The 72,089-nt window shown below is 38.9% G+C and overlaps 1 protein-coding gene across 1 annotated transcript; it reads left to right on the forward strand.

The window, feature by feature from the left end:
- Nucleotides 1-14,359: 14,359 nt before the first annotated feature.
- On the forward strand, nucleotides 14,360-42,987 carry mylipa (myosin regulatory light chain interacting protein a). Its single transcript, XM_083766058.1, has 7 exons — nucleotides 14,360-14,625; nucleotides 16,220-16,410; nucleotides 32,960-33,145; nucleotides 36,122-36,319; nucleotides 37,633-37,797; nucleotides 38,909-39,320; nucleotides 41,035-42,987. The coding sequence occupies exons 1-7, from the start codon at nucleotides 14,539-14,541 to the stop codon at nucleotides 41,251-41,253; spliced, it is 1,458 nt and encodes a 485-aa protein (XP_083622184.1). The 5' UTR covers nucleotides 14,360-14,538; the 3' UTR covers nucleotides 41,254-42,987.
- Nucleotides 42,988-72,089: the final 29,102 nt, after the last annotated feature.

A 72,089-nucleotide genomic window follows, 5' to 3' on the forward strand; every position in this document is an offset into this window, starting at 1 on the left:
ATGCTGTCCAACCAGTGTTGATTTCGTCGACTAAAACTAAGACGAAAAATGTTCGTCGGCTACCTTTTTACACTGACGAAAACTAGACTAAAATGTTAGGAAGGGACTACTGGACAAGAGATCCAGTATATGTCATTTTACAATTAGTTGCATGCTGAAAATAGCCGATCTACAAGCTCACAGCGCGTCGCGAGCAAGTAGATCGGCTATTTTCAGCAAATAAAACAAAAACTATCATAACGACGGCCCCGGTCTACTAAATCAACTGTAGATTTAGTTGAGTAAAACTAGACTAAACACTAAGACATTCCAGGTGACTAAAATGTGACTAAAAGTAAATTAAAACTATTCAAATGACTATGACTTAAAATAACATCAAAATGTGCTGCCAAAAACAACACTGCTGTCCAACAACATGTTCCACAGCTACAGTGATTCTGACTGTGTCAAAATAAAGAGACAGAGCTCCAGGAGGTGTTGTTGTTCCATATACGGTAGAATAGAACGTTCCCAAGCCTAAAGCGTCTCCTGCATGCAAAGTTATGTTTTGTATGCAAACAACTGCAGTGTGGAGACAAATTGCCTCAAGGACATAATGCACCTCTTATCACAATAAGATTGGTCTTTGCTGAAACCTATTTTAATCCGATAATCAAACATGACTCTTCCCGATACGTGGAAAAACACCACCAGCTTATGAAAAATAAGTTTGAATTATGATATTCCAGCGCCAACAGAGTGAGCTCTCGAATATGGAAGGCCAAAGCACTAACATATCGTTGGACGATTAGTAGGCCTAGTGTCACACGACGACACATTTTCTACGTAAAATATATCTTTCCATACTCGAAACACAGAACACAAGTTCTCCCAATATAGAACGACAGGAAACGTTAGTTTCCCCTCCAAAGGAATATACATGCTGTATGGTTTCGCCATCAATGTGGCTCCTTGCATACTAATTCATAGAGATGACGTTCTTTCTAATTTTTTAATAAATTACTATTGCTTGAGGCATGACAGATATACTCGTTTCATACGTGACCCACCAGGACCTGAGATGTCAGTGAATATCATTAACGAGTCTCTGCCTTGACCGCCACTCTTCCCTTCACGTCGTAGCGTGGACTCATCGGACGCATAATTTGCCTAATGAGGACATCGTTAGCGATGATGGGATGAAACACCTGGCCGACTGTGTGTGGATGGAAGTGTTTTCTTCAATTCCCCCCCCCACCCCCCCCCCCCCCCAATTTGTGTCTGTCACCTGTCGGTGTCTTAAACTCCCAGCTTGTCACCGCTCAACATTATAGTCTTCTTTATGGTTGCTGACTGCCTCTCCCCCTCATGCTCGTTTTCTTCCCCCAGAGCTCCTCATTACGGTGATGAGAAGAATCTGCCAGCGGTATTCCCTGCCAAGTGCTCCACGCCTCTCTGTCACGTGGCCGCTCATCAGTGCAAAACACGTCGCCGCATCCAGCTCTCGCCCAGGAAATCATGGCCACACGTCCGCTGCATACTGTAGGTTTTTACTCTCTTGTCTTGTCACACATTCTTCTTCATTGTCTCAGTGGAGTTAACGTCAACCAGAGTCCTCATCAAACCATACTGTAAATGAGCGTTCTGGTAGGGTGCATACAGCGATGTGTAGTAAAATAAATTTTTTGTCCTAATCCTGTGTGTGTGTGCTTACTTGAATTATACGATACTTGTGTTTGTTGACCAAATGGTATAGAAAACTTTAAGAAATAGTCAATGGTAATGTTCCTGTTCTTCACAGAGGAAATTGTTGTTTTATGGTTAAAATGGACGTGTGTCAGCTCATCAGTGCAAAACACGTCCTCTCGCCCAGGAAATCATGGCCACCCGTCCGCTGCATATACTGTAGGTACCACAGGGCACCACAGTTCCCCCAATGATGGAGTGCTTTGTTTCCGTTCTGCAGTGCAGGTTTTTTACTCTCTTGTCTTTTTGTCACACAGCCAGATGGATACAGTACAAACGGATATACAGTATAGAATAGAGTTGTTCCGGTTACTTGGGCCGATACCACCCTCAAGTACTCGTACTCGGAACCGGCCTCGATACTCTGACCCGAGTACCAAAACATCCAATTGACACTATAGGCTGAACGAATGCAACAGGATGTCTGACCCAACACTGCAGCAAATCGCCAAAAACAGCCGATCGGCAAGCAGAAATGACAACTGACAAGTGTAGATCGGAGATCCATCTGCATCTATAAGAAAAAGCGGGTCAAATAAGTGGTTACTCAACAAAAATAAACTACTCGTATTGGTACTCTGTATCGGTGAGTACTAAAAAATAAGTAGGCCTACTTGTACTTGTAAAAATGGGACAACTCTAGTATAGAAGCAGGAAGTGTGATAAGTGAACGAAGGAAGTCGGTCAAGGAGAGTGTTGATTGTGTGAGAGTGACTGCTGCACAAGGTCTAGGGGGAAAAGGGGGAAGTGAACCTGATTAACATGACATGGTACAGTTAGAATGCAGAAAACGTTAGATAGTGGTTCAGTACTGTGTGCTGAGGCACACAGTACTGGCATGCCTGTGAGATAAGATTTTGTGACAACCACACATTATTATTGCAATATTATATATACAACTATACAGATATTTATTAATTATCTGTTCATTTACTATATCAAACCTTTGTGCGCATCATCATTTAACAATACAGAGGAGATGGGGACAGGGACAACAGGCGGGTACAACGGGTATTCTGACGATGGGGTATGGGTGGGTATTGCATAACTGGGAGTGGGACAAACATGCATTCCAACTTTCATTGTTCCCGAATTGCATGGTTCCCGGGTAAAGTATGAAATAGGGCTTACGCCTTAAACATTTTATTTCACATTATTAAATAAAAGTAAACATTTAAAGAGTGATAACACGTTATATAGGCTATTTTAGCATGAATATATATTATAAATACATGTGTGCCTTGAGATTTTGACTTGCCCTTTGGTGTGCCATGGGCACAGAAGGTTTGGAAACCACCGGCATTGACAGAGACAGGGACGCACATACAGTAGACATCAAGAGTCCAGACCACGAATGCAGCATTTACTACATGGTGAAAGAAATGCAATATGCTCCTCCTCTCCTTTCCATGCCATGCTGGAAGGCAGCATTCAGGAGAATATTGGATATATCAAGAGTGCATTGCTGCGGCCCGAAAATAGCAGACCTACAAGCTCGCGACACGTTGTGAGCTTGTAGATCTGCTATTTTCGCTATTTTAGGCCAAAGAGTGCTCTCTTATGGGATTTCAGCCCCCTGCCTCTCTAACACTCTGACTGCATGTGCCTGGACAGAGACAACTGTATCTGCTTACTGCCTAAATTGACATTTGAGGGAGCGCTGCTGTGAAGCATGCTGTTTTTTTGTGCTTTAGCCTTTCAAGCATTACATCATTGATGGATAACTATACAGTATATAGTTATACAAATAATGTTCCTGGTGCTTGCCTTTGACAAACACACATCTGTCGTGGATTAAGCATGTGTGTATGCAATATACATACAGATAATTTATTATGTCTATGCATGATTCTTCGGTTTAGAGAGACATAAATTATCATATTGCTCACGTACAACTATGATTAAGACTAATTGCATATTCCCACAATGTCAAACTAAATGCTGACAATATGGCCCTGGCTACAAAAGAGGTTTAATTATTTGACAGTTAGAAAATTACTTTCCTCTCGGTTCTCTTTGTCTTATAATGGAAGGTTATTTGACTGGAACTGGACTATTATAAATTCCCCCTGTGTTAATAATCCGGTATAGATTTGGTTTCTGAATTCAGGGATTTTTTTGTAGCACAGACGGAATATTTCATTATTTCCACCATTCTCATCATCCTCATTAACATAGGCTTGAGGCAGAACAGACTGTATATGAGACAATTTAATTAATGGAGTTTTGACTGCTAGTCCTTCACATAGTGGGAAAAACTGCAACGCGGTTTGGACTGTGCTCAATGCTTCCTGAAAGTCTGTGCGTCACAATATTACAGATTTGTATACTACATTTTTGCACATGGTATGTTTTTTTTGCAGCATTTACTCAATGCACTTTTCTATACAGTATCTAGCAGTGTTGTTTTTGGCAGCAATTTCTTTTTAGTCTGTCATAGTCTTTTGAATAGTTTTCCTTTAGTTTTTGTCACATTTTAGTCACCAGGAATGTCTTGGTGTTTCAATATATATTTAGTCTTAGTTTTGTCAGCATAGCTTAGTTTTCATTTAGTTTCCATGTAGTTTTCATCAGTGAAAAAAGGTAGTCGACGAACATTTTTCATCTTGGTTTTATTCGACGAAATCAACACTGGTATGTAGGTTACTACTGTAGATCCTCATAAATATAACAGCACAGTAATTGTATTCATAACAGCATGACATTATCTTGGCTTTCCCTAGTGTCCCACATAAAGGAATCAGCCATTCAGCCGAGAATGAAACATACTCTGTGAGACCTACAAAGATGAAACGTACTCTGTGAGACCTACAGTACAAAGGCATGAGCAGAAAAATAACAATAGATGTGTTGTTTTTTAACCCATTTAGGCCTGACGTCGAAATTAAAAGAAAATCTTCTAAATTCTGACAGTTTTCTGAAATACCTATGTTCCTATGTCAGAGGTGCTCAATATTTCATGTCAAGGATCCCAAACATTATATGTAATTGGCCGCCGACCCCCATCTGAAAATAATGTTGTTTCAGGAACCCCTCAGAAGCAAAGATATGAGTTAAAAACGTTCGCTCTGAAAGAATATATTCAAAGATTTGTGCCGCATTTTCACGATTTAAAAAAGAATAGCAGACCTACAAGCTCGTAGAGCGGTACTCTGTGCCGTCCTATGAGCTTGTAGATCTGCTATTTTTCAATAGCTAAAGCATAACATAATGCTTAAAACACCAAAATGGGTTCCCGCCCCAAATTTCTAATCGGTTAACCACAGTTATGGCCCTTTGCAGATGTCATGTGCTGACACACAAGAAATAACCATTCACAGCCATAATAATTCAAAACGATAAAAAATGAAAACAATCTCTGAAGAAACCCCACTGAGACTGGATGAGCCTAATACTGATACACAGCCCTCGCCACAAAAAAAGTATCCATTATACCCAAAAAGGTATCCATTTGCCTCAAACCTCTAACTAAACTAAAAACTAGTCCGTTCATGTTTCGCTTACAGAAAGCCAAATGCCACGTGCCAGCTCATTGTGTCTCTCTGACAGCCTCCATGATGCCCTGTAGCGCAGATCTCCCCTCTCCTCCCCCATGTCGACCAGCTCCACCCTCAGGAACGTGTCTCTCTCCAGACTCATCGCAGCCGACTGTGACTCAGGGGCTGGTTTGGCTCTTGAGGAATATGACATGATCCCTCCTCGACCGGCCGGGGGCGGACCGCTACACGCTCTCCTCCTGCTCACTTCCTCTTCCTTCTTTCCCACCAATTGTGCGTCTCTGCCGGTATCCGAGGTGGACGTACTCGAAGGGCTCCCATTGGCCGAATCCGAGCTGGAGGACTGCCTGGATTCCGAGTGGCGGAGGTCTACCAGGTGTGTGACTCTCATGTCTCTCTGCTGCCGGTAGAGGGATGGACAAGCGGATGGCCATCGGACGGGGAGACATCTGGTCATTGACAGCCACAGCTCCTGAGGCCTGAAGATGCCCAGTAGCCTAGTTGGAGAACGACTCGTCTCACAAGAGGAGTCTTGTTTCTTCAAATGTACACAATATTCGGTCGCCGGCTGCTGTAGAGCGTCCACTCTGCTGGAGTCCTCCTCGGTCTCCTGGTCTCTCTCGTCTCCGTTGCTGCACCTCTGCCTTTCTTTCTCTGCCTCTTCTTCCACTTCTGAATCCAACTCGGCCGCCGCTGTCTCTTTCTCTGACGAGCGTCCGTCTAGCGAGCGTCCGTCTTTAGGATCCCTGTCCTTTATTAACGCTGACCGCTGCTTCTCTCCAAAGCAGAAGGATCTGCTCCCCCTCTGACCTTTCCTCATCGTTGGAACGTGGCAAGCTCTTCCGGTTACTACTTTTGATCTGTGTGCTCCCACACCCTTCCCCTCCAAACACACACGCTGGAGTGAATATAAGGACTGTTTTTAATCAGGGCTATACTATCAAAATAACTAAGAGCACAGCCAGCTCTGCTAGCCTAGCCTTATGACATAACCTCCGCGTCAAGTCAGAAGCTCTGGAAATGTAGATTGGGGGCAGTGATAACACTGCAATGACACGCGCCAATTCACACACAGTGACACACACACACACACACAACACACAACACACACACCAGACATAGGCACAAACACATAAGACAGTCCTGCATCATGGCGATGCGTTCACGCTCCAGTCAGTTGAGTCAGTATGTGATTTGCCTTAGAGGGAAATTATGTCACACCGCATGATATCATACCTACTGTAGCCCCGACTGCAAATGGTTCAGCTGGATTTAACCACTATATTTCTGTGCTGACCGGAGTCCCCCCAGGCATATCCATCTATACTAGGGACCCTCCTTTTTCCCTCAAATGTCTATGCCAAATATAACAGATCTGTAAGCTTAAACTTGTTGTGAGCTTGTAAATAAGGACGCCAGGGTTCTAGTTTGATCAGAAAATAGCTGCAGGCTATAGGAACCCCCAGATGGAACCATTAAATCATGTTTCTATTTGAGTCCAACGGCCGGAACATTTTTATTCCCAATTGAATTATTATAATAATCATTATCTTCTTCATTGTCTCAGTGGAGTTAACGTCAACCAGAGTCATCATCACACCATAAATGAGCGTTCTGGTAGGGTGCATACAGCGATGTGTAGTAAAAATCTAAATTTTGTCCTAATCCTGTGTGTGTGCTTACTTGAATTACTACTTGTGTTGGCCAAATGGTATAGTAAACTTTGAGAAATAGTCAATGGTAATGTTCCTGTTCTTCACAGAGGAAATTGTTGTTTTATGGTTAAAAGGGACTTTAAAGGTCTCCACACACCGGGCGCGAACCAGATGCGAATTCAGATTTTTTGCGGCGTCTCCATCGGTTTTACGAAATACGCGGCCGGTGTGCAATCACCTTAAGAGTTGGGCTTAGTAAAAGATTCAAGTTGCTTTATACTTGTTTGGATTTGTAGTGAGCTTGTAGATTTACTGTTCAGTGGCTTGAGTGTTGGGGTTAAAATTATTGTTCTGAAATGTTGATGTCCGCACAAGTATAGTAATACCAATGTGTGTGTGTCAGTGTTGTTTTTGGCAGTACATTTTTATTTTGGTTTTAGTCACATTTTAGTCACCTGGAATGTTTAGTTTAGTTTAGTTTAAACTAGAACTGCACTCTGTCGATTGCATACTTGCTTGTTGCACACTAGTAGGCCATAAATGGCCAATTAGTGCGCAAGCAGAGCGCGCAAGTACTTTCGACGGCTGTAAACTGTCAAATCTCAGTATCTCTGTGAAGGAACGTTTGAAATGTCTAATTATTAGGTGTAACTATTTGCTACCTACCTACTTTATGCATGTAAACACATAGTATTATTAAGTATGGTTCAAGTTTCTATCTATATAAGAAATACAGTTTTATCAATTTAGAAATATTCTGGATCCCTTTTTAGTATAGATATGTGATGAAAAAAAGGTATATAAAAGGTATAAAGGTATAAAATATTTTATCACGTATACAGTATAATTATTTTATTATTTATTGTAAATTGTCAATTGTTTTAAATGTATTTCATCTTGGACTATAGTGATATTAATACTAAATCATGATCAGAGTAATATGTGTCTCTAACTTCAATTTCTGTAATAATACTTTCACATTTGTTAAAATATACATGATCTAAAATAATTCCGTAATCTGTAGTTGGATTTGTATTTAATTGTTTAAAGCCTAATCTTGACATGAAGGTCTTTATACTTCTACCTTTCTCACTATATTGGTCTTCATTGAAATCATAATTGCAGAATTGAGCCTGATACGGCAGTGGTGCCAGATTACATACATGTATACACAGGAGCATTACCTTTAATCCTCCCAACACTAAAACATATCGTCATTACGTCACCATCTGGCATTGGGTCCTTTATGTATATGTAATTTGTAAGTTGATTAGCGGTATACTGTGGTTACTTTGCGCCAAAAACCGTCCCAGCCAACCCGCCACTTTTGATGCGTATGCAAATAAAACAGCAAATTGTTCCTGATTTGCTGGGACCAGATTACATACATGACCATATTTCTTACGTCATCATTGAGAGCTAGTCATACATATACTATATATATGTCATTTGTAAGTTGATTAACGGTATACTGTGGTTACTTTGCGCCAAGAACCGTCCCAGCCAACCCGCCACTTTTGATGCGTATGCAAATAAATCAGCAAATTGTGCCTGATTTGCTGGGACCAGATTACATACATGACCATATTTCTCACGTCGTCATTGAGAGCTAGTCATACATATTCTATATATATGTAATTTGTAAGTTCATTAGCGGTATACTGTGGTTACTTTGCGCCAAAAACCGTCCCAGCCAACCCGCCACTTTTGATGCGTATGCAAATAAAACAGCAAATTGTGCCTGATTTGCTGGGACCAGGTTACATACATGTATACACAGGAACATTACCTTTAATCCTACCAACACTAAAACATATCGTCATTACGTCACAATCGAAGACCAATTACACTCTGGCATTGGGTCCTTTAATCCACATATTTCTTACGTCATCATTGAGAGCTAGTTATACATATACACACCATGTACTCTGGTCCCAGCAAATCAGGCACAATTTGCTATTTTACCGGGCGAAACTATTACTTGCGCGCTCTGCTTACGCAAGTAACAACCCTGGTGTGCACCGCGTGTGCAGGTACGTATGCGTGCAGGTGCGTGTGTGTGCAACGTGCATGTGTGTTCCATCCCTGTCATTGGTGTAATCTCTGCAACAGATCAAGGCATTGCAGTAGCTGCAGATGACCTGTAATGATAACATAGCGTATCTTTATCTGTAAATGTACCAGCTTGCCTCATCATTATGAGGAAATGTACCCATGATATAATCATGTTATCATGTGTCTGCTCTCAAGTTAACACTAGATTAGGAGAACTATATCAGTCACCAGAACCAGGAACATGTGTTTTACATTAGTCTAACATGGTTAAAATGGCGTTCAATGGGCTTATAGGCCTACAGGAAGGGGCGTGCCTGATCAAAATGAATCAGTATCAAATATCTACATATTGAATCAAACAATTCTCTGATGTATTGTGCACACAAAAGCCCAAGTAGACATTAAAATGAGCACAGAAGTGTTTTTAAGGGTATTAAACTACCCCTTTAAGTGACATTCTGAATGCCAGCCATGTGTACACTGTACAGGCGCCTGTCACAGCTTTGCATGTTAATATATATGAAAACACAAAGAGGCTTATGTGTTGAGTCTGCAGAAAACAATGGCCTCCCATCAGTCATGACTCACCAAGACGCACCAAAGTGATACAAGCCTTTGTTAACGTAGAAGTGCAAAACAATATTTAATTTTATTTAGGGGCTAATGGAAGTTGAATTGAGCATTATAGCATAGAGGGTATACGTGTGACATCATCATCAAACCCAGAGGTTATCCAGGAACGCCTACTGAGTGGCAAAAAACTACTTTCTGGCCTTGACAGCCCAGACAACCACACAGAAAAGTTTATTTGATTGCTTTAAACGACGATAAACATTAAAACTCACTTTGTCACTCATTTTGCCACTCGATTTGCCATTCACTTTGTACCCTCTATAGCAAACTGTAGGTTTGTGTAGGCATTTTATATACGTTTTCCATAATCATTATCAGTTGTGTGTAGCTATTGATGTATTCTATATTGTGTGTTTATTTATTCATGTTACATGAATGTTGTCCTCTTATGATTATGTTTTAGGCTTGTGTTCATGTGGAATAAATATAAATACATATTTCAGGGGACTGTGTATGTTGCTGCAAGTGTGTGCCTGCCCTAATGCACTGTAATGCAGGCAGCAGCATGGGACCCAATACACAATTATCTTGTGGGACAATCAATTGTGGGCTGCAGCTATCTTATCTTATGTTATCTTAGATAACCACAGGGCATTGCATTGGCGACTGTTGGAGGAACGGTGATGGAAAAAGTGTACAATGGTTTGTTAGTAACACAATAATGGATCCACCATTAAAAATGCACATGGAAAGCAAAAAGAAGCACAGAATGGCATGTCGGATATCTTTCCCGTTATCACGGCTATTTCGGGACCGTATTCTCGTAAATAATTCACCTGGGTCCTGCGCCAGGACGTAGACCATATTAAACTGGATTGTTCAGATGTCAAAGGAGTTGAAACGAATGCCAAATGGGGGCATCTCGATTATAACCAAATGGTTCGCCCGATGCACCAACGGCCCTAGATATAGTTTGGGTCAGGACAGGTAACCTAACATAACCACTGTAGCAGACTTTTCGGATTTATATTTTTGAGTGGTGCAACCACTCCTATAGACAGCTATGTGTGTCCCTGGGTCCTTGTGTCCCTGTGTCCGAGCACGAAAATAGCTCGAGGTCGCATGCACGCATCCACCTTGGTGACGGCATACTGCTGGGCAAGTGCTGCATGGGGGGGTCAGATCAACATATGGAATGAATTATATACTGGCCATATATGGAGCGTGTCTTGAGTCTACAGGGTTTGATGCGGTAAGATCAACATAAGGAATGTCGGAACAGGAAGGACAGGTGGGGAAGAATCAGCATATGGAATATCAGAACAGGTCAGCTCCATATGGAGATCTAAGGGTTTGAGGTTTGATGTAGAGTTGCTGTCCGGCTCCATATGCAGATCTAGGTGATGATCCAGTCTTCAGTGTCGTGATCTTCATTGGCCATATTTGATGTGACGTGTCACGAGGCATGATGTCACGAGGCGTGACCATATATGGAGTCGTGATGTCATGAGGCGTGACCATATTGGAGGCGAGATGTCACGAGGCGTATATATGCAGGTTTTCTTAGTAAATTATTATTGTATACTAATAATACCATGTCTTTGTACCATATTGTGCCGAATATAAGACTATAATATAAGAATATAATACAGGCTGCTCCCTTCTTGCCTCCGCCAGGGGCCACTAGTAACAGATATAAATTGTCCTCTATCCAGGCCTTAAATGCTGATATGAGGAGTAGAGGAGGTAACTTTTCTTGTATGTTTTAATCAGAGGCGTATCTACATAAAGGCAAGGGCAGGTGGCCTGTCCAAAATCCATACAATGAGGAAAAAAAGAGGACAAAAACAAGACATGAGAACTATTAGTGGACAGCTGATTGGCCGTCGTGGTAGAGCACGACCCTCAATCACCCATTGGAATGTAAATGCATGCCTTTCAGCCTTTTGTATCCTACTCGTCTGGCAGGTATATCTCTTTGAAAACCTTTAGTGCTACGATTGTGCGCGGGGAGACGACAATTAACACATCTTGCCTGTCCAAAATGTAATTTTTGCCTGCCCAAAATGTAATTCCTGGAAACGCCACTGGTTTTAATATACAACAGTTCTTGCAAGTGATGATGAATTCCAATGCTACACTGATAACTTGAACTGACTTCCTGTTTTATTGTTCGTGTACCATGTGTCTTTACTGTATTTTATGTGATTCATGTTATGAATCGTTATGTTATGTAATTCATGTTATGATGCTTTGCCTTTGCTGTACAAGTGTACAACAAATCGCCCCCTCAGGGACAAACAAATAAATTAACCTGAACCTGACTACTAGGATTATAAAACGACCCCCATTTTTCAAGACTCATTTGTGGGAAAAAGTAAACTGAATGTCAAATAGTCTAGTCGTGACCGTCCCTGACTACAATATGACCCCCTTTCAACTGGGATCAATTCACTTTGCGGCTCGAATATCCGGTCTAGAGCAGCTGATACGGAAACAGTATGTAAAGTGAATGTGTGTTTGTTGTGGAAGTGACACCGGATACAATAGGACTGTGTAGACGGGATAAGATGCGCACGAGAGCCGGCGCAATAAACAGACTGTGAGAACTACAAGAACTACAAGACAAAATAAAAACACTTAAAACAAAGAAGGCCTGTGGGGCAGACGGAATTCTAAATGAAATGATAAAATTCACCGACCTCAAATTCCAACTGGCCATATTAAAACTCCTAAATATCGTGCTCAGCTCTGGGATTTTCCCCAGCACATGGAATCAAGGGCTGATAACGCCACTCCACAAAAGTGGAGACAAATATGACCCAAATAACTACCGCGGGATTTGTGTAAACAGCAACCTCGGAAAGATACTCTGCATGATCCTCAACCACAGAATTCTAAATTTCCTGACAGAAAGCAATGTCCTGAGCAAATCACAAATTGGCTTTCTACCAAAATATCGCACAACAGACCACATTTACACTCTCAACACCCTAATTGACAACCAAATAAACAAAAACAAAAGCAAATTATTCTCCTGCTTTGTCGACTTCAAAAAAGCATTTGATTCAATTTGGCATGAGGGTCTGATGTACAAACTGTTGGAAAGTGGCATTGGGGGGAAAACCTATGACATCATAAAATCAATGTACACTAACAACAAATGCGCAGTCAAAATAGGCGAAAAGCACACAGACTTTTTCCCCCAAAGCCGTGGAGTTAGACAGGGATGCAGCCTGAGTCCAACACTCTTCAACATATATATCAACGAATTAGCAAAAACGCTAGAACAATCTACAGCTCCAGGCATCCTCTTGGCAAACACAGAAATCAAATGCTTACTTTACGCAGATGACCTGCTGCTGCTGTCCCCAACCAAGGAAGGACTACAGCAGCAACTCGATCTCCTAGACAAATTCTCCCAGACATGGGCCCTGACAGTGAACCTAACCAAGACTAAAATCATGATATTTCAAAAAAGGCCCAGCCGCCAAAACCACCAATTTTTCCTAAATACAATCCCACTAGAACAAACTAAAAACTATACCTACCTTGGCCTAAACATCAGCAGCACAGGGAACTACAACCAAGCTGTAAAGGACCTGAGAGACAAGGCAAGAAGGGCATTCTATGCCATCAAAAGAAACATCAAAATAGACATTCCAATTAAAACATGGCTTAAAATACTGGACTCTGTGATAGAACCAATTTCCCTCTATGGTTGCGAGATCTGGGGACCATTAGCAAACCATGACCTTGAAAAATGGGATAAACACCAAACCGAGACCCTACACACAGAATTCTGCAAATCCATTCTCCGTACCCAGCGAAAAACACCAAATAATGCATGCAGGGCAGAATTAGGACGATACCCACTCATAATCAAAATAAAAAAGAGAGCACTTAAGTTCTACAACCACCTAAAAGAAAGTGACCTAGATGCACTCCATAACAAGGCACTCACACACAGTGAAACTCTAGAGAGATGCCCCCTCAGCCAGCTGGCCCTGGAACTCCGGGCACAAACACAAACAGAGCCACGAGATAGAAAACCCATTGGACTAAACCAAATTATAAAACAGCAAAAGGAAAACTATCTGACACACTGGAAAGTGGCAACACAAAAGCAGAGTAAACTAGAATGCTATCTGGCCCTAAACAGAGAATACACAGTGGCAGAATACCTGAGCACTGTGACCGACCCAAAACAAAGAAAAATCTTAACTAGGTACAGACTCAGTGAGCACAGTCTCGCGATCGAGAAAGGCCGTCATAGGCAGACCTGTATCCCGAGAGAAGACAGACTATGCACCCACTGCACACTAAACGAAGTGGAAACCGAGCTACACTTCCTAACCATCTGTCCATTGTACCAAGACATCAGAGACACATACTTCCCACAGATTACAACCACACACGGAGATTTTGAAAACATGACCAATGACAAAAAACTCCCATATCTGCTGGGCGAAGTACAACAATGTGCAAACACAGCAGCAAGATTTGTGAGTTGCTGTGATAGGAGAAGGATATCAAATGGAACACAACCACCGTAAAGACTAATCATTGTGTATATGCCTGCACTATACCTGCATCGAGTGATCTTGAACATAGAAGTTGATCTATTGAAGAATCTGACAAAGTACATAATTTTTGTTTTTGTTTTGATTGTATTGCTGTATTGTTGTACTGTTCTTTCTGCTTTGGCAATGTAAACGTATGTTTTCTCATGCCAATAAAGCCCTTTGAATTGAATTGATTGGTCGCCTCAGACTGGGCGGTGCTTCGCACGGCAATTCATTGATATAGGCTACAGCTGTGTGGAGCGGCTGCTGCTCAGGCTAGTTAGAGAGAGTGAGTGCCGTGGAGAGAGGACTCAGAGAGGAGGACACCGAAAGTGAACGAAGAAGGCTTCATGTAGGGTTTTTTAAAGAACGTTTGCGTGATTTGTTTTAGGACATTGGGTTTTATTTAAAGAGTGGTGGTAATAGAACCAAAGATAAGAAATAAGCGTGCACAAGAAAGTAGCCAAAATGCTTTGCCACGTTACTCGTCCGGATTCGGTGGTGATGGAAGTGGAAGTTGATGGGAAGGCGAACGGTGAAGATTGTCTCAATAAGGTAAAACATTTATATGCTCAATGTCTCTAGTAGGAACATATTAGAGCTACAAAGTAAACAACAACGCTCCTGGATGCTACACGTTAAGCGCTGTTTTCGTCTATGTTCGTCTCACACCGCACAAACAAATATAAATCGGACTTTCGGGTTATTTTTGTGATAGCCTGCCTGCACATATGTTTTACTCTTTGTTGTTGTGACGTCACATGCATTGTCATGGTGGCCACCGGTAGCTATTAATCATGGATTCATTTATTCGTTTCCCTTTTTTGTGTTTTGCCGAAATCGTACCATTACACACAACACCTGGAATGTATGTTGAACACTCAGGTGCATAACATAAACATAAACGCAATACATAAAGTTGTGTGTATTCATTCCACGCTTTGCTTTCGCGGTGAACTTCTCCCCGCCACAATGTATCGTTCCATCGGTTTGTTTCATATTGTTGCACGTCATAAATTCTGCCGCAACTCGAGAAACAAAGTGTTCTTTTTTACACGAACAGCGCAGATTAGAACTATTATAACAACATTTCATTCCATGTGTCGCATTGTCTGCACATCTTCTTCCAACCTACTGTTGGAAAAGATCTCACAAAGGTTGTTACCTGGCTGGCTGTCTGTGACGGAGGCAGAGGTTACTGCAGTTCATTGAGAGTCAGACTCAAGTTAGCAGGAACTCCAGTAGATTACATGGTGCTCCACTTGGATGACACAATGAGTTTCATTAAAGACATTTGGTAGGCTAGTTATTCGAACTTGTTGCACTGAATGATACAAACTATTATTATTTCCCCTCACTGTTTCTTTTCCCTTTTTACCTCCTTTTGTGATGAATCCCTGTTCTGTTCTTTGGCTATGTAGAAGTGTTTAGTTGTACGTCTCTAAATGTTTTGATGAATTGAACAAGGTGGACCCTCTTATAAACAAGTGTAGTGCTTTATGGTGTCGTCCACTCACAGTTAACAGTATTTGTATTGAGTTGTGCTTGAAATGTACTGTAATTCTGCAAACTGTTAATACATATTTCAATCAATCAAAATTGCAGGACTAGTCACAACTAAAAAACCATGTTGTTGCTTTTCTCTATCAATGGAAGTGAACATAACTGCTACTGTTAATGTAGCAGAGTGGCTCAGAGACTGCCTGATGGCCTCAGGGATATCCCTTTGGTCTAGTGGTTAAGATGTTGGACTTTCACACGGGAGGCCTGAGTTCAAATCCCGGGCATTACATTAAGTGTGCACAATATCAACTCGCCATTTGTGTATCGATATTATTTAATCTTTTTTTTATACACCACTCATCCCTCATGTTGCATAATTAATAACTCCAAATCCAGTCTATGCTGAGGCATGAGGGACCATGGGATGTGTCTCTGAGGACTCAGATGGGCTCCTCTGAGATCCAAATGTATTTCAGCTGAGCTTTATATGAGCAGCATATTGAGTCAGTGAGAGCCTGCGGGAATCCTATTGAACAAAGTGACAACATTGTCCCTCCTCGTATTACATCCAAATATGGTGCAAGTGACCTCAAAACGTCACATGTGTCATTTTATTCACAAGTTCTTCTTTCTGCCCCCCTCAAAGGTTTGCAGGAAGTTGGGTATCATTGAAGTGGACTACTTTGGACTCCAGTTTTCGGGGAGCAAAGGGGAGAGCCTGTGGCTGAATCTGAGGAACCGCATCTGCCAGCAGATGGACAACCTGACGCCCTGCAGACTGAGGCTGCGGGTGAAGTTCTTTGTGGAGCCTCATCTCATTCTGCAGGAACAGACCAGGTATGTTTGCAGACGTTAATATTGAATACATCAACATTTATTACATGGTCTGAGCACAATATGACCAACATATTTAGCAGCCAGACACACGCTCACTCTCTCTTGCTGACATTCTTCTGTTGGGGAGAAAAAAAGCTATGACAACATTTTGATCTAAGGCATGCTTTTCTCTTTGAAATATTAATCAACCAACCTATTGCGTTCCGTCGTCAACTCTTGTTGTCTTCTATAATCTTGGTGTCAAATGGTGGCAACACTGAACTTTTACTTGGTTGCATCGCATGCACCGGCACACCAGTGTTTTTGGCAGAACATTTTAGTTTTAGTCGTAGTCTCTTGAATAGTTTTTAGTTTTAGTCACCTGGAAACGGCATACCACAGCATATCTTTTTTTTTTTACCCTTCTATGATCAGACTAAGGTTTCATGGCCTTTTACGGTGCCACCAGGCAGCTACGGCAGACTGTAGCCATAGCCATGGTTAATTAGTGGCTCTAAGTACAGCATACCACGTGAATGTTAAGTGTCCCGTACAGTGTAATGCCCTATAGTAACCTCTTCCTTGAGCTCTGCTGGGTTACTTGAGGTCGTTCGTCACAGAGCACTAGGCAAGAAATATGATCGTGCTTGTGCACATTTCTGTCCGTGGTTCCAGGGTCTGTCTTTGTCACCCCTCGTGCAGCTAGCTAGACCCTGGGACCAGACATCTCAGCAACCCTCACACTGCCCTCTATTCAAGTTCGGGGTCTTGCAGTTCAAATAACTCCTCCTCTCTTTTTGTCATTTATTTCGTTTGTTGTCTTTTGTTTGAACAAAACAATCGGTTTCAGGAGGCCTAGTAGACATCAACCCACTTTTTGCAGCTGCTGATTGGAAATGATAATGTGTGTATTTAGTGATTAGACGTTTAGCTTTATGCTTTGTGTCCCTTACATATCGGATGGTTCGCAGAGGTTATGAGTACTTGTTATTGAGCCATTTCTTTCATAGTTCAGCTTGTTTCCATGTAGACAACATAGTGGTTATTTAAGGCCATCAAAACACAATTTCTTTCATTATGATGCTTGCAGACACAGTTAAGTGCAGCTCCTCTGTCATTTACCGTCAGAAGCTCATGTTAGACGCCTGTGACACACTGTCAACACGCTGGCTTTGTCACAGTATACAAGCTCTTTATAATCTTAAGAATCTCCCACTTGACTCTTTTCACTGCAATCTACCTCCAATCGTCTCTTTGAAAACAAATCTTTGACTTCGATGCAGTCTTCTTCCCCACTCCCTCGTCTTTTGATGTTGTGTGTGTATATATAGCCGGTGTATTTGCGGTCTTCCCGTTCGGGCTAAAATAATAATAATCTGGCAGCCAGCATGCTGCTGTATCCAGCATAATATCATCATCAGACGGGTAAATCTGCTCGGAGCAGATCCGCGAGCGTTTGTTATTTATTGTCTGGTTGGAGTCACGGGGCGGGCGGGCGGGCGGTGAACTGAAGAGGAGGGATATGATATGAATGCACGCTGCTGTGAGGGGGAATCTGTTTGGTGTGTGTGTGTGTGTGTGTGTGTTTTAAGTGCCGCTCCTCCACGCTGACCCCTTCACTCACACACAGCGTGCCACTTAAAGCTGTTCATTAAAGTGACATCTATCTGACTTGGCTCAAGCACGATGTGTCTCCCTGGCCTCTGTGACCGTGTTCTCAGTTCTCACAGGCTCTCACGCTCCCCCCTTTACTGCCACACATTCTTCTGTTATTTCTCACTCTTAATTCTGGTTATGCTCGGATGTGCATCTAACATAGCCATTTCCAGACTGTCTGGAAATGGCTTGTTGGATCTGATATTGTTGGTGCACAAATATAAATCAGGCCTCAGCCTCTGTCCCTTTTTTTGGGGGGGGGGGGGGGGGGGGGGGATGATTGTGAATATTGTTGAAATAGATGAATCCATCCGTCCTCGCCCTGTCTCTTTTTTAGTTGATAAAATCTGTCTGTCGGGGGCTGTAAGACGGATCTTAGAGGTCACCTGGCCACCATCGCTCTGACCTGGTCCAGATTAGCGGTGGAGGGTTGCCAACAGATGGCAGGCATAGGGGTTGCAGGGATGTGAAGGTGGTGAGATGAAGACAGGAGACTAGGGGGACATTTGTGGTATCGCTAATTACGTTGCACATGCCGCTTGCCACCATGTGCATCAGCCCAGGAGTTTTGACTCCGTATTTGTCACTAAGCATCTGTCTGCTCAGTGAGATGTAGTAATTCGTACGTCGTGTGAGATCTGTCCCGTCCTGGGCATCCATTTGAGACGAAGGGCCAGATGCGGTGACGGTGCAAGATCGTTTTCTTTGGACCAGATACATTTGTTTTATTTATTTTTACGCATCAAAAGGGCAACGACTTTGAACCATGCTATTTCAAACATGAATCCTTTTCACCGGTTCTGTTATCTCTAACATCAACATGGTAGCTTTCCTTTAACACACAAGCACACGATATAGGCACAGTGAACACATCTCGGGTCAACACGTTGCTCGTAGTGTTGATGATAGAGGTCATCGGTGTGATTGTCATTTATACTTCGTCGTATGACTGTGCTGTGCGTCTAAATTGCCGATCTGTATAGTTCACACAACGCACCGCTGATGAGACACATCGTAAGCTTATTAGATCTGCTCTTTTATGTCATACATGGAGCATAAACTGCCAGTTAATGTCAAACCACCCCCCCCCCCCCCCCCGCAAACTGAGCCAGGATCAGGATGAGGAGTCATGATTTCTAATGAGCACGTGCTCTTTGTCTGTCCATTATGATCCGTGTGTGTGTGTGAGAGAGACTATGTGATGCTGAGCAGAGGCCGGTCTCCCCGCCGGTTCGTGAAAACAAGTCTTTGTTTCACGAGATGAGCAAGGCCTGCCTGCGCTACGGCAACCCAGCGGAGACACATTTCCTGCACTCTCCCCCTTTGTGCCGCGGTAACCTTTGCCCTACTTGGGTATATAACCCGGCCCCGTTCTGCACGTCATGTGCTGCTAACTGTAAACTGGCTCCCAGGAAGAGAGGCGCTCTTATTCTGAAGCACTCAAAGAGCACCCGGCCTCTCTGTTGCAGTCATTTAATGTCTGTCCAGTAAGTTCCTACAGGCCGCTCTGCTGAAGACAGTGGCTCTGGAATGCGTCTCCAGAACTGTCACTCAGTCGGAGAGAGGGTTGCTTTTTAATACCTAATTTCACGTGCTCTGTTTGCAATCTGTCAGCTTGTTGCGTACGAGCATTACATTGTTGCTGTCATTTGATATATACAGTTAACAGTTATACACCACATGCACAGTCATCTTGCAAGGATTGCATGCTCTCGCTGTCCCTCCATAAATGCCCAGGAGCAGACTATTATTAAGTGGCAGTCGCTTTAAATGACTTTTCCCGTGATGGGATTTCCAGAGTTATTGGCACCCTCTGAGTCACATAATGCATGCAACGCACGTGCACACACACACACACACCCTCCGGGTCACATAATGCATGCAACACACACACTCGCCATCCTTCAAACTCATGCCTGATTTATACTCGTTTGCGCATTATGTCGTGCACCCAAAAAAACTGCAGATTCACAAGCTCACACAACGCATTGCAGTGGATCGTTGTGAACTTGTGCAACCAAGTATGAATCGGGGCAGCAGGCTTTAGTAACGAGGGAGTGTGACTTTGTTAGAATTGGTCTGGAGCGTGCTGTGCAGGCAGAGTGGATACTTTGTACTAGGGATGCCAAACGACTCATATTTGGCCAATCGACGAATCGAGGCCAAAAATCGACGTGTCGAACGACGCTTTTCCTTTTTTTCTGCATTATTTTTATATTTTTGTTGTTGCTGCGCAGCAGTTGAGGAGAACGCAACTATGCATTCCTTTAAGCAACACAACTTCTGCAGCTGCATCCATATGTTTAGAATTTGCATCAATGATCAAATCCCAATAATAAAAAATAAACTTTATTTATAACAACGAAACTGAAGGAGCAGCGGCGCTATCGGCTAGCCGCTAGTCCCAACTCTCAAGTGTCTGCAGCCTGTCACGAGTAATGAACTGATACGGGACGCACGTTGTTCCGTATTTTAATGTCGGGTCGGATAATAAATACAGTAGAAATGACGGCGGGATTTATTTGACAACTCTGTCCTGCTTTCTTCACGAGAAGAGAAGAGCGCTCACCGCTCAGAACAGAGCAGACCTGTGGCTGTCAGCTCACTTTACGGCATGTGTAGATGAGCTGGGTCTGGGAAGCTCAGAGCTGCAGCCATTGGCTCATGATACGAGCACACGACCAATGGGACTGATCATTCAGTGTTGCTAAGATACCACCCCCCACCACACACACACGCACACACCCTTGGACGATGGGGTCCACAGCGCTCTGCTCAAAGTCAACTTGCATGCGACGAGCGGCACTGACTGACTGAAAAAATAATAATACAAATAAAAACGATTTTTCGACTCATACGTTTTGAGTCGCGGGAGGCATGAGTCGATAATCGAGTCGATTTTCAACTTTTTTCAACATCCCTACTTTGTACCCCTCTCTCTCTCACACACACACACACACACACACACACACACACACACACACACACACACACACACACACACACACCCCAAAAGTCAAGCAACAGATGGGCTTCTGGGTAATCTAGGTTGAACTGAGCGCGGGGCCCCCCTCTCTCTCTCGCTCCGGGCTCTCCTGGGAGGACGCTGTTACATAACACACACACACACACACACACAACTTGGCAAGCTACTTATATAAGCTGCTGTGTGCGCTGCTGCCTCTGGCCACATGGAGCTACTACGATAGATCACGGGAACGACACACACATACAGATACAGGCACGTTCTAATGCATTTTCCTCTTTTGGCAGCTTGAGGTGATTGATGTGTTCATGGGAAACTTTTTGGTCTTACTATCTGGGCTTGCGTCCACATTTTATGGTTTAATTATAGATTGGGCGTAAATTGTGAAAGGGGAATTTGGGAAAACGGACCCACTATATAATAATCTCAATGCTTTTTCATAAAAGCACGGACCATCTCTGAAGAATTTGGGCAAAGCCTTAATTGGGCTTGACAGTGGTTTTAAGCACTCATTTGAGTGCTAATGAATGCAGGAAATGGTGTTGTTTTTTGGGCAGTAAATGTCTAGTTTAGTCAGTCTGAATGAAACTTCATTTAGTTTTAGTCACCTGGAATGTTTTGACTGGGCCTCTGTAGTATCTACACTTAATAAACAAGACGTCCACTCGCAAAAGGATTGATCATGAAAACATTTCCTTTCCATTTGGCGATACTGTTAGGCATGAGGGTGCAACAGGTAATTTATCTAATTGATTATAAAAAAAATAATCCATTATTTAAATAAAACCTTTCTATTTGACTATCTACACTAGGCTCACAACGCCTTCTGAGCATGTAGTTGGGCAATTTTTGTGAAATGGTATAAAATGGGACTTTAAGCAGCCTCATTTTTAGCATTCTGATCTGGCTAATGTGGTTGAATCACCAAGGGCATCCATTGCCCGTTAACGAGGGTCATCATGGCCTGTGGTTCCTGACCATTTTAATAAAACTTTGTCTTTTAATCTAAAACGATTTTAAAAGCTAAACCAACAGAGTAAAAAGTGTTCTTTGGCAGCTAATTGGGTTGGAAAATTAACCAATAAGAGATTAGTCCAAAGACCCCATTTGTAATCCCCATACAGTTGAGCATTGTTTTTACAGTATGTACAGTAATTGCAATTGTAACCTCTACCACTTCCTCTCTGCAAACTGGATCCAATGTGAAGAAAGTCATCTTATCTATTGTCGGTATCTTCTGAAGTTGGCAATAAGACCTTCTTGAAGATGTAATTTTGCAGACCTATTGGGTCATAGGTTATGTACCTTAATCTACTTTTGGAAAGTAGTTGGTAGTTTAAACATGACACAAAAGTATTATGGATCAAGTGTGTTAAAACACAGCATCTCTTTCCTATCCATGAGCTACAATAAATTAGTACTTTACTACTACTAAAATGAACACATCTATTTTATTCTTACCACCATTATTCCTTTCCTTCAGGGCTTGTTTTACCTTTTATGATCTAGTTTGGAGCCACATTGCCAGCACACGCCTGAACCTTTAAAAGACTGCCTGAGTTGAGCGAGCCTTTTCCCTTGAAGTGGAGCCACATTGCATCCATCCAGGAATAAGGGCTGGAATCTTTTAGAGTGCAGTGAGACAATGCCTGTGGGTAGATTTTAATCACCATTTCACCAGCCTGTAACCCAAAGCATTTAGAATACAAACGGCTTCATTGTGTACTTTTTCTTCTGCATGGTTCAATGCTTGTATATCTTTTCCTGAACATGGCACTTGTTGAATTCAGCTCCGACATACTCATTTACTCTTCTCTTTCTGTTATATATATATATTTGGAGGTTTATTGTTTTTATTGATTAATATTGTGATTCTTCCAATGAATTGCATGACTGATTTACACCACCATGTATGATTCGGGGAAAAAAAGTAGTTTCCAACTTTCCGTTCAGCCCAGGCTTGAGAGAAAATTACAATCATGAGAAGGGTTACTAGAGTTCATTGACTGCTAGTAACCCCTTAGCTCCCAGCAGCACGCAGCAGCAGCCATTATTTGACTAACTTAGAAACCGCATTGTCGAGAGCTCAACCGATGAGGTCTGTGATTGGCTGGCGGGGCCAGTCTCTAGGCAGAGGTGTTGTATTTCAACTGCCAGGGACTTTTTGTTCCACAGTGAGGCCAGCGGGCCGACGGACTGCAAGCAACACATGGCTGATGATAACCACTTCTGCAATGTAGAAAACATTAATACCAAGCGACGGCTTTTACTTCCGGAAAGTTACTTACTACTTTCTTGATGCCTGCAAATTTCCCTCGCCTCGGCTCGTTCGTCTAGTACCATAGTGAACCTTAAGGGTGATTTATATACTTGGATGTGCATGGGTGGGTGTCGCAATACAGAGTGTTGTGTGAGCTTGTAGATCCATTTTCGGTGCAGCAATGTGGTGTGCAATCGAGCGTAAATCAGGCATAATGGTGATTAAACTTTTAGCGGATCCACTTAATGTTATAAAAAAGAAAGGGAGGAACGAGGGCCTTGATTTTATTTTAATTAAACTCTTCAAAAAGCAGACTGTGCCAACTGCAAACTATCTAATTTCCTTTCAGTAAAGCGACCTCTAATAATCCTCACACGTTCCCTCACACAACCCCTTCCTGCCATCCATACCGCTGTCTGTCATCGTCTCCCTGTAGGGCAGTGACCCATTTCAGACCTTTTCATTCTTAGGGGTTCCGTCATTCTTTAATTGAATTATTTCAGAATGTCCACATGGTCGTATTAATACCAGATGACTGGTTATCCTGCCATGCTCACACGCATCGCCCTGCCCTCGGCTACACGACAATCAAAACAAGTCATCTTTCAAGGCATTATTCATGGGTGTGTTATGACTGAATGACAGAATTACTAAGCCTCTTGAGAATGTGATTGTGGGTCATCTATACAGAGAAGAAGGGATATAATGCAGTGAACTAGGCCAGGAGGCACTGATCTGTCTGTATGTTGGTATCAAGGCCGACAGGTCGTGCAGGAGACTGCACTCGCAGTGACGATGGATGTGGTGGTTTTGTAAATGCATCAGTTATTGTCGTGTTTATAATCTCGTTTCTGCACCCTCTCGTCAAGATCCTGATGCGTACTGGCACCTCACCTTCCAACACGGAGGGGGTGCTGCTGACTGAGTCAGCATAAAGATCATGTGGTCTTACTGTTTGTCCCCTACAGCCTACATCACGACACCATCTACCTGTCTGCTCTGCCTGACCGCCTGCTGGCAGTTGATCAGTCTGTCGTCCCCTGTCTTGTCGGCGTGTGTTTGGGCCGTTTCTGTTCTTTGGAGAGTTATAAACATCTGTTTAGGAAAGAGAGATGAGAACTTTCCCTAGCAGCAGGATTTCAGCTCTTTCGCCACCTACCATAGTCTCCTATCCGTGCATCATTCTCGAAAACCGTAGCCTGCTCACAAAGTAGCTTTTTGAGATGCAGCTTCTGTACACGGCAAATTAGACTTTGTCGTGATTCTGCCATGCTTTATATTGGGGTTTACAACGCACCCTGGCAGCTGCAAAAGGGTGTGCCGCACCACAGACGCCCACTTAGTGATTTAGACTGGGTCAACCGACTCACCGCTGCTGAGTCGGCTTCTTGACTGGCTTACTAGCACCTGTGGAGGCATGGCAAGGATAGTGCCACATGCTGTGATCGAATTTGATCAATTGGTATCCAAGACCTAGCAGCTGGTAAGCCTTGTAACAAAGTCTTGTATCAAATCATTGCATTTCCATTCTTTGCAAACGATTACACCACAATCAAAGTCTTACTCCAAAGCTTGCATCATTGACTCTTTCAGAACGCTAAAGTGGCTAACTGCTGTTGTGTGCATTTGGTGTTGGTAAGAGAAGCAGTTCTGTTTGTGGACACGGCTGTCTGTCTATAGCCAATATTAGTCATGTTAAGTTTAGTTTGGCAAAACATGGAACAGGAGCCACTCATTTTACCCTCGGGGTGTTGGAGACGGAAAAACAGAGTTGGCATTTAGGCATGTGAACTGTAGTTTACTTCAGAGCTGCCCTGTGACCTCTTACCCCGAAGCACAACTGTGTCCTAGTTACTTAAATGTCTTGTTTATGTTCACAAATGAAATGAGCCTTTGAGCAAATGGGGCTGCTGGGTATTGGGCTACACCAGAGCCATCTAATAGAAGAGTTACGATATTGAGGGGCGTGGAAACCGAGCGCTGTTCATGCAGCCTGAACTGAGACAAGCTGTACTTTGAAATACATTGTTTTCAACGAGGGCGGCACAAACAAGAGCTATTTTAAGCATGTGTGCAACATGAACTGTTTTAAAGTATTGTACAGTAACAACTAAAGTCTCTTTAATGTTTACGTTACTTACTACTACTATTAATTGCTACAAAACAATCTTAAAATAAAGGGATTTAAGATCATTAAAGCTGAGCTGTTGCCTGAGTCCAATGCATTTCTTCCTACTTTGGTTGTCCCCATTCTCAATAGAAGTCTATGTAGGAGAGCTGCCATTGGACTGAAGCCCCATGAAGTGAACGGAGTTTGCGTAACTGTCTATATCTAAGGCTCTGGGCTACACATGTGCAATCACTGCAATGTGCATGGCCCATTTACTGTATGCACGACTGAAGGTGGGGAAACTGGGAATATGGGATTGCATGCTGTGCTCAAAGGATTTGAGCACGGCATGCTTTGATGTATTCTGGACATGGCAATAATGTTAGCTCATTGTTTTTTGCTGCACGTGTGTGTGTGTGTGTGTGTGCCAACAACACGGTCACGGTATGATCAACAATACCCAACCTCATGACGGGACTGGAAAAGCTTTTTGCTGGGATTAACTGCCTTGCTCAGTGGCACAGTCAGTCTCCCACGGTATCCTTCAGCTGAACTCCAGTAACCTCCGCGGTGCAGTGTTTTTGGCAGCAGTTTTAGTCAGGTTCTTCAATAGTTTTGCTTTTCATTTTAGTCACCTGGAATGTTTTAGTGTTAGTCTAGTTTTAGTCGACTAAGTGTCATGCGATTTTGGTCGACTAAATCTACAGTTGATTTAGTCGACTAAATTGTATTTTGGTGGGCCTTGATGCCGTCGTAATGACAGATTTTACACTTGCTGAAAAAAGCTGATCTACAAGCCCGCGACACGTTGTGAGCTTGTAGATCGGCTATTTTCAGCATGCAACCAATTGTAAAATGACTTGTACTGGATCTGTTGTCCACTAGTCCCTTCCTAACATTTTAGTCTAGTTTTCATTTGTTGACAATTGTCAATATATCTAGTTTTAGTCACCATAGCTTAGTTTTCATGTAGTTTCCATTTAGATTTTGTCGGTGGAAAAAAGGTAGTCGACAGAACATTTTTCGTCTTGGTTTTAGTCGTAGAAATCAACACTGCCGCGGCGTGCCCTACAGTAACCTAGGCCAGGTGCCCTGTAGTAACCTTGGCAGACGAGGGCAGGGCTATTGTTTGTCAGGTAGCTGACTTGCAACGCTCCATCACATGACACCTGCTGGGCCTGACAACAATGGAACTGCCTGTTTGTGTGTGTGTCCAGAGAATGGCTTGTTTGACACCATATCAAAGAGCCGTGTTTGTTATCCCTGAGGCTAGCCAGCCATGGGGCGTCTGTTGTTATGGTCTGGCTTTATTATCAGACGTACAGTAGTGCTGCTCTACGGCTGCCTTCTGTGTTCCTTAGGAAGTTGTGGTGGCTATATTTTCTCATGGGGCTGTAGTATAGTTTGCCAAAATATCCTTGATCTACAAAAGCTAACATGATGCCACTTATTTGCTTGTTGTAGATCTGTTCATTTTGTGTGCCCTATGTCAGTTTGTTCCCAAAGTGGGGTCCGGGGACCCCCATGGATCCCTGAGGGAGTTCCAGGGGCTCCCCAGCTAAATAGTTTAAAACCAAATGGACCCTTATGGGTCTGTAACTCTGAGTGTACAAATGGAACCAAACGGACCCCAACGGGTCTGTTTTGGTTACATTTGTACACTCTCAGAGTAAAATCAACATTACTTTTACAATATAAATTGGGTGTCCCAGAGATAGAAATGCCATTAAATGGGGGTCCGTAGGCTAATGCATGTCAAACTGGAGGGTCCTTGGTTAAGAATCACTGCTAGAACCGTAAAAATCTTCTCTTATGGTATATGGCATATCTTTTCAAATGGGGCTCCGCGGGCTAATAAATGTTGATTTTAGGGGTTTGGGAACCGCTGCCCTATGTTGCACTGAGCCACCTTATACAGTATGTGTTTGTGTGTCATCCTGTCTGCGTTCTTACAGCCAGTGTGTTTTGCAGTTTTTTTTTCTCCACACGAGACGAGGAAATTAACCTTCCCGGCAGGGTATTCCCATCACACCTGTGAATCCCCTCTGTCACGAGGAGGACGATGTTTGTTCTCCATCTATGAATGAGTGTGAGCAACATCCGTCAACCTTTTAATTTATGTCCTCTTCGCAGACGAGTCGATGCAATGATTTACAATCCGAAACTGGATCATATTCTGGGTGATGGGGGTTACATTGGTTCACTGCGTGCGCAGACAGCCGTGTTGGGCTTTGCGAGTTATGTTTCCGAGGTCAGAAAAACAAGGGCGGTCTCCCTTCATAGCCGACTGGCTACTGTCGGAGAAAAACGACGCGCCTGGAGAGGTGGAGACGGAGGGAGCAGAGTCATGTTGAGTGCTAACCTCTATCTCAAAATGGATGAAATATGATACACGATGCGTTGTAGGATAAGAAAGTTGCGTCTGTCCACTATCCCGCACATACTGAATAGGGTGCTCTTTGCAAAGGGAAATGTATATGTAATTATTTTATTTAACTTATTTTATTTAAATTCATAAAAGTATTTATCTCATGAAATATTTGATCTCGTAGTTCAACAACGACCTTAAACCTGGTGCCCCCATTGGTACATATAACTGGGAAGCTGTGCTCTTTGGGGACCAAGTCCTTGGTAACATGTGCACTTTAACTTCCGTCAAACTAATAAGAAGCCTTTATTGATGCATGGCTTGGCAACGATAATGGAAAAAAAAACACTTACTGGCCAGCTGAGCACAAGAGCCTTCATCAGGGTAGATGCATCATCTTATGACGCGTGTACCCTGTTTACACTTTACAGCTGAACATTGCGCCTTGGATCTTTTTCACGGCCTGGCTCTGCAGGATGATTGTCTCCTGTGTTTTCCTGTGTCCTGTTTTATTCACATGACAGCTTAAAAGTTCTCCTAAAGTACTACATAATGTGTAGATGGGACGAAATATGATTGAATGTACAATGCCCTAGTCAAAAAGCGACAAATGGAACGAGTGATTGGGAGAAATTAGTGAGAAAGCAGGACAAAGACGAAACCAAAAGGAGTTTCCAAAGTTCCAAACCGGAGTTTCCAAACTGTGTCAGCCAGCTGCTAGCTGCCAGACCGGTTTCTGGCAGCTCTGTGTTACACTAAGTAAGCCTTGCCAAGCCATGAGGCCCATTTATAGGGCAGGTGCCTATCCTGTTTCCATAGTGTGAGATAGCTTGTTACCCCGATCCATCCCTTGATGCTGCTGAGTGCCGAGCAGTAAAGCACTGGGTCCCATTTTTCTGGGTCTTTGGTATGACCCAGCCGGTCGACCTCCCAATCTCTGTGGTGGACACTGTATCCACAAGGCCACTGAGCTCTTGAGTTACAGTAGCAGGTGATTGTAATGCAAGGTGACAGGTGGTCAAAGCCTGTGAAAACCTGCTTCTAGGACAGAGGTACCACTTTATTCCATACTGTAGATCTGGATAAGTGGAGAATGCTTGCTTGCTTGCTTGACAGTTTTCTGAAAGACCTGTGTTTCTCAAACAATTTCATGTCAAAAAGGAGCCTATATGTAGGCCTATTAGGCCGCCGAACCCCATCTGAAAATATGTTGTTCCAGGGACCGCCTCAGAAGCAAAGATTTGAGTTAAAATCGTTCGCTCTGAAAGAATATATATTCATAGAGTTGCACCACATTTTCTCGATTCTTCAAAAATAGCAGAACTACAAGCTCGTAGATCTGCTATTTTTCATTAGCTAAAGTATAACATAATGCTTAAAACACCAAAAGGGGTTTCCGTTCAGAACAGGTTAATTTGACATGGAAGAATGTACAAATGGAACCAAATAAATTGGACCTGTGTAAGTGTCGCGACACTCCTTTACTTCCCCCCCAGAGTGCTATCGGTATCGCTGCTTCTAATAATTAGGATGAATAAATGCAGAGGACACATAGACAAAAATAGCCTAAAGAAGCTTTGACCAAATGATAATTAAATCCATTGGTTCCATATGTACACTTCTGAGTCCTGAGTTAAATTTAGAGTGTAGCATTCACAGTAAAATCACAGGATCTACTGAATGTGAAGGGGGTGACAAACTGACATGTTGAGCCATACAACACAGTATGGCAGCCCCCAATAGTACCCCCCTTCACATTCAGTAGATCATGTGATCTTTTGTGGCCAGATGAAATTTCCTGGGGTCTAGTAGGACTACAGTAAATAATACAAAAATAAATCGCTATAAAATTGTGTAAAGAAATACATATTTATTTTATTATTTATTTATTTATATATTTATTATATATTATTACATGCTTGAATGCCCCCGCCCCCCTGTCAAAAATAGCTAAAATCGCTAAAACGAAAGAAAGCAGCAAATAAAAAAAATTAACTCATCTTTTACTTTCTCTAATATCAACCTGAAACATGAACCTTTGTTGAGAAAAACTAAAGTTGTCCTTTAAATTCATCATCATGACATCATTATTTCAAGGCTGTTCGTCCAGGATGGCTTTCCTGCCGCTTACAGAAAGGAAGGCATTCTTCAGATCCTCGGTCAAAACAATGGAACAGGCCTGCCATGAATGATCCCTTTAGAGAATTTGGTTATTTTTGTTAGGCGCACCAGCACCCGCTGTTCTCCTAACCTAATCGCTGAGGCCTGAACAATGACATTTGTTGTTTTTGACTCGTGTTGACATTTAGCAATTTTTTTTCTCAGCGCCGCATCACCACACGCGCACACAAACCTGACTCCCACATCACCTCGGGCATCAAAAAGGAAACACTAGTAATAACGGGAGTGTTGGGGGTGATAACATCAGCCTCCGTTAGTGTGTCCTAACATGGGAGTTGGAGCATTTATGGGGTCAGTGAACGAACATCAACTTGACTGTGACTGAGACGGCGTGGGAGGGCAGACGGCAGGGCCGCTGCTGTTGCTGCATTCCGTTATCACACTTGGTCTTGGACCCCGGCCATATGGCAACACCGATGGCCTTTATCGTTCTGCGGCAGCAGGCGGCTAGCTAGGGTTCAACGTCACATGGTGTCACAGTATGGGCTCCATTGCTTAATGCACTCGTATCTCTGTTGGATGATAAAGAAGAGGTTACAAATAGTTCAGTGAGCCACCGAGGTAAAAGTGAAAGCACTTCACAGGCTAGGATACAAAGTCCACTGCTCTGGGCTTCCCCTGTGTCTAGGAAACGACAATTTTAAACACTTTTAGGCCTAATAAAAAAAAACTTTGGTTTCCGGTTGCCGACCGACTCTATTAAATATGCGCGACTCATATTATTTTATTGGCATTTGGTGAAAAAAAAAAAAAAAAAAAAAAGAAGCTCAGAATGCGACCGAGTAAGACCCAAAAGGTCTTTATTAAAATTAAAATTATCTTTGATGAGACCATTGGGACGCGCGAAGTCAAAATAAAGTTTTCTTTCGTCTAAAATATCACGTGCGCAAATGTTTTGGAATGCGTCATCGCGAGGAGACGCACAACACAACAGTGACAACATACAGCATGGACCTGTGCACGGTGTCTGTGACTGTCCACTGCCCGTGCAAAGCACCGCCACAGATCATACGATTGAGTACAAAAACATTTGAAGACATAATTAAGGAGGTGAAACCGTGCCGGTGTCGGTTTAAGTCCGCAGAAGGGAGACACGACCGAGCGGATAAATGGACTATCATCTCAGCCGACATACTCTCCCCCCCCCACCCTGGAGCCTCTAGGCGCCCAGGCTGGGTGCGTGCTGGGCATGTTTGACTTTCGGTATCTATAGCCCTGAGATGCGAGGAGGAGGAAACCCATTCGGCTCATGCTTCTACCCCGTCAGAACGTTAGCTAACGTTAGCTTAGCCCCATATATGTGCTCGGAGCTACAGAATGAGCATAGGGAGAGGAGAGGGCACATATGGGGCTAACGTTAGCTATGTTTTTGTCTTTTAATAACTAGCACTATAGCTATGTTGATGCCAGCAACACGTTCTAACTTTTTATGTCAAAACATGAATGGGCGTAGGGAGAGGAGAGGGCACATATCATATATGGCCCTGGGGCTAACGTTAGCTATGTTTTTGTCTTTTAATAACTAGCACTATAGCTATGTTGATGCCAGCAACACGTTCTAACTTTTTATGTCAAAACATGAGCTGGAAAGCAGAGGTTGTTTTACGTTAGGTGGGTTGTTGCTGACACCACCGTTACCTAAAACTGGATGGCCAATAAATGAAGTACACGTGATTTCACAATGTTTACAAGCATGAAAGATTCATGCCACCCCAAAACACAGGCGCAACTAAATAAAATAGGGGGCTTGCAAATGTAGTCTTAGACCTGCCATGATTCCACAGTTCAAATGAACTGAGTTGCAGGCAGGAGGAGGGGCAGCAGTTTGACGTGACTGTGCATTTCATTACTGTCAGAGCCTTCTAGTTACTGTAAGACAGTACAATTTACAATTTAGGCATTTATCAGACGCTCTTAATCCAGAGCGATTTACATTAAGCAAGAACAAAAAGCATGGGAATACATCACATAAAAATAATTTATCATGAAACATGCGTATTAAGTATTCAACCAGTGTGTGGACATTCTATTCAAAGTTTTCAAATGTTTAGCTGTAGGCATGTAGACGTAGTGTTAAAAAAGAAGCCTATCCATCATTGCCGTAGGAAAAAAAAAAGTTTAAAAAAAATCCTCTCTACCCATCCTTCCCACGAAAAAATAAATAAAAATAAAATAAATTCCTTGCTACCCAACTTTCCCACGAAAAATAAAATAAAAAAATAAAATAAAATAAATTCCCTACCTACTCAGCCCAAAAATGACAGCCAATCGGAAACCAAAGTTTTTTTTTTTTAGGCCTTAGACCCTCCACATGCTTGGTTCAATTGACCCAAGTTGCCCTGTTTTTTGTGCAGTCTTTTTCCCTCTACACCTCTTTGCTCAAAATAGCAGATCTACATGCTCACAACGCAATCCTACTTCATATGTTCCCGCTGTACATAAGAACAGTTTATTTGTGTGTGCGAGAAAGCGGGAGAGAGACTTGCAGAGAATGTTAGCAAATATTTCTTTAATGAAAGATGTGCACAGCCTTCCTGTCTGTCGTAATCCTACCCATAATTATCACGCAACTAATGCACTTTAATCTGAATTACTACTCTGGACGTATGAACTTAAAGGTTTGCCGTCAAGTGACATGACATTAAACATTTTAATTGATGAAATTGTCATACAAATAATTAAATTTTTTAGTTTTTGGCATTGGGACATATAATGGATTACATTTCTGTTTTGGCTTCCAGGCTGGATAAAGACAAACATTGCATAGGGTAGATATGACAGACATTTCTGACATTAATACATTTACAAAAAACAATAGTGCAAAGTGAATATATCTCGGCACATCACATTGCGAGCTTGTATTGCGATCTGTTTTTGAAAATGTTTGCAATGTATGAACATGGAAACGAATGACGATTATGAAAATAATTGCAATGAGGCGATTATGTAATTACCATGACGTGCCTAATTAATTCATGGTTCATTTTGTCTGCCTCTCGCCCCACACAGACACGTGTTCTTCATGCACGTGAAGGAGGACCTACAGAGGGGTCACCTGCGCATGGGCTCGGAGCAGGCCGAGGAACTGAGTGCTCTCCTGGCACAGGCGGAGTTTGGCGACTACAATCAAAACACAGCCAAGTACTGGTACTCTGAGCTGTGCGGCGAAGAGCCCAGCCCCGCAACAGTCAACAGGTACGGAAGACTTTGAGGGACTAGGCAGTGAAGTTCAGGAGAGCAGAGACACTGCATGGCCTTTCATATCCTCAATGTTGTAGGAAGGATTCTGGGTTTGCATTTCAATTAATTTATAGGTTTTAAGGGTTATGTGTTTTAACATACTGCATTTAGACACATTGATAGAGCAGAACCATCTAATGTGATAAAAGGACAGTGGTCTGACCTTGAGCAAGTCATGGTGCATTGTGACCGGTCATGGATATGTAATTGAGTTATTATGAAACTACTGTATAATGATGTACAGAACAGTCACTCATAACAGCTTATGACCTCAATCATATCTGATTTAAATATGAAATGAATTCCAGATTAGATTGATGTGTCGGATGATGTGGAGTGGTGTGTGTGTTCAAGGACCTTAGTTTTAATGCCAATGTTCATGTAATTACTGAGCAAGATCCAAACCATGGACATTGTGTATTACTGGAGCTTGTAGCTTGTATTACTTTACCTTTTTAGAAGAGTCTTCTTGGCCCAGGCCGTAGCGTAACGGTCTGGGCACCGGACTGGTAATCCAGTCGCAGTGTGCCGCGGGTTCGACTCCCGGACCCGACACGGCCTTTACTGCATGTCATCCCCCCATCTCTCTCCCGTTTCCTGTCAGCCTACTGTCTGTCCCTTCAAAAATCAATAAAAAGGCGTAAGCCGCAAAAAAATATCTTAAAAAAAGAAAAAAAGAAGAGTCTTCTTTATGAGTAAATATTTGCCACTATCAGATGTTATGGCATTGTTTCATCCACTGTTTCACAGCTGAAACACTATCCCACAATGTAAACATTCAACACAAACCATTCCAGACTTGCCTTTGAAAAACCACATGCTGCGCGTGCATCAGTATGAGCCAGCTTGAGCAGCAGACTGGGAAACCAGATATGAGCCCTTGCTGAGTTTTCTGAGTGGTTAAGGACAAAGCCTTAACCACTGTCTCTCATGCAGTGTTTTTCTCTCTTCTGAGCCCAACATGTTTGGGCATTGGGGTAGCTAAAGTGGAACTAACACTCTTGCAAAGGCGGTGGAGTCATACAGCATGGGGTATTTAGTCTAAAACATCCTTGGAATTCTTCTGGCTGCTGTGAAATGGCAACCAAGCTGGCAGTATATGATGGCAGGTAGCCTTTATTAAACTCAGATGTTTTTATGTGGCAGTCATCGTTATTTAAAATAACTAAAACCTAATTTGGTCAGAATTTATAGAGGGGATAGCCCCTTGATTGCGAACGCAGTGATTGCGACTGCAGTGAGCACTAACTATGAGACCCTGCAGATCATGTCTGTGTGTGTGTGTGTCTGTCCCGCTGTGACACCACCCGCCCGCCACCAGAGGGCGCAGCTGTAGCGTGCGCACACACACAACCACACACACACACACACACACACACACAGTAGAAAACTTAAAAGCATTACTAACTAAAAAGAAAAGAAAAAAGTACATAATTTATTCTAATTGTTGTTATTGCAATTTACGAGCTGCGTTCGCTTCCCGCGTTTTAAAAATGACTAGAAGTGAATGCCCTATACAGTATACACGTACAGATACCCACGCCCCCAGCCCTCATTTTAGAGAAATGCAGCACAATGACCTGTATAAAGGTCAGAAATAAACAGTGAAAGAATAAGATGAAATGGGAGTTAAATGCTGTAATTGACAAAATATGACTCCTAACGTCGTTGAAGCGGCACTCCTAAAATGTCCATGGGACCCATTTAAAAGACCACACTTGGGTCTCGGGACCCATTACATTGAAAACCTATTTACACCCATTCACTGATATTGCATACATCCCAAGGTGTCTCTTGTGATACTTTTGCAAAAAAGAAAAAACAGAATGCGCTGAAGGGGGAGAGAACTGGAGAAAAGTGGTAATTGACACAGAGGAGGGAAGGGAAAATGACAGAGCAGGATGAGAGAAGAGTAGTGTTGCCAAACCACTCCAATGTTAGTCCTGGCTCACATCACAGCACTCCACAGTGAACCCCACCACCCCTCTTGTTTACAAATGCTGTACAGTCTCTGGCATTTTCACAAACGCACTCGCCGTACTATGTTGCTCCAACCAGCCTAATCAGGCTAACAAGGAAATGAAAGGAGGATTTCTGTTACGCTATGATGTGCCCCCTTTCTCTTAATGACGTGTTGTTGTTTATCATTTGATCGCTAAATGTCCACATCAGCGACCACAATGTTTAGATTGTTCATAAATGTCTGGGACACATCGACGTCTAATCACATCAGTGAAAAGAGGCAGAACCACTGATGACTGTTTGATGTGAGAGGCTTGTTAACACGCAATGTGTTTATCGGATGTAAACAAGTACTGCATTACTGTGGGGTCACATTTAAGTGATTACAGAGTAAAGGATTGATTGTGGTCTGGCGACAGCACAGTACTTATATGTGGGTAATCCCACAGCAGTTTAGTTACTTTAGTAAGTGATTTAATCAGATTCCAAGATATGCGGGGGGGGGGGGGGTGTGTAACAACAATGTCTCCAACAATCACTTGTTACATAATTGTCTGTCCCTCTGCCAACTACTGCGGCTTTCAACCTGGCATCCCTATATTGTGAAAATCTTGTCGTGACAGAGAAACCTGTCTTCCTCATGCACTGTGGCGCATACGTAATGAATTATCCACCATGGCTCCACCAACAGTTTTCTTCACATCTTTCTCTTCCATCCCGATGCAGATTTTTAAATAACGATCTCCCCGCCGGCCCTAATACTTGTCTTGCTTGCATAATGAACTAAATGTACTCTCTGTACTCATTAGTGTACAGTGCACAGTTGGGTTTACTTTATGTGTACCGGTAATCATTAGTATACAGTGCACCGCCGGGCCTACGCTATGTGTTCAGGAGTCTCGTGTGCCCTTTGCACATATTGAGCAACAACCCTGCATTAACCAGTCTTTTCCCATCTTTCCGGTGCAGCATTATCGCCAGGCACAAGGCTCTGGAAGGTGTGACCCAAGGCTCTGTGGAGTACCAGGCCCTTCAGCTGGTGTCCTCGCTGGAGCATTACGGTGTAGAATGGCACTGGGCCCGTGACGCTGTGGGCCAGCGGCTGGCCATAGGAGTCGGCCCCGAGGGCATCGCCATCTGCAAGGAGGACTTCACTTTAGTCAACAGGTACATGCAGATCTATAGGCAGGCTTCAGAGCTCCTTGGTCAGGACAGATCACATTTTACACATCTGTAATTTGTCAAGCCCTACTTGACAACGCATCACATTACATAGCAACATGTAAGCTTTTAAATAACCAATTTCACAATCTTTAAAAAAATATATCGTCACAATATTACAATATTGAGGTGTTTCGGAAAACAATATTGTGATATTTGTCCATAGTATTTGTATATTGTACCATGCTGCATTGAGATTCATAACTAACTCACCTTTCAGAACACATCACTGCACGTTGTATTCTGCAGTCGGTTGGTTCTCATTAGCATCTCGCAGGCTGCAGCATTGGTATATTTTCATTTATAAAGCCATTCTGGGTTATCTGCCGTCTTACATTTCATCTAAATTCGACTTGGTCCAAAATTGTCTCAACCTCGGGTGTGTAGTACCAGCATTCAAATCCAAGGGGGGTACAAAAATGTCTGGCCCTTAGTCATCGACCTACAGTCCAGACTAAAATTGGCTTTGAAAATTCCCTTGAGAAGTTTCAAAAGGATCATCTTAGATGTACAGTCCAGCATCTGCACATGTTTTGTACTAGCCTATGTTCATGCCTATATATTTATTATGTTGTGTATTTTACCCTGCCATTAAAAAAGTAGGACTTTGGTGATGTGGTGTTATTCATAGGTACTTTGATGTGTATTATGGATGTTGTATTTGCTGGTCCAAAATGTAACATTGACGAAGTGGTATTGAAGTGACATTTTATTTCTGCCTCTTGGCCAGTTCCCACTTGCGTTTAATAAAGGTTAACCCCGGCCCAGGCCGTAGCGTAACGGTCTGGGCACCGGACTGGTAATCCAGTCGCAGTGTGCCGCGGGTTCGACTCCCGGACCCGACACGGCCTTTACTGCATGTCTTCCCCCATCTCTCTCCTGTTTCCTGTCAGCCTACTGTCTGTCCCTTCAAAAATCAATAAAAGGCGTAAGCCGCAAAAAAATAAAAATAAAATAAAGGTTAACCCATTCTGAGCGGGAACCCCTTTTGGTGCTAGCATTATGTTATGCTTTAGCTATTGAAAAATAGCAGATCTACAAGCTCATAGTACGCCACTGCGCGCTACGAGCTTGTAGGTCTGCTATTTTAGAAAAATCGAAGAACGACTGACATAGAAAACTGTCGGGATGTAGAAGACATTTTTAGAATCTGATCTCAGGTCAAAATGTGTTAAATAACAAATATATTTATATTTTGTCCATATTGTCAGTCCTAACCTGTCCTCTTTGTCCCCCCCCCTCCCCCCCCCTCCCCACAGAATAAGCTATCCCATCATCCAGATCGCCACGCAGTCGGGGAAGAGCGTCTACCTGACGGTGACCAAGGATACCAGTGACAGCGTGGTGCTCCTGTTCAAGTTGATCAGTAACCGGGCAGCCAGCGGTCTGTACCGAGCCATCACAGAAACGCATGCCTTCTACAGGTGGGTCTGTTTTTTTAGAGATGTTAAATCAATACATTAGCCCCATTTCTGCAGCACTTTTTGAAAAGCATATACTTCGTTGTATGGTGTTCTGTTGAATTCACTCCCTCAAGAAGCAAGTTGGAACATACTACAGTGTGTGGTCTGATGCATTGGATCAGTCAACCTATTGACGGTGTAATTTCTCTGATCGTTAATGTAGTCTACAACCATTTGAAAGCAATATCTTTGCATGAGAGATCCAAACATTGCCCTCTCTTGGAAGGGGCTTGCTTGGCTCTGAAACATGGCTCTCTGTCAGTCATTTACCCATCTTTACTGCGCCAAGAGAAGGCAAACAATTCCTGGCCACTGTAGCGTGTCATAATGGTGCCATCATGACGCAGCCAACCATCACCACTGCTTTGATAAACAACCACCAGATGCAGCACAACGGAGAGAACCTGTCCTAAATGTGTTTCCTAAAGGCAGGTTCTGCTCTATTTGGCACAGAGAACTTATATTCACTTGCTGAATATGCATCATCACAACCGTGGTGCACGGAAGGCTCACGTGCACACACACACACACACACACACACACACACACACACACAACACATCATGTACTGTAGCTAACGCTCCCATTTGAATGTTGTTGTGCAGTGGTTTCCGTGAAAGCAGAGCATGTAGGACAGTCTTGTGGGGGATGGGTGGCATGATTTTTTTTTTTTTTCCTGTTCTGTTCTGTTCCTAGTGAAATATGTGCATGCGTGCAGTTTTCAGCGAGCATAGACAATCCAAATGGCTGAGCTATGAAATTGTTCTCAGCCACAGTCACAATGGCCCCAAAGGTACAAAAGACGAGCCTCTCCCTTTGTTTCTGGGATGGGATACAGCTCTGAGTCTGCATATTTGTTGGAATGTCTTCAACAGGCTCTGGTGCATCTATAGTCTGTAGGGTTTTGGCTAGACTGGGGTTTCTACTGCATCTAATATATTTTCACCTCACACCGGCATTGAAAGCTGAGTACAGCAAATTCACTTATTTGTACTTGCATTGCCATGACATCGACAAAAAACGACTGCTCAGATTGTACTGTATTGTAATATTTTACGTTTCCTCCTCCCAGGTGTGACACCGTAACGAACGCGGTCATGATGCAGTACAGCCGCGACTTCAAGGGGCACCTGGCGTCTCTCTTCCTCAACGAGAACATCAACCTGGGCAAGAAGTACGTCTTCGACATCCGCCGCACGTCCAAGGAGGTGTACGACCACGCGCGCCGCGCACTGTACAACGCCGACCTGATGGCCCGCAACGGCGAGCGCACACCCCCCTCTCGCTCCCCGAGCAGGGATGACGACCACCAGGACGAGGGCCTGGACTGCGGCAGCTGCCAGCAGAGCCGGGCCTTGCAGGAGAGGCTGCAGAAGCTGAGGGAGGCCTTGCTGTGTATGCTCTGCTGCGAGGAGGAGATCGACGCCGCGTTCTGCCCATGCGGCCACATGGTGTGCTGCCAGACCTGCGCCAACCAGCTCCAGGTAGGCCTGACCAGAGCCATCTAATAGAAGAGTTGCGATTATTGAGGGGGCAGAAACCGAGCGCTGTTCATGCAGCCTGAACTGAGACAAGCTGGAGTTGGAAATGCATTGTTTTCAACGAGGGTGGCGCAAATAAGAGCTATTTTAAGCATGTGTGCAACATGACTGCTGTTTTAAAGTATTGTACAGCAACAACTAAAGTCTCTTTAATGTTTTTGTTATACTATTTCTACAAAACAATCTCAAATAAAGGGATTTAAGATCATTAAAGCTGGGCTGTTGCCTGCCTTACTTCCAGTCCAGGACTTGTCCCAGTTGGTTGGCCCCATTCTCAATAGAAGTCTATCTAGGAGAGCCGCCATTGGACTGAAGCCCCGTGAAGTGAACGCAGTTTGCGTAACTATTGCGTAACACAATCTAAGGCTCTGGGCCTGAAACAATCCTAGATGGTCACATGTAGAACAGCCAATCCGACCAATATGCCCACGGGCACTCCAATATGTGGGCATATACTGATGACATCAGATCAGGGATCTCCATATATGGACTTCAAATGGACAAGGACTGACAGATCTCCATATATGGGCATAAAACAGACTGACGGGATACAGATCTGTCCTTCGATCCCATTGTCCCCAAGATTCATTTGATTACCTTAACTAATTCACTAATATAATCAATTCAGTTTGATGGCAGAACATCATTTTTGATGGCTGAGTGCAATTCTGTATCCCTCCCTCCCATACACGATCTGAGATATTTGCCCGTAAATGGTGCATTTATATAGCGCCTTTATCCAAGGCGCTTTACAAAGATTGTGCATTACATTCACTCATTCACACACACATTCATGCAAGTGTGTGTGTGTGTGTGTGTGTGTGTGTGTGTGTGTGTGTGTGTGTGTCAGTGTCAGCCCGGGTTCGAACTGGCAACCTTGCGGTTACCATCCAGCCACTCTACCCCTGAGCCACAGCCGCCACCCTTTTAATGTGGCACCTTTGTGCGCACGTCCTGGTGCTTGTGTGGAATGTGTCAAAGAGCTGGCAGTACAGGGCCCGCCATGTGGTCAACGGAGGCCTGCGCAGCCAAGGTGGCACAGTAGAACCGCAGTCCAGCCACATGGGAGGCCAAAGGAAACATTACAGGGGGGTTGAACTTGTGCACACTTTGATACAGTGCAAGACATTGTTTTATTGTCTTTGTGAACCTTGTGTGGCTGACCAGGACTTTATGCCTTTGTATTGTGGCCAATGTTTTCGACACAGTGACGGAACACTAGGTCAGGAGTTGACACCGAGGAACAACGCACTGACATAACAATGTTATCGATGGGTGTGTGTGTGGTGACGGTCTTATCTGTTTTGGTGGATTTTTATGACTAGTCTCATGACATTATCAGGAATATAGTCACAACGTGACCATGAATTGATGGCATTACTATTCTGGGCATGTCATAGTACATGATAATCGGCAGGCATTTGATAAATATAGCTGCTCTACCGGCTCACAGCGCAGCTTGTAGATGGCTAAGTTGTTCACCTAAGAGATTTGTTGTAGCAGGAACAATAGAGGTCAGTGTGTAGACCAAGCTTATTATAGTTAACTAAGACTAACTGAAACGGTATTGTGTTTACACAACGATTTTACTGCCAAAAACAATGCTGTTGTGTGACCATGTCTCTTCTGTATGCCCCCCCCCCCCCCCCCCATGCAGTCGTGTCCCGTGTGTCGTTCCGAGGTGGAACACGTCCAGCACGTCTACCTCCCCACGTGCACCAGCCTGCTGAACCTGGCCTTGACCAATAACAACAACCACCACCACCATCACCGCAACAATGGCCCGGCCCCCATTCACAGGGACATGGCCTCGTCACCACCTCTCACCTGCTCCTCTAGTGACTATGACCACAAGGTGACGTACCACACATCGTAACCGTGAACTCCATCCATGTTGTCTGCTTGGGCCGGAACCAACAACAATAGTAATGAACTAACTTTCCACAACAACTCCACCTAACATGAGATTTCCAAGCTCCCCAACTCCACCCAACATGAAATCTGCTGCACCGAAGGTTCGTCTCATACTAAAACCACTCCACTCAACTTTAGCGTTGCCGTTTTCATTGGTCGTTGGCCTTCATTTCAAACCAGCCAGCCATTATTGGTTGGTAGTATTTTCTCCAGTTTGTTTTGATTGATGGCGAGGCAGTGATGTCACTCCTTGTTCTTTTATTTTTTAAAGCTTCCTCATTACCACTTTATTTTAAGAATAGACTCCTATTTTTTTTTCTTAAATTATTGCATCAGTTGATCTGATACACAGTAGAAGCATCATTTATTTTCTTGTTTTGTGCTTTGATTTGTAGACGTTTTGTCTTTACTCCACATCAGACTCCTATAACCCCACAAAACATGTACCAAATTGTGTGCTTTAGGAGAACAGCGAAACATTGTATATAAGAGATTTGTGTGTGAAATTTTACTTTCTTACATTTTAAAGCTTTTTCTTTTTATGATGTAACAGTTTCTTTTTTTTCTCCCTCTGCTCATTTAAACGTGTTTTTTGTTCTGGTGGTTTTTTCCCATGCCAATGAGGAGGTCTTAAAGGGGTTTTTGGAAGCTCTGCTCTGGTCACAGCGCTGCATACTGATCAGGAAGCAGAGGTGATAAGGCGTCCATTGTTCCTGCCCATACAGCCATCTCTATGGCAGGGTGATTAGGGAGGTGGCTGGGGTCTGGTGGCCTCTCAAATCCCACCACAAAACTCCGACTGTGTATGAGAAACTGACACCCCCAGACCCCCCCCCCCCACCACTCCACACCTCACAAAACAGGTTTGTTGTGGTGTTTTTCTTTTGGCTTGTATTGTTTTTAGAATAACTGCCAAATAAAAACCACAAGCCCTGTTTTCACACTGACTGCTGCGGTTTGACGCCTCATTTTTTTTAAATTACCTCCATGCCAACAGAATCCCGGAAACGAGGGAACCTTTCAAAAGAGGGTCTTTTCTTTCCTACTTGAAAAGTAATAGAGATTATCTACTGTCTGAAATCCTGCCTCTTATATATTTAGTTCAACAGGAAATGATATAATGTAGTTGTTTGTCCAGTGTTTTTCATCCTGGAAAACTCTCAGCTGTCCTCTTTGGGGGCAACGTGTGGGTTTCCATTTGGTTTTATTTATAATGGTACTAGGAGATCTGTCTGTGCAATACTATCTCAGTTTTTGAAAAGCTTTTTCTTTCTTTTCTTTTTTTTAAAGATTTTCCCCAAGTTTTATCATTTGTAAGATTAGAGAAATGCAAAGGAAAAAAACAATCTACGTCACTTTACCAAGAACTTTTTCCCAAGTGTATTACCCATAGGGGTCTTGGCCTATATGTAGCAGCAACACTGTGTGTTTAGACTATATCCTTTCTTTGCACAATTTTTTTTTTTTTTTGTCTTGGCAAGAAGAGGAATAATTCTGTATCGCTGACGAGTCACTGCAGGGGAAGGACTTTTATGATTTGTACAAGGTAGCAATTTGTTTCTGTTTTCTGAAGCAAAGGCCACTATGCTCTGTAAAATGTAGATATAACTCTTAGGATTAAACTTTTATATATATATATTATATATTATGCCTGGAACAAGAGAGAAAGTATTAATAAAGTTGTTTTTTAAACGAACACATGGAGTGCCTGTGGATTTGTGATTAGTCTGCAGTTACATCATGACACTGACCATTTGTGTGACTGGAGTTTCTAGGTGAAAAGACGAACTATAGTCTGTCTTCCGAAACCATGAACTATAGCTTTTTTTCATTTATTTTTATTTTTATATACATTCTCCAAAATCATGAAAAATGAAAAGGCAACACAGTTTTCTGCTCATCGTGTTGCCTTTTCATAGATTATAACCCCAGGTTCTTTTTTTGATTTATTAGATCCCCATTAGCTTACCGTTAGTCACAGCAGCTACTCTTCCTGAGGTCTTTACTGTGTTTGTACTCTACAGTTAGATTACCAAGTCTATTTATTACTGGGGTCTTCACTGTGTTGGCTGGAGGGGCAGGGGTAGTTCTGGGTGGCCGACCCCGGCGTGGAGGCTGGCTCGTCTGGAGCCATATGAGCAGGCTTAAGGCGATCGACTGAAATCCGCTCCTTATTCCCCCCCCCCCCCCCCCCCCCATGTCCACTACAAGGTTCTTGGGGCCCACCTCGAGGACCCGGAAGGGCCCGTCATATGGAGCCTGCAGCGGAGAGCGGTGGGCATCATGACGGATGAATACGTAGCGTGCAGCCATGAGGTCCTTCGGGATGTAGTACTGGGGAAGGCAGTGGTGTGTATAAACCGGGGCAAACGCACCCGCGAATGTAGAGCGCTGAACCGCGGTGGACCAAGGGCCAGAGGAACCGGGGAGAAACTCCCCAGGGACGCTCAGCGACTGACCAGCTCGGCCGAAGAGGACTCCAAAATCACGAAAAACGACATGCTATAGTATGCCGTCCAAAAACAAATATGAGAAATGTATAACTTTGGCATGCTACTAGTCCTACATACTTACACCTACCAACCCCATTCTAGCCTACTTAGGTTCATCTTACGGTGGACATAGTTTTAGAAATATAGTGCTTTCAAATTTGAGACATTTATAGGCAGATAGTGGTATTTCAAAAAATAACTTTCACACCATTCACACTTTGTAAAATTCAGGTTACTGTGGAGACACATGCTGGAACTTTTTACTTTGAAATGTTTTGTAGTTTCTGAGTTATTTAACTTAAACGCCCAATGCATTCTCTATGGCAATAGCACAAACTTTGGCATGCTACTAGTCCTACATACTTAAACCTACCAACCCCATTCTAGCCTACTTAGGTTCATCTTACGGTGGACATGTTTGCCTGAAAAGGAATCTTTGAAAGGTGTCATAGTTTTAGAAATATAGTGCTTTCAAATTTGAGACTTTTATAATGGGACTCAATGGCAGATTTTGGCAAGTCAAAAGTCACTTTCACCTAGAAACTCCATTCACACTTTTTATTATTCAGCTTACTGTGGAGACACATGCTGTAACTTTTTTATTTTTAAATGTTTTGTAGTTTGAGTTATTTAACTTAAACGCCCAATGCATTCTCTATGGCAATAGCACAAACTTTGGCATGCTACTAGTCCTACATACTTACACCTAGCAACCCTATTCTAGCCTACTTAGGTTCATCTTACGGTGGACATGTTTGCCTGAAAAGGAATCTTTGAAATGTTTAATAGTTTTAGAAATATAGTGCTTTCAAATTCACAATGGGGCTCAATGGCAGACATTGGCACGTCAAAAATCACTTTCACCTAGAAACTCCATTCACACTTTTTATTATTCAGCTTACTGTGGAGACACATGCTGGAACTTTTTACTTTGAAATGTTTTATAGATTCTGAGTTATTTAACTTAAACGCCCAATGCATTCTAGTCTGTGGCAATAGCACAAACTTTGGCATGCTACTAGTCCTACATTTTTTTCAAATCCTCAAAAATGATGAAAAACGGCGTGCTACAGTATGCCGTACGATATGGGCTATTAGACGAGCGTCTAAAAATGGGATAAAAAACGTCTAAAAATAGACGTCTAAAACACGTCTAAAAATAGACGTGTTTTAGACGTCTATTTTTAGACGTTTTGTCTAATAGCCGGCTATTGCTCAGTGGGATGGTCAAACATGATGAAAAACAAGGATAAAAAAAAAAAAAAAACGATGGGCTATAACCCATGTTTTTTGATTTTTTTGATTTTTTTTAAATCCTCAAAAATGATGAAAAACGGCGTGCTATAAAATGCCGTACGGTATGGGCTATAGCCCATGGTCAAAAATGATGAAAAACGAGGATTTTTTTTCTTCAAAAATTCAAAAAACGATGGGCTATAACCCATGTTTTTTTATTTATTTTTTAAATCCTCAAAAATGATGAAAAATGGCGTGCTATAGTATGCCGTACAGTAGGGGCTATAGCCCATGTTCAAAAATTATGAAAAACGAGGTTAATTTCTTTTTCAAAAATTCAAAAAACGATGGGCTATAACCCATGTTTTTTGATTTTTTTTTTTTTTTCAAATCCTCAAAAATGATGAAAAACGGCGTGCTATAGTATGCCGTACGGTAGGGGCTATAGCCCATGTTCAAAAATGATGAAAAACGAGGTTAATTTTTTTTTTCAAAAATTCAAAAAACGATGGGCCATGTTTTTTTAATTTTAGATTTTTTTCAAATCCTCAAACATGATGAAAAAATTCCTCCGCAACACTCCGCAATTCCTCCGCATCCTCCGCAACACTCCGCAATTCCTCCGCAACACTGCTTTGAATGCCAGCATCAGAGTTTTGTATTCTGTGACTACCGGCCGTTAGCAAATTGCGGAGTGTTGCGGAGGAATTGCAATTAACCTCGTTTTTCATCATTTTTGAACATGGGCTATATAGCCCATACCGTATGGCATACTATAGCACGCCGTTTTTCATCCTTTTTGAGGATTTGAAAAAAATGAAGAAAAACAAACAAAACATGGGTTATAGCCCATCGTTTTTTGATTTTTTTTATTGTATAGCAGTGGCTCACAGCCTCAGCCTGATGACCTCAAAAGTCTCATATCTCCCCTGAGCCATAGGCAGTTGCTTTGGCTTAGTGGTTAAGATGTTGTCCTTCAGTGCAGGTGACCTGTGTTCGATTCCTGGGTGTTACACTCTGATGAACGTCATTCTATGTTCAACTCTTGATTCTTTCAACTTTACTATCTGAAGGCTAACATACAAAAGATCGCTTCAACAGTACAAAGAGGCAGATGTTACTGAGTGATGGTGTAGTAGGGGTTATTCCGCACAGAGAGTTCATTTTCAAATCCCACTCTTCCTAAAGTTTAATGCTAGTTATTGAGCTTCATTTACTGCTATTCTAGCAGTGGCTCACAGCCTCAGCCTGATTACCTCAAAACTCTAATTGTCGTAGTGGTTAAGATGTTGGCTTTCCACGTGGGAGACCAGGGTTCGATTCCCGGCTGTTACACTATCATATAAAAGAAGACCTCAACAGCGCTAAGAAACATCTGATTAATATGATTCTGTGTTATTTAAACTTTACTAACTGAAGGCTAACGAACAAAAGATCACTTCAAAATGACCAGGAGACTTTGCCTGAGAGTGTCTGACTGATGGTGCAATGGTCTAATCTTCAGGCTTTCAGTACAGACATTCCATGTTCAAGTCCTGTTCCTCCTACAGCTCAATGCTGCAGTAATTTGAACTTTTCAAGGCTTGAATGAAAAATAAAAACTCAAAAGCACCAGGAGACATCTGCTGAATGCCCAAAGGTGCCTTGGCGTAATGGTGTGGAGCGCTTGACCCGTTGCCTCTGCTACAGGCAGTTGGCAGGTTCAAGTCCCATGTCATGACATCAAGGTGCTGGAGGACCATCGTGAGAGGGTGCTCTCACCCCCTGTTTCCTGAGATGTAACGGTTGGGGCTTATGTCTGAAAGAACCCTGTCCAGCTAACCTTTTACCATGAAAATGTCCAATTTAACATACTCTTACCACCTCTCAGTTTGCCCTTTTCCAACTGGCCTGGAAGCCAGACATAAAAGAGGGACTTTCCAACCATGTTTTGGCCCAGTATGCAAATAGACAGACTATTCTTTCTGTCAGATGATGGGCCAAATTGCTATTTTATTTTTAAACGTTTGACCTAATTCTTATCTGTAAAATTTTAGGTGGACAGGGTTCTTTCAAACATAACCCCCAACTGCTACTTTTCAGGAAACAGGGGGAGAGAGCACCGTCTCCCGATGGTCCTCACTAGTACCTTGCATGGGACTTGAACCTGCAGGCAGGTGGTAGCAGAGGCTACCGATCAAGCACACCACATCCATTGAGCTAAGGCACCTTGGGGCAATCAGCAGATGTCTCCTGGTGCTTATGAGTTTTTATTTTTTATTCTAGCCTTGAAAAGTTCAAATTACTGCAGCATTGGTTGAGTATTAGTTTTGAACCAGTAACCTTTGGATTATGAACCTCAGATTTATCTTTTGAGCCACATCGGCATGTAAGGTACAATCGGGAACTTATATTTAACCAGCCGTTTAGAATTTAGATGGACAGTGAAAATGTTCTTCAGGAGAATTGAACCCGGAATGTTCTGCTTATAAACCCCAGGTTTATCAACGGTGCCACACTGGCATGTGAGGTACAATCGGGAACTTATATTTAACCATCCGTTTAGAATTTAGATGGACAGTTCTGTTTATAAACGTCTAAAACAAGTCTAAAAATAGACGTGTTTTAGACGTCTGTTTTGAGGATATGAAAAAAAACAAAAAAAACATGGGTTATAGCCCATCGTTTTTTGAAACTCTTTTTTCATCATTTTTGAAATTTTGAAAAAAATAAAAAAAAACTCGTTTTTCATCATTTTTGAACATGGGCTATAGCCCATACCGTACGGCATACTATAGCACGCCGTTTTTCATCATTTTTGAGGATTTGAAAAAAATGAAAAAAAAAAAAACATGGGTTATAGCCCATCGTTTTTTGAAATTTTGAAAAAAAAAAATTAACCTTGTTTTTCTTCATTTTTGAACATGGGCTATAGCCCATACCGTATGGCATACTATAGCACGCCGTTTTTCATCATTTTTGAGGATTTGAAAAAAATGGAAAAAAAAAAAAAAACATGGGTTATAGCCCATCGTTTTTTGAAATTTTGAAAAAATAAAAAGAACTCGTTTTTCATCATTTTTGAACATGGGCTATAGCCCATACCATATGGCATACTATAGCACGCCGTTTTTCATCGTTTTTGAGGATTTAAAAAAAAAAAAAAAAAAAAAAAACATGGGTTATAGCCCATCGTTTTTTGAAATTTTGAAAAAAAAAATTTAACCTTGTTTTTCTTCATTTTTGAACATGGGCTATAGCCCATACCGTATGGCATACTATAGCACGCCGTTTTTCATCATTTTTGAGGATTTGAAAAAAAAAAAAAAACATGGGTTATAGCCCATCGTTTTTTGAAATTTTGAAAAAATAAAAAGAACTCGTTTTTCATCATTTTTGAACATGGGCTATAGCCCATACCATATGGCATACTATAGCACGCCGTTTTTCATCGTTTTTGAGGATTTGAAAAAAAAAAAAAAAAAAAAAACATGGGTTATAGCCCATCGTTTTTTGAAATTTTGAAAAAATAAATAACCTCGTTTTTCATCATTTTTGAACATGGGCTATAGCCCATACCATATGGCATACTATAGCACGCCGTTTTTCATCGTTTTTGAGGATTTGAAAAAAAAAACAAAAAAAAAAACATGGGTTATAGCCCATCGTTTTTTGAAATTTTGAAAAACAAAATAACCTCGTTTTTCATCATTTTTGAACATGGGCTATAGCCCATACCGTACGGCATACTATAGCACGCCGTTTTTCATCATTTTTGAGGATTTGAAAAAAATGAATAAAAAAAAAACATGGGTTATAGCCCATCGTTTTTTGAAATTTTGAAAAAAAAAAATTAACCTTGTTTTTCTTCATTTTTGAACATGGGCTATAGCCCATACCGTATGGCATACTATAGCACGCCGTTTTTCATCATTTTTGAGGATTTGAAAAAAATGAAAAAAAAAAAAAAACATGGGTTATAGCCCATCGTTTTTTGAAATTTTGAAAAAAAAAAATTAACCTTGTTTTTCTTCATTTTTGAACATGGGCTATAGCCCATACCGTATGGCATACTATAGCACGCCGTTTTTCATCATTTTTGAGGATTTGAAAAAAATGAAAAAAAAAAAAAACATGGGTTATAGCCCATCGTTTTTTGAAATTTTGAAAAAATAAAAAGAACTCGTTTTTCATCATTTTTGAACATGGGCTATAGCCCATACCATATGGCATACTATAGCACGCCGTTTTTCATCGTTTTTGAGGATTTGAAAAAAAAAACAAAAAAAAAAACATGGGTTATAGCCCATCGTTTTTTGAAATTTTGAAAAAAAAAATAACCTCGTTTTTCATCATTTTTGAACATGGGCTATAGCCCATACCGTACGGCATACTATAGCACGCCGTTTTTCATCATTTTTGAGGATTTGAAAAAAATGAAAAAAAAAAAAAAACATGGGTTATAGCCCATCGTTTTTTGAAATTTTGAAAAAATAAAAAGAACTCGTTTTTCATCATTTTTGAACATGGGCTATAGCCCATACCATATGGCATACTATAGCACGCCGTTTTTCATCGTTTTTGAGGATTTGAAAAAAAAAACAAAAAAAAAAACATGGGTTATAGCCCATCGTTTTTTGAAATTTTGAAAAAAAAAATAACCTCGTTTTTCATCATTTTTGAACATGGGCTATAGCCCATACCGTACGGCATACTATAGCACGCCGTTTTTCATCATTTTTGAGGATTTGAAAAAAATGAAAAAAAAAAAAAACATGGGTTATAGCCCATCGTTTTTTGAAATTTTGAAAAAAAAATTAACCTTGTTTTTCTTCATTTTTGAACATGGGCTATAGCCCATACCGTATGGCATACTATAGCACGCCGTTTTTCATCATTTTTGAGGATTTGAAAAAAATGAAAAAAAAAAAAAACATGGGTTATAGCCCATCGTTTTTTGAAATTTTGAAAAAATAAAAAGAACTCGTTTTTCATCATTTTTGAACATGGGCTATAGCCCATACCGTATGGCATACTATAGCACGCCGTTTTTCATCATTTTTGAGGATTTGAAAAAAATGAAAAAAAAAAAAAAAACATGGGTTATAGCCCATCGTTTTTTGAAATTTTGAAAAAATAAAAAGAACTCGTTTTTCATCATTTTTGAACATGGGCTATAGCCCATACCATATGGCATACTATAGCACGCCGTTTTTCATCGTTTTTGAGGATTTGAAAAAAAAAACAAAAAAAAAAACATGGGTTATAGCCCATCGTTTTTTGAAATTTTGAAAAACAAAATAACCTCGTTTTTCATCATTTTTGAACATGGGCTATAGCCCATACCGTACGGCATACTATAGCACGCCGTTTTTCATCATTTTTGAGGATTTGAAAAAAATGAATAAAAAAAAAACATGGGTTATAGCCCATCGTTTTTTGAAATTTTGAAAAAAAAAATTAACCTTGTTTTTCTTCATTTTTGAACATGGGCTATAGCCCATACCGTATGGCATACTATAGCACGCTGTTTTTCATCCTTTTTGAGGATTTGAAAAAAATGAAGAAAAACAAACAAAACATGGGTTATAGCCCATCGTTTTTTGATTGTTTTTATTGTATAGCAGTGGCTCACAGCCTCAGCCTGATGACCTCAAAAGTCTCATATCTCCCCTGAGCCATAGGCAGTTGCTTTGGCTTAGTGGTTAAGATGTTGTCCTTCAGTGCAGGTGACCTGTGTTCGATTCCTGGGTGTTACACTCTGATGAACGTGATTCTATGTTCAACTCTTGATTCTTTCAACTTTACTATCTGAAGGCTAACATACAAAAGATCGCTTCAACAGTACAAAGAGGCAGATGTTACTGAGTGATGGTGTAGTAGGGGTTATTCCGCACAGAGAGTTCATTTTCAAATCCCACTCTTCCTAAAGTTTAATGCTAGTTATTGAGCTTCATTTACTGCTATTCTAGCAGTGGCTCACAGCCTCAGCCTGATTACCTCAAAACTCTAATTGTCGTAGTGGTTAAGATGTTGGCTTTCCACGTGGGAGACCAGGGTTCGATTCCCGGCTGTTACACTATCATATAAAAGAAGACATCAACAGCGCTAAGAAACATCTGATTAATATGATTCTGTGTTATTTAAACTTTACTAACTGAAGGCTAACGAACAAAAGATCACTTCAAAATGACCAGGAGACTTTGCCTGAGAGTGTCTGACTGATGGTGCAATGGTCTAATCTTCAGGCTTTCAGTACAGACATTCCATGTTCAAGTCCTGTTCCTCCTACAGCTCAATGCTGCAGTAATTTGAACTTTTCAAGGCTTGAATGAAAAATAAAAACTCAAAAGCACCAGGAGACATCTGCTGAATGCCCAAAGGTGCCTTGGCGTAATGGTGTGGAGCGCTTGACCCGTTGCCTCTGCTACAGGCAGTTGGCAGGTTCAAGTCCCATGTCATGACATCAAGGTGCTGGAGGACCATCGTGAGAGGGTGCTCTCACCCCCTGTTTCCTGAGATGTAACGGTTGGGGCTTATGTCTGAAAGAACCCTGTCCAGCTAACCTTTTACCATGAAAATGTCCAATTTAACATACTCTTACCACCTCTCAGTTTGCCCTTTTCCAACTGGCCTGGAAGCCAGACATAAAAGAGGGACTTTCCAACCATGTTTTGGCCCAGTATGCAAATAGACAGACTATTCTTTCTGTCAGATGATGGGCCAAATTGCTATTTTATTTTTAAACGTTTGACCTAATTCTTATCTGTAAAATTTTAGGTGGACAGGGTTCTTTCAAACATAACCCCCAACTGCTACTTTTCAGGAAACAGGGGGAGAGAGCACCGTCTCCCGATGGTCCTCACTAGTACCTTGCATGGGACTTGAACCTGCAGGCAGGTGGTAGCAGAGGCTACCGATCAAGCACACCACACCATTGAGCTAAGGCACCTTGGGGCAATCAGCAGATGTCTCCTGGTGCTTATGAGTTTTTATTTTTTATTCTAGCCTTGAAAAGTTCAAATTACTGCAGCATTGGTTGAGTATTAGTTTTGAACCAGTAACCTTTGGATTATGAACCTCAGATTTATCTTTTGAGCCACATCGGCATGTAAGGTACAATCGGGAACTTATATTTAACCAGCCGTTTAGAATTTAGATGGACAGTGAAAATGTTCTTCAGGAGAATTGAACCCGGAATGTTCTGCTTATAAACCCCAGGTTTATCAACGGTGCCACACTGGCATGTGAGGTACAATCGGGAACTTATATTTAACCATCCGTTTAGAATTTAGATGGACAGTTCTGTTTATAAACGTCTAAAACAAGTCTAAAAATAGACGTGTTTTAGACGTCTGTTTTGAGGATATAAAAAAAAAAAAAAAAAACAGGGGTTATAGCCCATCGTTTTTTGAAACTCTTTTTTCATCATTTTTGAACATGGGCTATAGCCCATACCGTACGGCATACTATAGCACGCCGTTTTTCATCATTTTTGAGGATTTGAAAAAAATGAAAAAAAAACAAAAAAAACATGGGTTATAGCCCATCGTTTTTTGAAATTTTGAAAAAAAAAATTTAACCTTGTTTTTCTTCATTTTTGAACATGGGCTATAGCCCATACCGTATGGCATACTATAGCACGCCGTTTTTCATCATTTTTGAGGATTTGAAAAAAATGAAAAAAAAAAAAACATGGGTTATAGCCCATCGTTTTTTGAAAATTTGAAAAAAAAAATTTAACCTTGTTTTTCTTCATTTTTGAACATGGGCTATAGCCCATACCGTATGGCATACTATAGCACGCCGTTTTTCATCATTTTTGAGGATTTGAAAAAAATGAAAAAAAAAAAAAACATGGGTTATAGCCCATCGTTTTTTGAAATTTTGAAAAAATAAAAAGAACTCGTTTTTCATCATTTTTGAACATGGGCTATAGCCCATACCATATGGCATACTATAGCACGCCGTTTTTCATCGTTTTTGAGGATTTGAAAAAAAAAACATGGGTTATAGCCCATCGTTTTTTGAAAATTTGAAAAAAAAAATAACCTCGTTTTTCATCATTTTTGAACATGGGCTATAGCCCATACCGTACGGCATACTATAGCACGCCGTTTTTCATCATTTTTGAGGATTTGAAAAAAATGAAAAAAAAAAAAACATGGGTTATAGCCCATCGTTTTTTGAAATTTTGAAAAAAAAAAATTAACCTTGTTTTTCTTCATTTTTGAACATGGGCTATAGCCCATACCGTATGGCATACTATAGCACGCCGTTTTTCATCATTTTTGAGGATTTGAAAAAAATGAAAAAAAAAAAAAAACATGGGTTATAGCCCATCGTTTTTTGAAATTTTGAAAAAAAAAAAATTAACCTTGTTTTTCTTCATTTTTGAACATGGGCTATAGCCCATACCATATGGCATACTATAGCACGCCGTTTTTCATCATTTTTGAGGATTTGAAAAAAATGAAAAAAAAAAAAAAACATGGGTTATAGCCCATCGTTTTTAGAAATTTTGAAAAAATAAAAAGAACTCGTTTTTCATCATTTTTGAACATGGGCTATAGCCCATACCGTATGGCATACTATAGCACGCCGTTTTTCATCATTTTTGAGGATTTGAAAAAAATGAAAAAAAAAAAAAAACATGGGTTATAACCCATCGTTTTTTGAAATTTTGAAAAAATAAAAAGAACTCGTTTTTCATCATTTTTGAACATGGGCTATAGCCCATACCATATGGCATACTATAGCACGCCGTTTTTCATCGTTTTTGAGGATTTGAAAAAAAAAACAAAAAAAAAAACATGGGTTATAGCCCATCGTTTTTTGAAATTTTGAAAAAAAAAATAACCTCGTTTTTCATCATTTTTGAACATGGGCTATAGCCCATACCGTACGGCATACTATAGCACGCCGTTTTTCATCATTTTTGAGGATTTGAAAAAAATGAAAAAAAAAAAAAAACATGGGTTATAGCCCATCGTTTTTTGAAATTTTTAAAAAATAAAAAGAACTCGTTTTTCATCATTTTTGAACATGGGCTATAGCCCATACCATATGGCATACTATAGCACGCAGTTTTTCATCGTTTTTGAGGATTTGAAAAAAAAAAACAAAAACAAAACATGGGTTATAGCCCATCGTTTTTTGAAAATTTGAAAATAAAAATAACCTCGTTTTTCATCATTTTTTAACATGGGCTATAGCCCATACCGTACGGCATACTATAGCACGCCGTTTTTCATCATTTTTGAGGATTTGAAAAAAATGAAAAAAAAAAAAACATGGGTTATAGCCCATCGTTTTTTGAAATTTTGAAAAAAAAAATTAACCTTGTTTTTCTTCATTTTTGAACATGGGCTATAGCCCATACCGTATGGCATACTATAGCACGCCGTTTTTCATCATTTTTGAGGATTTGAAAAAAATGAAAAAAAAAAAAAAACATGGGTTATAGCCCATCGTTTTTTGAAATTTTGAAAAAAAAAATTTAACCTTGTTTTTCTTCATTTTTGAACATGGGCTATAGCCCATACCGTATGGCATACTATAGCACGCCGTTTTTCATCATTTTTGAGGATTTGAAAAAAATGAAAAAAAAAAAAAAACATGGGTTATAGCCCATCGTTTTTTGAAATTTTGAAAAAATAAAAAGAACTCGTTTTTCATCATTTTTGAACATGGGCTATAGCCCATACCGTATGGCATACTATAGCACGCCGTTTTTCATCATTTTTGAGGATTTGAAAAAAATGAAAAAAAAAAAAAAACATGGGTTATAGCCCATCGTTTTTTGAAATTTTGAAAAAATAAAAAGAACTCGTTTTTCATCATTTTTGAACATGGGCTATAGCCCATACCATATGGCATACTATAGCACGCCGTTTTTCATCGTTTTTGAGGATTTGAAAAAAAAAAAAAAAAAAAAAACATGGGTTATAGCCCATCGTTTTTTGAAATTTTGAAAAAATAAATAACCTCGTTTTTCATCATTTTTGAACATGGGCTATAGCCCATACCATATGGCATACTATAGCACGCCGTTTTTCATCGTTTTTGAGGATTTGAAAAAAAAAACAAAAAAAAAAACATGGGTTATAGCCCATCGTTTTTTGAAATTTTGAAAAACAAAATAACCTCGTTTTTCATCATTTTTGAACATGGGCTATAGCCCATACCGTACGGCATACTATAGCACGCCGTTTTTCATCATTTTTGAGGATTTGAAAAAAATGAATAAAAAAAAAACATGGGTTATAGCCCATCGTTTTTTGAAATTTTGAAAAAAAAAATTAACCTTGTTTTTCTTCATTTTTGAACATGGGCTATAGCCCATACCGTATGGCATACTATAGCACGCCGTTTTTCATCATTTTTGAGGATTTGAAAAAAAAAAAAAAAAAAAAAAAACATGGGTTATAGCCCATCGTTTTTTGAAATTTTGAAAAAAAAATTTAACCTTGTTTTTCTTCATTTTTGAACATGGGCTATAGCCCATACCGTATGGCATACTATAGCACGCCGTTTTTCATCATTTTTGAGGATTTGAAAAAAATGAAAAAAAAAAAAAAACATGGGTTATAGCCCATCGTTTTTTGAAATTTTGAAAAAATAAAAAGAACTCGTTTTTCATCATTTTTGAACATGGGCTATAGCCCATACCATATGGCATACTATAGCACGCCGTTTTTCATCGTTTTTGAGGATTTGAAAAAAAAAACAAAAAAAAAAACATGGGTTATAGCCCATCGTTTTTTGAAATTTTGAAAAAAAAAATAACCTCGTTTTTCATCATTTTTGAACATGGGCTATAGCCCATACCGTACGGCATACTATAGCACGCCGTTTTTCATCATTTTTGAGGATTTGAAAAAAAAAACAAAAAAAAAAACATGGGTTATAGCCCATCGTTTTTTGAAATTTTGAAAAAAAAAATAACCTCGTTTTTCATCATTTTTGAACATGGGCTATAGCCCATACCGTACGGCATACTATAGCACGCCGTTTTTCATCATTTTTGAGGATTTGAAAAAAATGAAAAAAAAAAAAAAACATGGGTTATAGCCCATCGTTTTTTGAAATTTTGAAAAAAAAATTAACCTTGTTTTTCTTCATTTTTGAACATGGGCTATAGCCCATACCGTATGGCATACTATAGCACGCCGTTTTTCATCATTTTTGAGGATTTGAAAAAAATGAAAAAAAAAAAAAAACATGGGTTATAGCCCATCGTTTTTTGAAATTTTGAAAAAATAAAAAGAACTCGTTTTTCATCATTTTTGAACATGGGCTATAGCCCATACCGTATGGCATACTATAGCACGCCGTTTTTCATCATTTTTGAGGATTTGAAAAAAATGAAAAAAAAAAAAAACATGGGTTATAGCCCATCGTTTTTTGAAATTTTGAAAAAATAAAAAGAACTCGTTTTTCATCATTTTTGAACATGGGCTATAGCCCATACCATATGGCATACTATAGCACGCCGTTTTTCATCGTTTTTGAGGATTTGAAAAAAAAAAAAAAAAAAAAAACATGGGTTATAGCCCATCGTTTTTTGAAATTTTGAAAAACAAAATAACCTCGTTTTTCATCATTTTTGAACATGGGCTATAGCCCATACCGTACGGCATACTATAGCACGCCGTTTTTCATCATTTTTGAGGATTTGAAAAAAATGAATAAAAAAAAACATGGGTTATAGCCCATCGTTTTTTGAAATTTTGAAAAAAAAAAATTAACCTTGTTTTTCTTCATTTTTGAACATGGGCTATAGCCCATACCGTATGGCATACTATAGCACGCTGTTTTTCATCCTTTTTGAGGATTTGAAAAAAATGAAGAAAAACAAACAAAACATGGGTTATAGCCCATCGTTTTTTGAAATTTTGAAAAAATAAAAAGAACTCGTTTTTCATCATTTTTGAACATGGGCTATAGCCCATACCATATGGCATACTATAGCACGCCGTTTTTCATCGTTTTTGAGGATTTGAAAAAAAAAACAAAAAAAAAAACATGGGTTATAGCCCATCGTTTTTTGAAATTTTGAAAAAAAAAATAACCTCGTTTTTCATCATTTTTGAACATGGGCTATAGCCCATACCGTACGGCATACTATAGCACGCCGTTTTTCATCATTTTTGAGGATTTGAAAAAAATGAAAAAAAAAAAAACATGGGTTATAGCCCATCGTTTTTTTAAATTTTGAAAAAAAAATTAACCTTGTTTTTCTTCATTTTTGAACATGGGCTATAGCCCATACCATATGGCATACTATAGCACGCCGTTTTTCATCATTTTTGAGGATTTGAAAAAAAAAACAAAAAAAAAAACATGGGTTATAGCCCATCGTTTTTTGAAATTTTGAAAAAATAAAAAGAACTCGTTTTTCATCATTTTTGAACATGGGCTATAGCCCATACCGTATGGCATACTATAGCACGCCGTTTTTCATCATTTTTGAGGATTTGAAAAAAATGAAAAAAAAACCAAAACATGGGTTATAGCCCATCGTTTTTTGAAATTTTGAAAAAATAAAAAGAACTCGTTTTTCATCATTTTTGAACATGGGCTATAGCCCATACCATATGGCATACTATAGCACGCCGTTTTTCATCGTTTTTGAGGATTTGAAAAAAAAAAAAAAAAAAAAAACATGGGTTATAGCCCATCGTTTTTTGAAATTTTGAAAAAATAAATAACCTCGTTTTTCATCATTTTTGAACATGGGCTATAGCCCATACCGTACGGCATACTATAGCACGCCGTTTTTCATCATTTTTGAGGATTTGAAAAAAATGTAAAAAAAAAAAAAACATGGGTTATAGCCCATCGTTTTTTGAAATTTTGAAAAAAAAAATTTAACCTTGTTTTTCTTCATTTTTGAACATGGGCTATAGCCCATACCGTATGGCATACTATAGCACGCCGTTTTTCATCATTTTTGAGGATTTGAAAAAAATGAAAAAAAAAACAAAACATGGGTTATAGCCCATCGTTTTTTGAAAATTTGAAAAAATAAAAAGAACTCGTTTTTCATCATTTTTGAACATGGGCTATAGCCCATACCATATGGCATACTATAGCACGCCGTTTTTCATCGTTTTTGAGGATTTGAAAAAAAAAAAAAAAAAAAAAAACATGGTTTATAGCCCATCGTTTTTTGAAATTTTGAAAAAAAAAATAACCTCGTTTTTCATCATTTTTGAACATGGGCTATAGCCCATACCGTACGGCATACTATAGCACGCCGTTTTTCATCATTTTTGAGGATTTGAAAAAAATGAAAAAAAACAAAAAACATGGGTTATAGCCCATCGTTTTTTGAAATTTTGAAAAAAAAAAATTTAACCTTGTTTTTCTTCATTTTTGAACATGGGCTATAGCCCATACCGTATGGCATACTATAGCACGCCGTTTTTCATCATTTTTGAGGATTTGAAAAAAATGAAAAAAAAAAAAAAACATGGGTTATAGCCCATCGTTTTTTGAAATTTTGAAAAAAAAATTAACCTTGTTTTTCTTCATTTTTGAACATGGGCTATAGCCCATACCGTATGGCATACTATAGCACGCCGTTTTTCATCATTTTTGAGGATTTGAAAAAAATGAAAAAAAAAAAAAAACATGGGTTATAGCCCATCGTTTTTTGAAATTTTGAAAAAATAAAAAGAACTCGTTTTTCATCATTTTTGAACATGGGCTATAGCCCATACCGTATGGCATACTATAGCACGCCGTTTTTCATCATTTTTGAGGATTTGAAAAAAATGAAAAAAAAAAAAAACATGGGTTATAGCCCATCGTTTTTTGAAATTTTGAAAAAATAAAAAGAACTCGTTTTTCATCATTTTTGAACATGGGCTATAGCCCATACCATATGGCATACTATAGCACGCCGTTTTTCATCGTTTTTGAGGATTTGAAAAAAAAAACAAAAAAAAAAACATGGGTTATAGCCCATCGTTTTTTGAAATTTTGAAAAACAAAATAACCTCGTTTTTCATCATTTTTGAACATGGGCTATAGCCCATACCGTACGGCATACTATAGCACGCCGTTTTTCATCATTTTTGAGGATTTGAAAAAAATGAATAAAAAAAAACATGGGTTATAGCCCATCGTTTTTTGAAATTTTGAAAAAAAAAAATTAACCTTGTTTTTCTTCATTTTTGAACATGGGCTATAGCCCATACCGTATGGCATACTATAGCACGCTGTTTTTCATCCTTTTTGAGGATTTGAAAAAAATGAAGAAAAACAAACAAAACATGGGTTATAGCCCATCGTTTTTTGAAATTTTGAAAAAATAAAAAGAACTCGTTTTTCATCATTTTTGAACATGGGCTATAGCCCATACCATATGGCATACTATAGCACGCCGTTTTTCATCGTTTTTGAGGATTTGAAAAAAAAAACAAAAAAAAAAACATGGGTTATAGCCCATCGTTTTTTGAAATTTTGAAAAAAAAATAACCTCGTTTTTCATCATTTTTGAACATGGGCTATAGCCCATACCGTACGGCATACTATAGCACGCCGTTTTTCATCATTTTTGAGGATTTGAAAAAAATGAAAAAAAAAAAAACATGGGTTATAGCCCATCGTTTTTTTAAATTTTGAAAAAAAAAATTAACCTTGTTTTTCTTCATTTTTGAACATGGGCTATAGCCCATACCATATGGCATACTATAGCACGCCGTTTTTCATCATTTTTGAGGATTTGAAAAAAAAAACAAAAAAAAAAACATGGGTTATAGCCCATCGTTTTTTGAAATTTTGAAAAAATAAAAAGAACTCGTTTTTCATCATTTTTGAACATGGGCTATAGCCCATACCGTATGGCATACTATAGCACGCCGTTTTTCATCATTTTTGAGGATTTGAAAAAAATGAAAAAAAAACCAAAACATGGGTTATAGCCCATCGTTTTTTGAAATTTTGAAAAAATAAAAAGAACTCGTTTTTCATCATTTTTGAACATGGGCTATAGCCCATACCATATGGCATACTATAGCACGCCGTTTTTCATCGTTTTTGAGGATTTGAAAAAAAAAAAAAAAAAAAAAACATGGGTTATAGCCCATCGTTTTTTGAAATTTTGAAAAAATAAATAACCTCGTTTTTCATCATTTTTGAACATGGGCTATAGCCCATACCGTACGGCATACTATAGCACGCCGTTTTTCATCATTTTTGAGGATTTGAAAAAAATGTAAAAAAAAAAAAAACATGGGTTATAGCCCATCGTTTTTTGAAATTTTGAAAAAAAAAAATTAACCTTGTTTTTCTTCATTTTTGAACATGGGCTATAGCCCATACCGTATGGCATACTATAGCACGCCGTTTTTCATCATTTTTGAGGATTTGAAAAAAATGAAAAAAAAAACAAAACATGGGTTATAGCCCATCGTTTTTTGAAAATTTGAAAAAATAAAAAGAACTCGTTTTTCATCATTTTTGAACATGGGCTATAGCCCATACCATATGGCATACTATAGCACGCCGTTTTTCATCGTTTTTGAGGATTTGAAAAAAAAAAAAAAAAAAAAAAACATGGTTTATAGCCCATCGTTTTTTGAAATTTTGAAAAAAAAAATAACCTCGTTTTTCATCATTTTTGAACATGGGCTATAGCCCATACCGTACGGCATACTATAGCACGCCGTTTTTCATCATTTTTGAGGATTTGAAAAAAATGAAAAAAAACAAAAAACATGGGTTATAGCCCATCGTTTTTTGAAATTTTGAAAAAAAAAAATTTAACCTTGTTTTTCTTCATTTTTGAACATGGGCTATAGCCCATACCGTATGGCATACTATAGCACGCCGTTTTTCATCATTTTTGAGGATTTGAAAAAAATGAAAAAAAAAAAAAAACATGGGTTATAGCCCATCGTTTTTTGAAATTTTGAAAAAAAAATTAACCTTGTTTTTCTTCATTTTTGAACATGGGCTATAGCCCATACCGTATGGCATACTATAGCACGCCGTTTTTCATCATTTTTGAGGATTTGAAAAAAATGAAAAAAAAAAAAAAACATGGGTTATAGCCCATCGTTTTTTGAAATTTTGAAAAAATAAAAAGAACTCGTTTTTCATCATTTTTGAACATGGGCTATAGCCCATACCGTATGGCATACTATAGCACGCCGTTTTTCATCATTTTTGAGGATTTGAAAAAAATGAAAAAAAAAAAAAACATGGGTTATAGCCCATCGTTTTTTGAAATTTTGAAAAAATAAAAAGAACTCGTTTTTCATCATTTTTGAACATGGGCTATAGCCCATACCATATGGCATACTATAGCACGCCGTTTTTCATCGTTTTTGAGGATTTGAAAAAAAAAACAAAAAAAAAAACATGGGTTATAGCCCATCGTTTTTTGAAATTTTGAAAAACAAAATAACCTCGTTTTTCATCATTTTTGAACATGGGCTATAGCCCATACCGTACGGCATACTATAGCACGCCGTTTTTCATCATTTTTGAGGATTTGAAAAAAATGAATAAAAAAAAACATGGGTTATAGCCCATCGTTTTTTGAAATTTTGAAAAAAAAAAATTAACCTTGTTTTTCTTCATTTTTGAACATGGGCTATAGCCCATACCGTATGGCATACTATAGCACGCCGTTTTTCATCATTTTTGAGGATTTGAAAAAAAAAAACAAAAAAAAAAACATGGGTTATAGCCCATCGTTTTTTGAAATTTTGAAAAAATAAAAAGAACTCGTTTTTCATCATTTTTGAACATGGGCTATAGCCCATACCATATGGCATACTATAGCACGCCGTTTTTCATCGTTTTTGAGGATTTGAAAAAAATGAAAAAAAAAAAAACATGGGTTATAGCCCATCGTTTTTTGAAATTTTGAAAAAAAAAAATTAACCTTGTTTTTCTTCATTTTTGAACATGGGCTATAGCCCATACCGTATGGCATACTATAGCACGCTGTTTTTCATCCTTTTTGAGGATTTGAAAAAAATGAAGAAAAACAAACAAAACATGGGTTATAGCCCATCGTTTTTTGAAATTTTGAAAAAATAAAAAGAACTCGTTTTTCATCATTTTTGAACATGGGCTATAGCCCATACCATATGGCATACTATAGCACGCCGTTTTTCATCGTTTTTGAGGATTTGAAAAAAAAAACAAAAAAAAAAACATGGGTTATAGCCCATCGTTTTTTTAAATTTTGAAAAAAAAAATTAACCTTGTTTTTCTTCATTTTTGAACATGGGCTATAGCCCATACCATATGGCATACTATAGCACGCCGTTTTTCATCATTTTTGAGGATTTGAAAAAAAAAACAAAAAAAAAAACATGGGTTATAGCCCATCGTTTTTTGAAATTTTGAAAAAATAAAAAGAACTCGTTTTTCATCATTTTTGAACATGGGCTATAGCCCATACCGTATGGCATACTATAGCACGCCGTTTTTCATCATTTTTGAGGATTTGAAAAAAATGAAAAAAAAACCAAAACATGGGTTATAGCCCATCGTTTTTTGAAATTTTGAAAAAATAAAAAGAACTCGTTTTTCATCATTTTTGAACATGGGCTATAGCCCATACCATATGGCATACTATAGCACGCCGTTTTTCATCGTTTTTGAGGATTTGAAAAAAAAAAAAAAAAAAAAAACATGGGTTATAGCCCATCGTTTTTTGAAATTTTGAAAAAATAAATAACCTCGTTTTTCATCATTTTTGAACATGGGCTATAGCCCATACCGTACGGCATACTATAGCACGCCGTTTTTCATCATTTTTGAGGATTTGAAAAAAATGTAAAAAAAAAAAAAACATGGGTTATAGCCCATCGTTTTTTGAAATTTTGAAAAAAAAAATTTAACCTTGTTTTTCTTCATTTTTGAACATGGGCTATAGCCCATACCGTATGGCATACTATAGCACGCCGTTTTTCATCATTTTTGAGGATTTGAAAAAAATGAAAAAAAAAACAAAACATGGGTTATAGCCCATCGTTTTTTGAAAATTTGAAAAAATAAAAAGAACTCGTTTTTCATCATTTTTGAACATGGGCTATAGCCCATACCATATGGCATACTATAGCACGCCGTTTTTCATCGTTTTTGAGGATTTGAAAAAAAAAAAAAAAAAAAAAAAAAACATGGTTTATAGCCCATCGTTTTTTGAAATTTTGAAAAAAAAAATAACCTCGTTTTTCATCATTTTTGAACATGGGCTATAGCCCATACCGTACGGCATACTATAGCACGCCGTTTTTCATCATTTTTGAGGATTTGAAAAAAATGAAAAAAAAAAAAAAACATGGGTTATAGCCCATCGTTTTTTGAAATTTTGAAAAAAAAAAATTTAACCTTGTTTTTCTTCATTTTTGAACATGGGCTATAGCCCATACCGTATGGCATACTATAGCACGCCGTTTTTCATCATTTTTGAGGATTTGAAAAAAATGAAAAAAAAAAAAAAACATGGGTTATAGCCCATCGTTTTTTGAAATTTTGAAAAAATAAAAATAACTCGTTTTTCATCATTTTTGAACATGGGCTATAGCCCATACCGTATGGCATACTATAGCACGCCGTTTTTCATCATTTTTGAGGATTTGAAAAAAATGAAAAAAAAAACAAAACATGGGTTATAGCCCATCGTTTTTTGAAATTTTGAAAAAATAAAAAGAACTCGTTTTTCATCATTTTTGAACATGGGCTATAGCCCATACCATATGGCATACTATAGCACGCCGTTTTTCATCGTTTTTGAGGATTTGAAAAAAAAAAAAAAAAAAAAAACATGGGTTATAGCCCATCGTTTTTTGAAATTTTGAAAAAAATAATAACCTCGTTTTTCATCATTTTTGAACATGGGCTATAGCCCATACCGTACGGCATACTATAGCACGCCGTTTTTCATCATTTTTGAGGATTTGAAAAAAATGAAAAAAAAACAAAACATGGGTTATAGCCCATCGTTTTTTGAAATTTTGAAAAAATAAAAAGAACTCGTTTTTCATCATTTTTGAACATGGGCTATAGCCCATACCGTATGGCATACTATAGCACGCCGTTTTTCATCATTTTTGAGGATTTGAAAAAAATGAAAAAAAAAAAAAAACATGGGTTATAGCCCATCGTTTTTTGAAATTTTGAAAAAATAAAAAGAACTCGTTTTTCATCATTTTTGAACATGGGCTATAGCCCATACCATATGGCATACTATAGCACGCCGTTTTTCATCGTTTTTGAGGATTTGAAAAAAAAAAAAAAAAAAAAAACATGGGTTATTGCCCATCGTTTTTTGAAATTTTGAAAAAAAAAATAACCTCGTTTTTCATCATTTTTGAACATGGGCTATAGCCCATACCGTACGGCATACTATAGCACGCCGTTTTTCATCATTTTTGAGGATTTGAAAAAAATGAAAAAAAAAAAAAAACATGGGTTATAGCCCATCGTTTTTTGAAATTTTGAAAAAATAAAAAGAACTCGTTTTTCATCATTTTTGAACATGGGCTATAGCCCATACCATATGGCATACTATAGCACGCCGTTTTTCATCGTTTTTGAGGATTTGAAAAAAAAAAAAAAAAAAAAAACATGGGTTATAGCCCATCGTTTTTTGAAATTTTGAAAAAAAAAATAACCTCGTTTTTCATCATTTTTGAACATGGGCTATAGCCCATACCGTACGGCATACTATAGCACGCCGTTTTTCATCATTTTTGAGGATTTGAAAAAAATGGAAAAAAAAAAAACATGGGTTATAGCCCATCGTTTTTTGAAATTAAAAAAAAAAAAATTAACCTTGTTTTTCTTCATTTTTGAACATGGGCTATAGCCCATACCGTATGGCATACTATAGCACGCCGTTTTTCATCATTTTTGAGGATTTGAAAAAAATGAAAAAAAAAAAAAAACATGGGTTATAGCCCATCGTTTTTTGAAATTTTGAAAAAATAAAAATAACTCGTTTTTCATCATTTTTGAACATGGGCTATAGCCCATACCATATGGCATACTATAGCACGCCGTTTTTCATCGTTTTTGAGGATTTGAAAAAAAAAAAAAAAAAAAAAACATGGGTTATAGCCCATCGTTTTTTGAAATTTTGAAAAAAAAAATAACCTCGTTTTTCATCATTTTTGAACATGGGCTATAGCCCATACCGTACGGCATACTATAGCACGCCGTTTTTCATCATTTTTGAGGATTTGAAAAAAATGAAAAAAAAAAACAAAACATGGGTTATAGCCCATCGTTTTTTGAAATTTGGAAAAAAAAAATTAACCTTGTTTTTCTTCATTTTTGAACATGGGCTATAGCCCATACCGTATGGCATACTATAGCACGCCGTTTTTCATCATTTTTGAGGATTTGAAAAAAATGAAAAAAAAAAAAAAACATGGGTTATAGCCCATCGTTTTTTGAAATTTTGAAAAAATAAAAAGAACTCGTTTTTCATCATTTTTGAACATGGGCTATAGCCCATACCGTATGGCATACTATAGCACGCCGTTTTTCATCATTTTTGAGGATTTGAAAAAAAAAAAAAAAAAAAAAAAACATGGGTTATAGCCCATCGTTTTTTGAAATTTTGAAAAAATAAAAATAACTCGTTTTTCATCATTTTTGAACATGGGCTATAGCCCATACCATATGGCATACTATAGCACGCCGTTTTTCAACGTTTTTGAGGATTTGAAAAAAAAAACAAAAAAAAAAACATGGGTTATAGCCCATCGTTTTTTGAAATTTTGAAAAAAAAAATAACCTCGTTTTTCATCATTTTTGAACATGGGCTATAGCCCATACCGTACGGCATACTATAGCACGCCGTTTTTCATCATTTTTGAGGATTTGAAAAAAATGTCAAAAAAAAAAAACATGGGTTATAGCCCATCGTTTTTTGAAATTTTGAAAAAAAAAATTAACCTTGTTTTTCTTCATTTTTGAACATGGGCTATAGCCCATACCGTATGGCATACTATAGCACGCCGTTTTTCATCATTTTTGAGGATTTGAAAAAAATGAATAAAAAAAAAACATGGGTTATAGCCCATCGTTTTTTGAAATTTTGAAAAAAAAAATTAACCTTGTTTTTCTTCATTTTTGAACATGGGCTATAGCCCATACCGTATGGCATACTATAGCACGCCGTTTTTCATCATTTTTGAGGATTTGAAAAAAATGAAAAAAAAAAAAAAACATGGGTTATAGCCCATCGTTTTTTGAAATTTTGAAAAAAAAATTTAACCTTGTTTTTCTTCATTTTTGAACATGGGCTATAGCCCATACCGTATGGCATACTATAGCACGCCGTTTTTCATCATTTTTGAGGATTTGAAAAAAATGAAAAAAAAAAAAAAACATGGGTTATAGCCCATCGTTTTTTGAAATTTTGAAAAAATAAAAAGAACTCGTTTTTCATCATTTTTGAACATGGGCTATAGCCCATACCATATGGCATACTATAGCACGCCGTTTTTCATCGTTTTTGAGGATTTGAAAAAAAAAACAAAAAAAAAAACATGGGTTATAGCCCATCGTTTTTTGAAATTTTGAAAAAAAAAATAACCTCGTTTTTCATCATTTTTGAACATGGGCTATAGCCCATACCGTACGGCATACTATAGCACGCCGTTTTTCATCATTTTTGAGGATTTGAAAAAAAAAACAAAAAAAAAAACATGGGTTATAGCCCATCGTTTTTTGAAATTTTGAAAAAAAAAATAACCTCGTTTTTCATCATTTTTGAACATGGGCTATAGCCCATACCGTACGGCATACTATAGCACGCCGTTTTTCATCATTTTTGAGGATTTGAAAAAAATGAAAAAAAAAAAAAACATGGGTTATAGCCCATCGTTTTTTGAAATTTTGAAAAAATAAAAAGAACTCGTTTTTCATCATTTTTGAACATGGGCTATAGCCCATACCGTATGGCATACTATAGCACGCCGTTTTTCATCATTTTTGAGGATTTGAAAAAAATGAAAAAAAAAAAAAACATGGGTTATAGCCCATCGTTTTTTGAAATTTTGAAAAAATAAAAAGAACTCGTTTTTCATCATTTTTGAACATGGGCTATAGCCCATACCATATGGCATACTATAGCACGCCGTTTTTCATCGTTTTTGAGGATTTGAAAAAAAAAACAAAAAAAAAAACATGGGTTATAGCCCATCGTTTTTTGAAATTTTGAAAAACAAAATAACCTCGTTTTTCATCATTTTTGAACATGGGCTATAGCCCATACCGTACGGCATACTATAGCACGCCGTTTTTCATCATTTTTGAGGATTTGAAAAAAATGAATAAAAAAAAACATGGGTTATAGCCCATCGTTTTTTGAAATTTTGAAAAAAAAAAATTAACCTTGTTTTTCTTCATTTTTGAACATGGGCTATAGCCCATACCGTATGGCATACTATAGCACGCTGTTTTTCATCCTTTTTGAGGATTTGAAAAAAATGAAGAAAAACAAACAAAACATGGGTTATAGCCCATCGTTTTTTGAAATTTTGAAAAAATAAAAAGAACTCGTTTTTCATCATTTTTGAACATGGGCTATAGCCCATACCATATGGCATACTATAGCACGCCGTTTTTCATCGTTTTTGAGGATTTGAAAAAAAAAACAAAAAAAAAAACATGGGTTATAGCCCATCGTTTTTTGAAATTTTGAAAAAAAAAATAACCTCGTTTTTCATCATTTTTGAACATGGGCTATAGCCCATACCGTACGGCATACTATAGCACGCCGTTTTTCATCATTTTTGAGGATTTGAAAAAAATGAAAAAAAAAAAAACATGGGTTATAGCCCATCGTTTTTTTAAATTTTGAAAAAAAAAATTAACCTTGTTTTTCTTCATTTTTGAACATGGGCTATAGCCCATACCATATGGCATACTATAGCACGCCGTTTTTCATCATTTTTGAGGATTTGAAAAAAAAAACAAAAAAAAAAACATGGGTTATAGCCCATCGTTTTTTGAAATTTTGAAAAAATAAAAAGAACTCGTTTTTCATCATTTTTGAACATGGGCTATAGCCCATACCGTATGGCATACTATAGCACGCCGTTTTTCATCATTTTTGAGGATTTGAAAAAAATGAAAAAAAAACCAAAACATGGGTTATAGCCCATCGTTTTTTGAAATTTTGAAAAAATAAAAAGAACTCGTTTTTCATCATTTTTGAACATGGGCTATAGCCCATACCATATGGCATACTATAGCACGCCGTTTTTCATCGTTTTTGAGGATTTGAAAAAAAAAAAAAAAAAAAAAACATGGGTTATAGCCCATCGTTTTTTGAAATTTTGAAAAAATAAATAACCTCGTTTTTCATCATTTTTGAACATGGGCTATAGCCCATACCGTACGGCATACTATAGCACGCCGTTTTTCATCATTTTTGAGGATTTGAAAAAAATGTAAAAAAAAAAAAAAACATGGGTTATAGCCCATCGTTTTTTGAAATTTTGAAAAAAAAAATTTAACCTTGTTTTTCTTCATTTTTGAACATGGGCTATAGCCCATACCGTATGGCATACTATAGCACGCCGTTTTTCATCATTTTTGAGGATTTGAAAAAAATGAAAAAAAAAACAAAACATGGGTTATAGCCCATCGTTTTTTGAAAATTTGAAAAAATAAAAAGAACTCGTTTTTCATCATTTTTGAACATGGGCTATAGCCCATACCATATGGCATACTATAGCACGCCGTTTTTCATCGTTTTTGAGGATTTGAAAAAAAAAAAAAAAAAAAAAAACATGGTTTATAGCCCATCGTTTTTTGAAATTTTGAAAAAAAAAATAACCTCGTTTTTCATCATTTTTGAACATGGGCTATAGCCCATACCGTACGGCATACTATAGCACGCCGTTTTTCATCATTTTTGAGGATTTGAAAAAAATGAAAAAAAAAAAAAAACATGGGTTATAGCCCATCGTTTTTTGAAATTTTGAAAAAAAAAAATTTAACCTTGTTTTTCTTCATTTTTGAACATGGGCTATAGCCCATACCGTATGGCATACTATAGCACGCCGTTTTTCATCATTTTTGAGGATTTGAAAAAAATGAAAAAAAAAAAAAAACATGGGTTATAGCCCATCGTTTTTTGAAATTTTGAAAAAATAAAAATAACTCGTTTTTCATCATTTTTGAACATGGGCTATAGCCCATACCGTATGGCATACTATAGCACGCCGTTTTTCATCATTTTTGAGGATTTGAAAAAAATGAAAAAAAAAACAAAACATGGGTTATAGCCCATCGTTTTTTGAAATTTTGAAAAAATAAAAAGAACTCGTTTTTCATCATTTTTGAACATGGGCTATAGCCCATACAATATGGCATACTATAGCACGCCGTTTTTCATCGTTTTTGAGGATTTGAAAAAAAAAAAAAAAAAAAAAAACATGGGTTATAGCCCATCGTTTTTTGAAATTTTGAAAAAAAAAATAACCTCGTTTTTCATCATTTTTGAACATGGGCTATAGCCCATACCGTACGGCATACTATAGCACGCCGTTTTTCATCATTTTTGAGGATTTGAAAAAAATGAAAAAAAAAACAAAACATGGGTTATAGCCCATCGTTTTTTGAAATTTTGAAAAAATAAAAAGAACTCGTTTTTCATCATTTTTGAACATGGGCTATAGCCCATACCGTATGGCATACTATAGCACGCCGTTTTTCATCATTTTTGAGGATTTGAAAAAAATGAAAAAAAAAAAAAAACATGGGTTATAGCCCATCGTTTTTTGAAATTTTGAAAAAATAAAAAGAACTCGTTTTTCATCATTTTTGAACATGGGCTATAGCCCATACCATATGGCATACTATAGCACGCCGTTTTTCATCGTTTTTGAGGATTTGAAAAAAAAAAAAAAAAAAAAACATGGGTTATAGCCCATCGTTTTTTGAAATTTTGAAAAAAAAAATAACCTCGTTTTTCATCATTTTTGAACATGGGCTATAGCCCATACCGTACGGCATACTATAGCACGCCGTTTTTCATCATTTTTGAGGATTTGAAAAAAAAAAAAAAAAAAAAAAAACATGGGTTATAGCCCATCGTTTTTTGAAATTTTGAAAAAATAAAAAGAACTCGTTTTTCATCATTTTTGAACATGGGCTATAGCCCATACCATATGGCATACTATAGCACGCCGTTTTTCATCGTTTTTGAGGATTTGAAAAAAAAAAAAAAAAAAAAAAACATGGGTTATAGCCCATCGTTTTTTGAAATTTTGAAAAAAAAAATAACCTCGTTTTTCATCATTTTTGAACATGGGCTATAGCCCATACCGTACGGCATACTATAGCACGCCGTTTTTCATCATTTTTGAGGATTTGAAAAAAATGGAAAAAAAAAAAACATGGGTTATAGCCCATCGTTTTTTGAAATTAAAAAAAAAAAATTAACCTTGTTTTTCTTCATTTTTGAACATGGGCTATAGCCCATACCGTATGGCATACTATAGCACGCCGTTTTTCATCATTTTTGAGGATTTGAAAAAAATGAAAAAAAAAAAAAAACATGGGTTATAGCCCATCGTTTTTTGAAATTTTGAAAAAATAAAAATAACTCGTTTTTCATCATTTTTGAACATGGGCTATAGCCCATACCATATGGCATACTATAGCACGCCGTTTTTCATCGTTTTTGAGGATTTGAAAAAAAAAAAAAAAAAAAAAACATGGGTTATAGCCCATCGTTTTTTGAAATTTTGAAAAAAAAAATAACCTCGTTTTTCATCATTTTTGAACATGGGCTATAGCCCATACCGTACGGCATACTATAGCACGCCGTTTTTCATCATTTTTGAGGATTTGAAAAAAATGAAAAAAAAAAAAAAAACATGGGTTATAGCCCATCGTTTTTTGAAATTTGGAAAAAAAAAATTAACCTTGTTTTTCTTCATTTTTGAACATGGGCTATAGCCCATACCGTATGGCATACTATAGCACGCCGTTTTTCATCATTTTTGAGGATTTGAAAAAAATGAAAAAAAAAAAAAAACATGGGTTATAGCCCATCGTTTTTTGAAATTTTGAAAAAATAAAAAGAACTCGTTTTTCATCATTTTTGAACATGGGCTATAGCCCATACCGTATGGCATACTATAGCACGCCGTTTTTCATCATTTTTGAGGATTTGAAAAAAATGAAAAAAAAAAAAAAACATGGGTTATAGCCCATCGTTTTTTGAAATTTTGAAAAAATAAAAATAACTCGTTTTTCATCATTTTTGAACATGGGCTATAGCCCATACCATATGGCATACTATAGCACGCCGTTTTTCAACGTTTTTGAGGATTTGAAAAAAAAAACAAAAAAAAAAACATGGGTTATAGCCCATCGTTTTTTGAAATTTTGAAAAAAAAAATAACCTCGTTTTTCATCATTTTTGAACATGGGCTATAGCCCATACCGTACGGCATACTATAGCACGCCGTTTTTCATCATTTTTGAGGATTTGAAAAAAATGTCAAAAAAAAAAAACATGGGTTATAGCCCATCGTTTTTTGAAATTTTGAAAAAAAAAATTTACCTTGTTTTTCTTCATTTTTGAACATGGGCTATAGCCCATACCGTATGGCATACTATAGCACGCCGTTTTTCATCATTAAGAGGATTTGAAAAAAATGAAAAAAATAAATAAACATGGGTTATAGCCCATCGTTTTTTGAAATTTTGAAAAAAAAAATAACCTCGTTTTTCATCATTTTTGAACATGGGCTATAGCCCATACCGTACGGCATACTATAGCACGCCGTTTTTCATCATTTTTGAGGATTTGAAAAAAATGAAAAAAAAAAAAAAAACATGGGTTATAGCCCATCGTTTTTTGAAATTTGGAAAAAAAAAATTAACCTTGTTTTTCTTCATTTTTGAACATGGGCTATAGCCCATACCGTATGGCATACTATAGCACGCCGTTTTTCATCATTTTTGAGGATTTGAAAAAAATGAAAAAAAAAAAAAAACATGGGTTATAGCCCATCGTTTTTTGAAATTTTGAAAAAATAAAAAGAACTCGTTTTTCATCATTTTTGAACATGGGCTATAGCCCATA

This window comes from Protomyctophum parallelum (genome assembly GCF_964188405.1).
Source record: "Protomyctophum parallelum genome assembly, chromosome: 1".
Taxonomy (NCBI): domain Eukaryota; kingdom Metazoa; phylum Chordata; class Actinopteri; order Myctophiformes; family Myctophidae; genus Protomyctophum; species Protomyctophum parallelum.

Excerpts from the sequence above, each read along its gene's own strand:
- mylipa (XM_083766058.1), top strand. The coding sequence starts at position 14,539 with ATGCTTTGCCACGTTACTCGTCCGGATTCGGTGGTGATGGAAGTGGAA. Across the intron at positions 33,146-36,121 it reads AGCCCCGCAACAGTCAACAG|CATTATCGCCAGGCACAAGG; the intron begins GTACGGAAGACT and ends TTTCCGGTGCAG. Across the intron at positions 36,320-37,632 it reads GACTTCACTTTAGTCAACAG|AATAAGCTATCCCATCATCC; the intron begins GTACATGCAGAT and ends CCCTCCCCACAG.